The sequence below is a fragment of the Oncorhynchus mykiss genome, chromosome 5, assembly GCF_013265735.2.
Source record: "Oncorhynchus mykiss isolate Arlee chromosome 5, USDA_OmykA_1.1, whole genome shotgun sequence".
Lineage (NCBI taxonomy): Eukaryota > Metazoa > Chordata > Actinopteri > Salmoniformes > Salmonidae > Oncorhynchus > Oncorhynchus mykiss.
The window spans coordinates 94068121-94140209 of NC_048569.1; the positions used below are offsets into that span (position 1 = coordinate 94068121).

The window sequence follows — 72089 nt, forward strand, 5'->3', positions numbered from 1 at the left end:
CTTCAGTTAGAGGCAGACCGTATGATATGGCCAAGTATACAACATGATGTCCAGCAAAACATGTCTGGAGACGCAACATTGGAGCCAGTGTTGGGGAAGCTACTCTGAAAATATACTAAAGTTTACCAAGCACAGGAGGTTGGTGACACCTTAATTGGGGAGAACGGGCTTGTGGTAACAACTGAACCGGAATCAGTGGAACGGTATAAAACACATGGTTTATGATAATAACTGAACCGGAATCAGTGGAACGGTATAAAACACATCAAACACATGGTTTATGATAATAACTGAACCGGAATCAGTGGAACGGTATAAAACACATCAAACACATGGTTTATGATAATAACTGAACCGGAATCAGTGGAACGGTATAAAACACATCAAACACATGGTTTATGATAATAACTGAACCGGAATCAGTGGAACGGTATAAAACACATCAAACACATGGTTTATGATAATAACTGAACCGGAATCAGTGGAACGGTATAAAACACATCAAACACATGGTTTATGATAATAACTGAACCGGAATCAGTGGAACGGTATGAAACACATGGTTTATGATAATAACTGAACCGGAATCAGTGGAACGGTATAAAACACATCAAACACATGGTTTATGATAATAACTGAACCGGAATCAGTGGAACGGTATAAAACACATCAAACACATGGTTTATGATAATAACTGGACCGGAATCAGTGGAACGGTATGAAACACATCAAACACATGGTTTATGATAATAACTGAACCGGAATCAGTGGAAGGTTATAAAACACAAACTATGGAAAAGATAGTTTACTGAATGTTACTTATTTTGAAAAATGATGATCATATCTTGATCTGAAATGTTAACCTGGTCTCAGAGCATTTCGTATAACTTGTTAAATACACTCCATTTTGTATGATATGTTGTGTTTTTGTATGGTATGTATTAATTTGGGGGATATCCATCACACGGCTTCCTGTCAGCGAATCGGCATGATATGTTACGAATTACAATCCGTACTTAACGTTACGAATGAGCAAAACGTACCATATATTATGAACATGAATATGTCACGAATTCCAATTTGTTGTGGTTAATTTAAGCTAAGTGGCTAACGCTAACATTAGCTAGCTGGCTAATGTTAGCTTGGCTAATGGTTAGGGTTAAGGTTCGGGTTAAGGTTAAGGTTAGGAGTTAGGTTAAAGATGTAAGGTTAGGGTTAATGTTAGGGTTAGCTACCATGCTAAGTATCTAAAAAGTAGTTGAAAAGTTGCGAATTAGCTAAAGTTGTTCGTGATGAGATTCGAACACGCCTTTGGGTTGCCAGACGTTTGCGTTATACACCCATCCATCCACCCCGACCAATCGCCTTCCTTTTGTTTTTACCTTTAGTAACCATCTGTCTCATGTAACCATAACAAATGTAACATATCAAACTAATTTGGGTGTCCCGGATTTACGTTACTTGTTTACGTTTAATCTATGAGACCAGGCTGGGAATGTCATAGACTACAAATTAGCAGGATAGATCACTCTGGTGTCAGAATGTGTAATTTGGCCTATTAAACACAAAAGCTGTGTTTCAATTGAGAATTAGGCAGGTCTGATGCAACAAAAAAAAAAAAAGAAATGATTGCCTACTTTAACCATATTTTATTTTTGTTTGGTGCAAAAAATGTAGTGTGTTGTTCCAGCAGTTAGCTACATCACTACAAAGTAATCAACTACTGAAAACACTACCAAGTTTTAAATTTAGTTCAACTGCCAACAAGCTAATGTAGTTAAATTACTAGTTGAACTACATGTAGTTTACTACCACCCCAACACTGATTAAAACTCATATTGTGATCAGTTAAGTGCCTCATGTCAAGGCTATCCAAAGGCTCAAACAATTCTGTGTAAATACTATAAATAATGGTTGTATTGCTCCTAGCTTGCGAATATCCCCAAATGACCTAACAGTGTCATAATTAAGGGTTATGTTGGCTTGTTCATGAGAGCATTCCGTTTCAGTCCACATTATGAAATAGATGGAGTTGGAAGGGAGTTGACTCCAACCCTGACAATACTATCAATGTCTAGATGATGGATCACCCGTCAGACAGGCAGGACACTACATGCCAGGTTGACACTTTGTGGTCACCTAGCAACCCTCCAGCCTCCAGAGAGAGCGGGGTTAGAAAGGGGTGAGATGGGCAGGGGGAGCGAAGGGGTGGGGTGGGCATTGAGGTGGGGGAGAGAGGGGGTGGGGCGGGCATTGAGGTGGAGGAGGGAGGTGGGCAGTGAGGCAGAGGGAGAGAGGGAGGAGGTGGGCAGTGAGAGAGGGGGAGGTGGGTAGTGAAGCAGAGGGAGATGGGGCTGAGGTGGACAGTGAGGCAGGGGGAGAGGGGGCTGAGGTGGACAGTGAGGCAGGGTGAGAGGGGGCTGAGGTGGACAGTGAGGCAGTGTAAGAGGGGGTGAGGTGGACAGTGAGGCAGGGTGAGAGGAGGGTGAGGTAGACAGTGAGGCAGAGGGAGAGAGGGGGTGGGGTAGACAGTGAGGCAGAGGGAGAGGGGGGGTGGGGTAGGCAGTGAGGCAGGGTGAGAGGGGGGTGAGGTGGACAGTGAGGCAGGGTGAGAGGGGGCTGAGGTGGACAGTGAGGCAGTGTAAGAGGGGGTGAGGTGGACAGTGAGGCAGGGTGAGAGGGGGCTGAGGTGGACAGTGAGGCAGTGTAAGAGGGGGTGAGGTGGACAGTGAGGCAGGGTGAGACGGGGCTGAGGTGGACAGTGAGGCAGTGTAAGAGGGTGTGAGGTGGACAGTGAGGCAGGTGAGAGGGGGCTGAGGTGGACAGTGAGGCAGTGTAAGAGGGGGTGAGGTGGACAGTGAGGCAGGGTGAGAGGGGGGTGAGGTAGACAGTGAGGCAGGGTGAGAGGGGGCTGAGGTGGACAGTGAGGCAGTGTAAGAGGGGGTGAGGTGGACAGTGAGGCAGGGTGAGAGGGGGGTGAGGTAGACAGTGAGGCAGGGTGAGAGGGGGCTGAGGTGGACAGTGAGGCAGTGTAAGAGGGGGTGAGGTGGACAGTGAGGCAGGGTGAGAGGGGGCTGAGGTGGACAGTGAGGCAGTGTAAGAGGGGGTGAGGTGGACAGTGAGGCAGGATGAGAGGGGGGTGAGGTAGACAGTGAGGCAGGGTGAGAGGGGGGTGAGGTGGACAGTGAGGCAGGGTGAGAGGGGGTGAGGTGGACAGTGAGGCAGGGTGAGAGGGGGCTGAGGTGGACAGTGAGGCAGTGTAAGAGGGGGTGAGGTGGACAGTGAGGCAGGGTGAGAGGGGGGTGAGGTAGACAGTGAGGCAGGGTGAGAGGGGGCTGAGGTGGACAGTGAGGCAGTGTAAGAGGGGGTGAGGTGGACAGTGAGGCAGGGTGAGAGGGGGGTGAGGTAGACAGTGAGGCAGGGTGAGAGGGGGGTGAGGTGGACAGTGAGGCAGGGTGAGAGGGGGTGAGGTGGACAGTGAGGCAGGGTGAGAGGGGGGTGAGGTAGACAGTGAGGCAGGGTGAGAGGGGGCTGAGGTGGACAGTGAGGCAGTGTAAGAGGGGGTGAGGTGGACAGTGAGGCAGGGTGAGAGGGGGCTGAGGTGGACAGTGAGACAGTGAAAGAGGGGGTGAGGTGGGCATATTTTCTCTACTTTTGCAAAAATGTTATACAGAATGTTATCAGATCTTCAACCAAAACCTAATATCAGATAAAGGGAACCTGAGTGAACAAATAACACAATCATTGCAAAATTCCTCCACAGCGACGTGAGAGACAGATCAACAACTACAGGAAGTGTTTGGTTGGAGTCATTACAGCTAAAAGGTGGCACAGCCAGTTATTGAGTGTAAGGGGGCAATTACTTTTCACACAGGGAAATTGGGTGTGGCATAATTTTGTTAATTAAATAAATAAAATAAGTATATATTGTTTTGTTATTCGTAAAAATAAAATACTTTTTTTTACAGCACTGCACATTCTGCAATCTATTGATCTCAATATATTGAATTCAACATTTGTCCAAGTGAACATGATGAGAAACATAGAAAGCCATGAGTTTGACTACAAGCTACATTCAGGTATGGGATCTTAATTTGATCAACCTGTTGTCACTGAGAATTTTCCTGCGTTGCAGGATTGACATAAATTCACTGAAAACCACTAACACACGATTATATTAACATTATTGCACTGTAATGTAGGCCAATTTCGGGCCAGCTAATAGCCTAACCACCGATCAAGCAACAGTACATCACGGAAAAGTGTGAATGGACTAAATGTTAAAATCCTGTTGATGCAAGATTATTTTGCTGCGACAATACTGGTCAAATTAAAATCCTACACATCTAACATCCATTAAAAAAGGTGAAATATGCAGAAATCACTCCGCCATTTCCTAGTTGCTAAAATTGGAATAGTTTTCCTAGTTTACACAAAACAGAGTGTAGAGAATCATTGTACCATCTAAATCTAAATCTAAATCGCTGTGATATATATTTTCAATCGCCCAGAAATATAGCATTTTCAGCTGTTTGAAGCTGGTGTACAAAAACCAGACAGTAAAAGATGCCAGAAACGAAACTTAAGAATGGGAAGCATAGAAATAGTATACATAGAACAGATATAACAGCTTCTTCGACTTATTTTCAATAATTACATATCTATAACTCACATTTCTACGTGAATCTGGTCTGGTCGCCCAAAAGTTATATATATATATTTTTTAGCTTTAACCTCTACTGACTCCCCATCGAAACTTAAGAATGGGAAGCATAGAAATAGTATACATAGAACAGATATAACAGCTTCTTAGACTTATTTTCAATAATGACATATCTATAACTCACATTTCTACGTGAATCTGGTCTATAACCAAAAGCCCATACACAAAAATAGGTATAGAAACAAAATGTATAAAAGGAACAGTGATGGCTTTAAATACATTGAAAGCAATTAACTCGTTATACAAAACCTTGTTTTACAGTACAATGTCATGAAGCACATTTCTTTTTTAAGAATTTTCAAAAGCAGGGTTCTCTCTTTCCTCCCATAACGAGTTGTCAAAGTGGAAGTCCCCTGTGACGGACCAGAAACAGGGATTGTTATTATGGAACGGGCTTTAACTGTACTTACATACTACTACAACAGTACTACACTTATATACTAATACTACTATAGTACTATAGTACCACTGCTTCTAACGCAGTAAGGCCTAACACAGTAAGACATTATAGATGAAAGAAAGATGACCCGTTTGGAATAGTATCACACGCAATACATTTCCTCCCCAAGCTCTGGTGCAATAGCTTGGTGACGAGGTTACACATATAATATGAAATACACGTCTTTAATTCATCTCTCTTACCTTTCTTGCGGAGCTTCTTTGCGGCCAGCATGCCCAGTCCCAGCAGTAGTAACAGCCCAGCAGCAGAGGCAGCTCCCACCACTGCATAGACCAGCATCCTAGAGGACTCTTTAACACAACAACCACAGTCACTATCCCTGACTCTATAGAACAACTAGTCACTATCTCTGACTCTATAGAACAACTAGTCACTATCTCTGACTCTGTAGAACAACCACAGTCACCACAGGGTCAGAACAGAGCAGATAAACCAAGAGGTCACCCTGTAAGGATGGATGCTATGCTGTAGTCGCATGAAATGAAAAAAATCAGGGGAAATTCAGTGTATATAATATTTGAAGTAAACAAATAGTCAGTACAACCTTGGACAGAGTTGATGTTTCTTTGGCAAGAGGGCACAAGGTCACTCCATTGTCCCTCTGAGGTGCAGGACAGCTCTTCTGTTCCGTTCAGATAGTAACCTTTGCTGCAGCTGAAGAGGCACAGAGAGCTGAAGCTAAACTCCCCTAGGGAGTGTGAGCAGTTCATGAAGGGTCCCTGGGTTGGTGGTGGGGTTGAGGATGGAGTGGGTGGTGGAGATGGCTGTCTGGGCAATAGGTTCTCACACTGGACCACTGTAGGGGTTAAATCAATCAATCAATCAATTAATGAAGAATATTTGTATATATCCCTCACTCACTTTGACAGGACGGCAAGTCTGTCAAGGTGAGTCTGTCAAGTATTTTATTTGATTTACCTTTATTTAACTAGGCAAGTCAGTTAAAAACAAATTCTTATTAACAATGATGGTCTACCCCGGTCAAATCCTAACCCGGACGATGCTGGCCCTATGGGACTCCCAATCCCGGCTGGTTGTGATACAGCCTGGAATCAAACCAGGGTCTGTAGTGACACCTCTAGCACTGCGATGCAGTGCCTTAGACCGCTGCGCCACTCGGGAGCCCCTCATGCCAGATATACTGTTTGTAATCCTTCAGCTAACCACAATAGTTTAGGTTCTCTGTTCCAACCCTGGATTTATTCAGTGAGGTGAAACAATTCAGAATGTTCTAGATAGAAATGAAGTGAATAGATCTGACACAGTTCCAAATCATACTTGACAATCACATCTGTTCTACATCACACATTTCTACCTAAACACCCCTGGTCTTACCCAGACAGACAGGAAGGGCGTGGCTCCAGTAACCCAGTGAGGAGCAATGGGTGGAGTTAGTTCCTACCAGAACAAAACCCTTCTCACACTCCAGGGTACAGGTGGAGCCATAGCTGAACTCATTCATAATGTATTCCTTTTGAATAAAGAATGGTTCTTATCACATTGAAACTCCCTCTAGTTGTCTTGGTTTAGCTCACGTTCACATGCAGGTGTGTGGTTGGTCCATTGTCCAGTAGATAAACAGGTGAGGTTGGTGTCTCCTCTCAGCAGGTAGCCCTCCTCACAGGAGAACCCACAGGAGGAGGTGAAGGAGGAAGCCCCCAGGGGGTCCACACAGGACATGTTCCCCATGGCAGGAGGGGACAGGGGGCCACACCTCACCACTGTAGTAGGCAGGGTTGGGGAGTAAGAAATGACATGTAATCGGATTAGAAAAACACAAACTACTCAGTTATGTTACCAGCAAAAATATTATAATCAGATTACAGACACTGTACTTTTGAAAAACTAGATGATTACTTCTTGGAAAACTTTAAAAGTAATAGAGAATGTTTGCCAAAAAATACATTCAAACACCTTTCTGTTTTCTCAGTCACATTTAATTCAGTAAGTATCTAAAAAAGGCGCAAGTTTAAGTTTGTTTGTTCTTCCTGAGCGAGTCTGACCACAAGTCAGAGATCTCTATGATAGCACACCAAATGATGACCACCAATCAGAGACCTCTATGATGACACACCAAATGATGACCACCAATCAGAGATCTCTATGATGACACACCAAACGATGACCACCAATCAGAGACCTCTTTGATGACACACCAAACGATGACCACCAATCAGAGACCTCTAGGATGACACACCAAACGATGACCACCAATCAGAGACCTCTATGATGACACACCTAATGTGTTTGATGGATACTTTTTGTCCTCTTCTAATGCCTCTTAAGGGGAAAGTCATCCAAAAGTAACCGAAATAAATCTGATTATGTTACTGAGGTTGGGTAATCAACACGTTACTGATTACAATGTTGTCCAGGTAACTAGTAACTAAAAGATTGCATTTACAAAGTAACCTACAAAACCCTGGTAACAGGATACAGATAAGAGAAGACGCAGAGAAACACACCACATTCACATCCTGATCCATAGAAAGCTAAATGAATAGTATTGCTGTAAGTAACGTACCTCTGTAACAATAAATAATTTGACTAAATGTGCATTATGATAATAATCTGTCCCTATTACTTATTTAAAAAGCTTCATTCTCGGCCCAGTAGATGGGGGTATGTATCCAGCATGGTTGGAAGATGTGGTGAGTTACCCAGACAGAGAGGGGCTCTCCTGCTCCATGTGCCCAGGGAGGTGCACTCTGTCTCAGCCAACCCGTTCAGCAGGAACCCCTCCTCACAGGAGAACAGACACTGGGACCCGTAGTGGAACTGACCATGGAGGTCAGAGCAGTTTATGGAGCCGTGCGGGGGAGAGGTTAAGATGTCGCACTGCTGAGCTGGAGGGGCACAGAGAGAAGTCGGATATGAGTGACACCAGACACATTCTGTGAATCCTTTACTTAACCAATAGCACATTGACTAAACACAAGTCATTTTAGGCTTCTACATTGGAACCCTGGGGGTTCAGAGAGAAATCTATATGAATATGTCTGATCTGACACAATTTCCAACAATAGATGACAGACAGACTATGGTTCTAGGTTGGAAAATAACAAAGGTTTTACAAAATGAGAGAGAAAATGGTTCTAGGTTGAAGATAAATGGTTAAGACAAGGATTCTAATATCCCAGAACTCTTTGCATAAATGAGGAAGAATTCAAACTATGGGATGAGCGATGCTGCTCAGCACTGGTTCCATGAATCTGTTTATTTTCTAAAGCTTCCACATGGAATCATTACATATTCCTAACCTGGGTATCTTCAACCTAGCTATGGTTTGAACTAGGATGTGGTGAGTTACCGAGACAGAGGGGGGCTCTCCTGCTCCATGTGCCCAGGGAGGTGCACTCTGTATCAGCCAACCCGTTCAGCAGGAACCCCTCCTCACAGGAGAACAGACACTGGGACCCGTAGTGGAACTGACCATGGAGGCCAGAGCAGTTCATGGAGCCATGCGGGGGAGAGGTTAAGATGTCGCACTGCAGAGCTGGAGGGATATAAAGAGGACACAGGTTGTGACACACAGGCCCAAGATAATCCTATTGTAATTACCCATTTATATTTATTTATTCCTATTATAATATGATATTTTATTTACCTTTATTTAACTAGACAATGACGGTCTACCCCGGTCAGTTAAAAGTAGTTTCATTTTATTTACAATGACGGTCTACCCCAGTCCAACCCTAACGATGCCCGGCCAATTATGCCACTCCAAATTACAGCTGGTTGTGATACAGCCTGAAATCGAATCAGGGTCTGTAGTGATGCCTCTAGCACTGAGATACAGTGCCTTAGACCGCTGCGCCACTCGGGAGCCCTCCATGCCAGATAAACTGTTTCTATATCCTTCAGCTGACCACCAATAGTTTAGGTTCTCCGTTCCAACCCTTTGGATTTATTCAGTGAGGTGAAACAATTCAGAATGTTCTAGATAGAAATGAAGTGAATAGATCTGACACAGTTCCAAATGATACTTGACAATCAATCCTGTTCTACACCACACATTTCCACCTGAACAACCCTGGTCTTACCCAGACAGACAGGAAGGGCGTGGCTCCAGTAACCCAGTGAGGAGCAATGGGTGGAGTTAGTTCCTACCAGAACAAAACCCTTCTCACACTCCAGGGTACAGGTGGAGCCATAGCTGAACTCATTCATAATGTATTCTTTTTGAATAAAGAATGGTTCTTATCACATTGAAAACTCCCTCTAGTTGTCTTGGTTTAGCTCACGTTCACATGCAGGTGTGTGGTTGGTCCATTGTCCAGTAGATAAACAGGTGAGGTTGGTGTCTCCTCTCAGCAGGTAGCCCTCCTCACAGGAGAACCCACAGGAGGAGGTGAAGGAGGAAGCCCCTAGGGGATCCACACAGGACATGTTCCCCATGGCAGGAGGGGACAGGGGGCCACACCTCACCACTGTAGTAGGCAGGGTTGGGGAGTAAGAAATGACATGTAATCGGATTAGAAAAACACAAACTACTCAGTTACGTTACCAGCAAAAATATTATAATCAGATTACAGACACTGTACTTTTGAAAAACTAGATGATTACTTCTTGGAAAACTTTAAAAGTAATAGAGAATGTTTGCCAAAAAATACATTCAAACACCTTTCTGTTTTCTCAGTCACATTTAATTCAGTAAGTATCTAAAAAAGGCGCAAGTTTAAGTTTGTTTGTTCTTCCTGAGCGAGTCTGACCACAAGTCAGAGACATCTGTGATGACACACCAAATGATGACCACCAATCAGAGACCTCTATGATAGCACACCAAATGATGACCACAAGTCAGAGACCTCTATGATGACACACCAAACGATGACCACCAATCAGAGACCTCTATGATGACACACCAAATGATGGCAACCAATCAGAGACCTCTATGATGACACACCAAATGAATGCAACCAATCAGAGATCTCTATGATGACACACCAAACGATGACCGCCAATCAGAGACCTCCATGATGACACACCAAGCGATGACCACCAATCAGAGACCTCTATGATGACACACCAAACGATGACCACCAATCAGAGACCTCTATGATGACACACAAAACGATGACCACCAATCAGAGACCTCTATGATGACACACCAAGCGATGACCACCAATCAGAGACCTCTATGATGACACACCAAACGATGACCACCAATCAGAGACCTCTATGATGACACACCTAATGTGTTTGATGGATACTTTTTGACCTCTTCTAATGCCTCTTAAGGGGAAAGTCATCCAAAAGTAACCGAAATAAATCTGATTATGTTACTGAGGTTGGATAATCAACACGTTACTGATTACAATGTTGTCCAGGTAACTAGTAACTAACAGATTGCATTTACAAAGTAACCTACAAAACCCTGGTAACAGGATACAGATAAGAGAAGACGCAGAGAAACACACCACATTCACATCCTGATCCATAGAAAGCTAAATTAATAGTAATGCTGTAAGTAACGTACCTCTGTAACAATAAATATTTTGACTAAATGTGCATTATGAGAATAATCTGTCCCTATATCTTATTTAAAAAGCTTCATTCTCGGCCCAGTAGATGGGGGTATGTATCCAGCATGGTTGGAAGATGTGGTGAGTTACCGAGACAGAGGGGGGCTCTCCTGCTCCATGTGCCCAGGGAGGTGCACTCTGTATCAGCCAACCCGTTCAGCAGGAAGCCCTCCTCACAGGAGAAAAGACACTGGGACCCGTAGTGGAACTGACCATGGAGGTCAGAGCAGTTTATGGAGCCGTGCGGGGGAGAGGTTAAGGTGTCGCACTGCTGAGCTGGAGGGGCACAGAGAGAAGTCGGATATGAGTGACACCAGACACATTCTGTGAATCCTTTACTTAACCAATAGCACATTGACTAAACACAAGTCATTTTAGGCTCCTACATTGGAACCCTGGGGGTTCAGAGAGAAATCTATATGAATATGTCTGATCTGACACAATTTCCAACAATAGATGACAGACAGACTATGGTTCTAGGTTGGAAAATAACAAAGGTTTTATTAATTGACAGAGAGAAAAGGGTTCTAGGTTGAAGATAAATGGTTAAGACAAGGATTCTAATATCCCAGAACTCTTTGCATAAATGAGGAAGAATTCAAACTATGGGATGAGCGATGCTGCTCAGCACTGGTTCCATGAATCTGTTTATTTTCTAAAGCTTCCACATGGAATCATTACATATTCCTAACCTGGGTATCTTCAACCTAGCTATGGTTTGAACTAGGATGTGGTGAGTTACCGAGACAGAGGGGGGCTCTCCTGCTCCATGTGCCCAGGGAGGTGCACTCTGTATCAGCCAACCCGTTCAGCAGGAATCCCTCCTCACAGGAGAACAGACACTGGGACCCGTAGTGGAACTGACCATGGAGGCCAGAGCAGTTCAGGGAGCCATGCGGGGGAGAGGTTAAGATGTCGCACTGCAGAGCTGGAGGGATATAAAGAGGACACAGGTTGTGACACACAGGCCCAAGATAATCCTATTATAATTACCCATTTATATTTATCTATTCCTATTATAATATGATATTTTATTTACCTTTATTTAACTAGGAAAGTCAGTTAAAAGCCGTTTTATTGTCAATGACGGCCTACCCCGGCCAAACCCTAACAATGCTGGGCCAATTATGCGACACCCTATGGGACTCCAAATTACAGCTGGTTGTGATACAGCCTGGAATTGAACCAGGGTCTGTAGTGATGCCCACTGAGATGCAGTGCCTTAGACCGCTGCGCCACTCGGAAGCCCTCCATGCCAGATAAACTGTTTCTAATCCTTCAGCTAACCACAATAGTTTAGGTTCTCTGTTCCAACCCTGGATTTATTCAGTGAGGTGAAACAATTCAGAATGTTCTAGATAGAAATGAAGTGAATAGATCTGACACAGTTCCAAATCATACATGCCAATCACATCTGTTCTACACCACACATTTCTACCTAAACACCCCTGGTCTTACCCTGACAGACAGGAAGGGCGTGGCTCCAGTAACCCAGTGAGGAGCAATGGGTGGAGTTAGTTCCTACCAGAACAAAACCCTTCTCACACTCCAGGGTACAGGTGGAGCCATAGCTGAACTCATTCATAATGTATTCTTTTTGAATAAATAATGGTTTTTATCACATTGAAACTCCCTCTAGTTGTCTTGGTTTAGCTCACGTTCACATGCAGGTGTGTGGTTGGTCCATTGTCCAGTAGATAAACAGGTGAGGTTGGTGTCTCCTCTCAGCAGGTAGCCCTCCTCACAGGAGAACCCACAGGAGGAGGTGAAGGAGGAAGCCCCCAGGGGGTCCACACAGGACATGTTCCCCATGGCAGGAGGGGACAGGGGGCCACACCTCACCACTGTTGTAGGATACAGGTAAGATAATAAAAGATTATGATTGTGTTCCCCTATTCAGACGTTGTTGACGCCAGAACTTACAACGTAACAGCTAACCCAGCGCTTCCCAAACTTTTTAAATTCATGTCCCCCTTTCATCATTGGGGAACATAACGCACCATGTGGTGGAGAGAAAGATTCCACGTTTTAAAGGTGATTCCCTTCAGGTCTACACATTATGCCATGTCTTATGTATCAAACGTTACAGCAATATATAAACACGATTAAAATACCTAGCTAAAAGCCTTAAGCTGCCATGGGCTTGTTGATCAACGGGACATTTCTGGCAAGTTATAAATAGGAACCACTTAGCTAATCACATATGTTATGGCAATCTGGTACCTGACGGCACAGTCGATGACGTGGCACACAACCATTGGTTGATGCGTGTCTGAGCAGGGGAACACGACCAAGGTAAGATAAGATTTATGGTCTGTTTCCACAGAACATTCACAGAACATCCACAGAAGGCACTGAGCTAATCAAGGCCAGTAGTCTTCCATAAGCTGATAATGTACCATGGGTTGATACAAGCATTGATCAAAGTATGTCATAAATATTCATAACCATAGATATACAGTGCCTTCAAAAATTATTCAGGCCCCTTGACTTTTCCACATTTTGTTACGTTACAGACTTATTCAAAAAAATACCCCATAATGACAAAGCAAAAACAGATTTAAAATTTTTGCTGATTTATAAAAATTTGAACAACTGAAATATCAAATTAACATAAGTATTCAGACCCTTTACTCAGTACTTTGTTGAAGCACCTTTGGCAGCGATTACAGCCTCGAGTCTTCTTGGGTATGACTCTACAAGCTTGACACACCTGTATTTGGGGAGTTTCTCTCATTCTTTGCAGATCCTCTCAAGCTCTGTCCGGTTGGATGGGGAGTGTTGCTGCACAGCTATTTGCAGGTCTCTCCAGAGATGTTCGATCGGGCTCAAGGACATTCAGAGACTTGTTCCGAAGCCACTCCTGCTTTGTCTTGGCTGTGTGATTAGGGTCGTTGTCCTGTTGGAAGGTAAACCTTCACTCCAGTCTGAGGTCCTGAGCGATCTGGAGCAGGTTTTCATCAAGGATCTCTCTGTACTTTGCTCCGTTAATCTTTCCTTCGATCCTGACTAGTCTCCAAGTCCCTGCCGCTGAGAAACATCCCCACAGCATGATGCTGCCACCACCATGCTTCACCGTAGGGAGGGTGCCAAGTTTCCTCCAGACGTTACGCTTGGCATTCAGGCAAAATAGTTCAATCTTGGTTTCATCAGACCAGAGAATATTTTTCTATTGGTTTGAGAGTCTTTAGGTGCCTTTTGGCAAACTCCAAGCGGGCTGTCATGTGCCTTTTACTGAGGAGTGGCTTCCGTCTGGCCACTCTACCATAAAGGCCTGATTGGTGGAGTGCTGCAGAGATGGTTGTCCTTCTGGAAATTTACCACAGGTGGACTCCAATTTATTTTATTTTTTACCTTTATTTAAGCTTTATTTAAGCAATCAAAGTTGTAGAAACATCTCAAGGATGATCAATGGAAACAGGATGCACCTGAGATCAATTTCAAGTCTCATAGCAAAGGGTCTGAATACTGATGTAATAAGGTATTTCCGTTTTTTTATACATTTGCTTAAAATGAAGGATAAAAACGTTTAGTTTTGTCATAATGACAAATGTGTCGTAATGGGGTATTGTGTCATAATGAGGTACTGTGTCAATATGGGGTATTGTGACATAATGGGGTATTGTGTCATTATGAAGTACTGTGTCATAAAGAGGTATTCTGTCATAATGGGGTATTGCGTCATAATGGGGTATTGTGTCATAAAGAGGTATTGTGTCATAAAGAGGTATTGTGTCACAATGGGATATTGTGTCATAAAGAGGTATTGTGTAATTATGGGGTACTGTGTCATAAAGAGGTATGTGTCATAAAGAGGTATTGTGTCACAATGGGGTATTGTGTCATAAAGAGGTATTGTGTCATAATGGGGTATTGTGTCACAATGGGGTATTGTGTCACAATGGGATATTGTGTCATAAAGAGGTATTGTGTAATTATGGGGTACTGTGTCATAATGGGGTATTGTGTCATAAAGAGGTATTGTGTCATAATGGGGTATTGTGTCATAAAGAGGTATTGTGTCAAAATGGGGCATTGTGTCATAAAGGGGTATTGTGTCATAATGGGGTATTGTGTCATAAAGAGGTATTGTGTCAAAATGGGGCATTGTGTCATAAAGGGGTATTGTGTCATAATGGGGTGTTGTGTCATAAAGAGGTATTGTGTCAAAATGGGGCATTGTGTCATAAAGGGGTATTGTGTCATAAAGATGTATTGTGTCATAATGGGGTATTGTGTCATAAAGAGGTATTGTGTCATAAAGAGATATTGTGTCATAATGGGGTATTGTGTCATAAAGAGGTATTATGTCATAATGGGGTATTGTGTCATAATAGGGGTATTGTGTCATAAAGAGGTATTGTGTCAAAGAGGTATTGTGTCATAATGGGGTATTGTGTCATAAAGAGGTATTGTGTCATAATGGGGTATTGTGTCATAAAGGGGTATTGTGTCATAAAGCGGTATTGTGTCATAATGGGGTATTGAGTCATAAAGAGGTATTGTGTCATAATGGGGTATTGTGTCATAATGGGGTATTGTGTCATAATGGGGTATTGTGTCATAATGGGGTATTGTGTCATAAAGAGGTATTGTGTCATAATGGGGTATTGTGTCATAAAGAGGTATTGTGTCATAATGGGGTATTGTGTCATAAAGAGGTATTGTGTCATAATGGGGTATTGTGTCATAAAGAGGTATTGTGTCATAATGGGGTATTGTGTCATAAAGGGGTATTGTGTCATAATGGGGTATTGTGTCATAAAGAGGTATTGTGTCATAATGGGGTATTGTGTCATAATGGGGTATTGTGTCATAATGGGGTATTGTGTCATAAAGAGGTATTGTGTCATAAAGAGGTATTGTGTCATAATGGGTTATTGTGTCATAATGGGGTATTGTGTCATAATGGGGTATTGTATGCCCATGATTGGCAATGATGTTCAGCTATCGTATGGCATTCAAATGTTGCTCCACTTTTATCAAGAAGCCCAATGTGTAACATGAAAACACACCCCACACCGGCCTGCAATGTTGACACACGGCATGATGGATGCATGTACTCGTGGTTTTCTCCATACTCTAGTCCTCCCATCAGCGTGACACAGCAGGAACCCGGGATTCATCAGACCAGGCAATGTTTTTACATTCTACTGTGTCTAATGTTTTCATCCTTAGCCCGCTGCAACCGCAGTTTCTTGTTATTTGCCGAAAGAAGTCGAACTCTGTAAGGTCATCAGCTGCCATACCCCCTTCGTGCCAAGATTACAAGGAGTTGTGTATTATTTTATGGGTCTTTGGGCACCAGTGTTGTACTGAACTGTCAGTTGACTAACTGTAGCCCATGACATACTCTAGACTCACAATTCGTGTCAGCCTCCTTTGTCCTCTTTCATCAATGATCTGCTTTCGACCACTGTCCTGCCATTGGCTGGATGTCCTTTGGATGGTGGACCATTCTTGATACACACGGGAAACTGCTGAGCGTGAAAAGCCCAGCAGCGTTGCAGTTCTTGACACAAACCTGTGCGCCTGGCACCTACTACCATAACCCGTTGAAAATCTCAACTTCCGGCGCCGACAGAGATGGCCGCCTCGCTTCGCGTTCCTAGGAAACTATGCAGTTTTTTGTTTTTTTACGTGTTATTTCTTACATTAGTACCCCAGGTCATCTTAGGTTTCATTACATACAGTCGAGAAGAACTACTGAATATAAGATCAGCGTCAACTCACCATCAGTACGACCAAGAATATGTTTTTCGCGACGCGGATCCTGTGTTCTGCCTTACAAACAGGACAACGGAGTGAATCCTATGCAGCGACCCAAAAAAACGACTCCGAAAGAGAGGGAAACGAGGCGGTCTTCTGGTCAGACTCCGGAGACGGGCACACCGTGCACCACTCCCTAGCATTCTTCTTGCCAATGTCCAGTCTCTTGACAACAAGGTTGATGAAATCCGAGCATGGGTAGCATTCCAGAGGGACATCAGAGACTGTAACGTCCTTTGCTTCACTGAAATATGGCTCACTGGAGAGACTCTATCCGAAGCGGTGCAGCCAACGGGTTTCTCCACGCATCGCGCTGACAGAAACAAACCTCTTTCTGGTAAGAAGAGGGGCGGGGGTGTATGCCTCATGGCCAACGTGACATGGTGTGATGAAAGAAACATACAATAACTCAAATCCTTCTGTTCACCTGATTTAGAATTCCTCACAATCAAATGTCGACCGCATTATCTACCAAGAGAATTCTCTTCGATTATAATCACAGCCGTATATATTCCCCCCCAAGCAGACACATCGATGGCTCTGAACGAACTTTATTTAACTCTCTGCAAACTGGAAACGATTTATCCGGAGGCTGCATTCATTGTAGCTGGGGATTTTAACAAGGCTAATCTGAAAACAAGACTCCCTAAATTTGATCAGCATATCGATTGCGCAACCAGGGGTGGAAAGACCTTGGATCATTGTTACTCTAACTTCCACGACGCATATAAGGCCCTGCCCCGCCCCCCTTTCGGAAAAGCTGACCACGACTCCATTTTGTTGATCCCTGCCTACAGACAGAAACTAAAACAAGAGGCTCCCACGCTGAGGTCTGTCCAATGCTGGTCCGACCAAGCTGACTCCACACTCCAAGACTGCTTCCATCACGTGGACTGGGAGATGTTTCGTATTGCGTCAGATAACAACATTGGCGAATACGCTGATTCGGTGTGCGAGTTCATTAGAACGTGCGTTGAAGATGTCGTTCCCATAGCAACGATTAAAACATTCCCTAACCAGAAACTGTGGATTGATGGCAGCATTCGTGTGAAACTGAAAGCGCGAACCACTGCTTTTAATCAGGGCAAGGTGTCTGGTAACATGACCGAATACAAACAGTGCAGCTATTCCCTCCGCAAGGCTATCAAACAAGCTAAGCGCCAGTACAGAGACAAAGTAGAATCTCAATTCAACGGCTCAGACACAAGAGGCATGTGGCAGGGTCTACAGTCAATCACGGACTACAGGAAGAAATCCAGCCCAGTCACGGACCAGGATGTCTTGCTCCCAGGCAGACTAAATAACTTTTTTGCCCGCTTTGAGGACACAGACAAACTGAATTGGTCCACTCACACAGACAGCATCGTGAAGAAGGCGCAGCAGCGCCTCTTCAACCTCAGGAGGCTGAAGAAATTTGGCTTGTCACCAAAAGCACTCACAAACTTCTACAGATGCACAATCGAGAGCATCCTGGCGGGCTGTATCACCGCCTGGTATGGCAACTGCACCGCCCTCAACCGTAAGGCTCTCCAGAGGGTAGTGAGGTCTGCACAACGCATCACCGGGGGCAAACTACCTGCCCTCCAGGACACCTACACCACCCGATGTCACAGGAAGGCCATAAAGATCATCAAGGACATCAACCACCCGAGCCACTGCCTGTTCACCCCGTTATCATCCAGAAGGCGAGGTCAGTACAGGTGCATCAAAGCTGGGACCGAGAGACTGAAAAACAGCTTCTATCTCAAGGCCATCAGACTGTTAAACAGCCACCACTAACACTGAGTGGCTGCTGCCAACACACTGACACGGACTCAACTCCAGCCACTTTAATAATGGGAATTGATGGGAAATTATGTAAATATATCACTAGCCACTTTAAACAATGCTACCTTATATAATGTTACTTACCCTACATTATTCATCTCATATGCATACGTATATACTGTACTCTATATCATCGACTGTATCCTTATGTAATACATGTATCACTAGCCACTTTAAACTATGCCACTTTGTTTACATACTCATCTCATTTGTACATACTGTACTCGATACCATCTACTGTATCTTGCCTATGCTGCTCTGTACCATCACTCATTCATATATCCTTATGTACATATCCTTTATCCCCTTACACTGTGTACAAGACAGTAGTTTTGGAATTGTTAGTTAGATTACTTGTTATTACTGCATTGTCGGAACTAGAAGCACAAGCATTTCGCTACACTCGCATTAACATCTGCTAACCATGTGTATGTGACAAATAAAATTTGATTTGATTTGATTTGAAAAGCACTTCAATCTTTTGTCTTGCCCCATTCACCCTCTGAATGGCAATCATACACAAGCCATGTCTCACTTGGCCATGTCTCAATCAATCCTTCTTGTGCCTAATGTTTTGTGCACTCAGTTTACAGTATGAGTTACACACTGCGGGGAACTACTTTAGAGTTAATATGTACGCTGTGCGCACAGTCTATTTATGTTCAAAAGGAGACTGATATCTAAAGCAATATCATCTAATAAGGCAAGGAAAAAACGTAGACCCACAAGCCACTGCGGCACCTCTTAATGAGTTCCGTTTTTTTTTTTTCACGATGATGATTGTAGAAGCTGTAGATGAGGGTTGGTTCCTGGAGTGCCGCTGATACTGCAAGATTTGGTCCTAACAACGCACCACAATGAGCTACTTAGTTAATTCGTCAGTTCAGTGATTGCTTACGCTCCACACACCTGGTCTACTTTCGTTTTGTACACCGACTTCAAATTGATTAAAATGTAAACAAATGTGGTTAAAGAAAATATATTTCTTATATATATGAATATACAAATATATTTCTTATATATATTAATATATAAATATATTTCTTATATATATGAATATATAAATATATTTCTTATATATATTAATATATAAATATATTTCTTATATATATTAATATATAAATATATTTCTTATATATATGAATATATAAATATATTTCTTATATATATTAATATATAAATATATTTCTTATATATATGAATATATAAATATATTTCTTATATATATTAATATATAAATATATTTCTTATATATATGAATATATAAATATATTTCTTATATATATTAATATATAAATATATTTCTTATATATATTAATATATAAATATATTTCTTATATATATTAATATATAAATATATTTCTTATATATATTAATATATAAATATATTTCTTATATATATGAATATATAAATATATTTCTTATATATATTAATATATAAATATATTTCTTATATATATGAATATATAAATATATTTCTTATATATATGAATATATAAATATATTTCTTATATATATTAATATATAAATATATTTCTTATATATATGAATATATAAATATATTTCTTATATATATGAATATATAAATATATTTCTTATATATATTAATATATAAATATATTTCTTATATATATGAATATATAAATATATTTCTTATATATATGAATATATAAATATATTTCTTATATATATGAATATATAAATATATTTCTTATATATATGAATATATAAATATATTTCTTATATATATGAATATATAAATATATTTCTTATATATATTAATATATAAATATATTTCTTATATATATGAATATATAAATATATTTCTTATATATATTAATATATAAATATATTTCTTATATATATGAATATATAAATATATATATTAATATATAAATATATTTCTTATATATATTAATATATAAATATATTTCTTATATATATGAATATATAAATATATAAATATATTTCTTATATATATTAATATATAAATATATTTCAACGATTATTTACACTATACTTGTTTGTTTTTTCACATAAACTGAAATTAGGCAAACTATTAGAATTTGTGCAACTTGCTATGCAGGTTTGATGCAATTTTCTACCTTTCATTTAATTTATTTTCATATTTATTATCAATTATTGTAAATTAATATTATTGTAGGCCTATTTAATCATCTAAACCAGTTCTTTAAAGAGCCTATGCAAAAAGTGTTTTGTTACATTTTGTTGAGACATTTTAGTCGGCTAAATTAAGTTCTGTCTTTTTTAATTTTGTGCTAATTTAGTTCATACGTGTCATTTGTTGGGTAGGCAATGACCTTTTGTTGATAAGAGCTGCACTATAGGCCTAGCTTGTTCAAAACGTTTTTAAAGGTGGAATTCAGCTGAGACATTTTCGTTGGCCAAATTCAATATAATAGAATCACCAGTTGGCCTTACTATGCTACTGACACTCAAACCATGAAAATGAAAAAACAGATTCTAAACTTCAGTTAATGTCGCAATAACAGCAACATGTATCATATTTTCCCTATAAACAATGCCTTGAGTTACTTTTGATATTACCCTAAAAAAAAGTGAATTCACTTTTGTGAAGGTTCGGTGTGGTAGGTAATTTCCCCCCCAACATCTGACACCCCCTAACTTCGGACACTCTCTAGCGGTTAATTCACCTCGAGCTGATTAATCTGTAAAACAAATTGAGACATTATTTGGTTATGACACTGAAGAAGATGTTGGTGAGGAACCATTTTTAGGAGTCTACAGGAGGGCGCCATTGGCAACGCAATGAAAAGTTGACAGGGAAGCCATTTTGTTTTTTCACTGGAAGGCTAGTGAAACACTTTGGACACGAGGTTGGTGTCTCTTTTTTCAACTAAATTAAACGGATATATATATTGTAATTTAACAAAACAGTAATGGGGCCAATAACTAGGTACTGTATGCCGATAAACCTCTTATCAAAAAGCTGATTTTACTCGTATTTCCACTGAAATGTCAAACATGCTAATACATTTTTTTTTATGACACCAATAATCACACAACTTTGATGGGTTTGATGACACTGATTGAAGGTAATATATTTCTAAAACGCTGTTGAATATGCAGATAGTACGGGATGCTACTGGTATGTTAATTATTAGGTTTAGCTACTGCAGGCCAATGAAGGCAGTTGAACTTGAGGTGAGGAGGAATGTTTTAGGCCTACTAGAGTTATATTCTGATAGAACATGTTCAGACTCCTTCTGTACGCCTATATCGGTAGAGCAGTAGTAGCCTATCTGACAAGTATAAAAGAAATCCATGTTGTTGCTGTTAGCATGTCTCTATCTTTCTTCCGGTCTCTCTAGGGCTAGCACTACGCTTGTCTGCCTTTAATATATAGGTTTTTATACGAATGTCATGTGGACACGCCCTGATGCAACTTCGTGCTCAACTCTCTGACAGCAGAACCGTGAGGTAGACAATAAAACAATAGACTATAAAGTTTTGCATGTGCTAGTCTACACATCGAAACAAAACAAATAGCCCTAGTTTTTTTGTTTGTAATTTGCTATAGGCAGTTTTTAAGGATACATAACTGTGGATAATTTCACCAATATCGCTGGCAGCGCCCAGTTGGTTGTTTCATTCTCTCTCTCTTTCTATTCTCGGATCTGAATGGGTCTCTCGGGTTTCCAAACCAGTACTGGTCTGTTTGGGTCTGTTTTTCCACGGTTCTTTTTGGAACGGGGCTCTGTTTTTAATTGTTTTATTTATGCATATCTGGTCGGGTGGGAAAGCCACGGATCCATTTCGGAACGTTTTGGACCCATGAAGACCTGTACTTCACAGTTCGTTGGCACTCTCCAAAAGCAATAGGGTAAAGAGTTAGATTAGGGTGAAGAGTTAGATTAGGGTAAAGAGTGAGATTAGGGTAAAGAGTTAGATTAGGGTAAAGAGTGAGATTAGGGTAAAGAGCGAGATTAGGGTAAAGAGTGAGATTAGGGTAAAGAGTTAGATTAGGGTAAAGAGTGAGATTGGGGTAAAGAGTGAGATTAGGGTAAAGAGCGAGATTAGGGTAAAGAGTGAGATTAGGGTAAAGAGTGAGATTAGGGTAAAGAGTGAGATTAGGGTAAAGAGTGAGATTAGGGTAAAGAGTGAGATTAGGGTAAAGAGTGAGATTGGAGTGACAGCAAAAAAACATTCAGACTCTAGGAGTCGCCAACCAACTCCCAATCCATACAATGTAATGTAAAGAAGTTAGGGACTGTCTTTAGTTTAACAAAAAAACGTCAGGGACTGTCATAAATAGCATGGGTTACAGACTGTATGGTTGACAACATGGCTGACAACATGGTTCAGATAGAGTGAGGCTCAATCAGAAAAAAGGATTTTGGACAACAAATTAACAGCCAGGGTTTTGTGTTCAGTGGCAGAACAGGATGTCACAGAAAAAGTGACAGTTTGAAAGTATTTCATCAGGTCATATTTCCCCAAGAAGACAACTATTTCACAACAGTTCAACATTTTAAATAGTGGAGATTAACAGAGGGTGCGGTCAAGTGAAGGACTGGGAGGAGACATAGTACTTCTGTTGCAATTCTTGACATTTTATTTTCTCTCACTTTGACCTGACATTCAACAGGTGTATTAGTAGCTACTATCCCATGGTGACAGTGATACATACCTGTGCAGGTGGAGACGTTGCCTGTCCACTGTCCTGTGTGGTCACACTGAATCCTGTCTGGTCCTATTAGGTCAAACCCCAAATCACAGTTGAATTCACATGTGGAGTTATAACTGTGCAGGGCGATGGGGTTACTGCAGTTCATAGTCCCTCTATGAGGACCACTGTCCAGCGCTGGACACTGTTTGACTGAAGGGGGCAATAAGAGAAATGTTGTTTAAACTCAATAGGGCAGAACGTCAATGTGTCAAGCCTAAAAAATGCTGGTTTATGAGCCTCGTTACACAACGTTATGTGAATTTGGATTAGTCAGGTAGCCCTCTTAAATAAGGATGCAGGCCCCGATAATGTCAGCTTTAGGAATGTCTTTAGTAAGATTAAACTGTTTATTGTTGCAGAGCATTATGGGTACTGTTGTATTTTAGCCTTTATTTAACTAGGCAAGTCAGTTAAGAGCAAAATCTTATCTACAATGATAGACTAGGAACAGTGGATTTACTGCCTTGTTCAGGGGCAGAACGACAGATTTTTACCTTGTCAGCTCTGGGATTTGATCTAGCAACCTTACAGTTACTGTCCCAACACCCTAACCTCTAGGCCACTAACCTAACCGCCCCAGTACATCGTGCTATACCCTCCTGCTCTCCCATACCTTGGCACTGAGCGGCAGGGTGGTCCCAGAACCCTGTGGCCTGGCAGAACAGTTGTGATGCCCCCTGCAGCTGGTATCCCCGGGCACAGTGGAACTGGCAAGAGGAGTTGAAGGCAAACAGCCCATGAGGATGATCACAGTTCACTGAACCCTGCTCTGGGTCCGACACAGTGTCACACTCTACGGCTGACAGAGAGAGAGGCAGAGAGACTAGATTATCAATGACAACAAACAAGCATACTGAATACTGACATGTCATTGAAGTTGAACTCAGGTAACTATTTGGGTTCACCTCTATACAGAAAACCATGGAGTTATTCCCGTAGATGAATAAGAATGGTCAAGACCTTATGAATGTATTATACAGGTTAACTCACCTTCCTGGCACCGGGGGCCCTTGAAGCCAGGGTCACACTGGCAGGTGTAGTTCCCTATGTTCTCTAAACACTCTGCATGGGCGCTGCAGCAATGCTCTGAGCAAGAAGCTACACACACACACACACACACACACACACACACACACACACACACACACACACACACACACACACACACACACACACACACACACACACACACAGGGGAGTAGACAAATAGAGGACTTAAGAAAATACACACACACATACACACACACACACACACACACACTCTTCTACCTGTGTAGCAGAGGGCTCCCTTCTTTTTTGTGCATCTCTCATCGTTCCACTTGGCTTCGTCCTTTCCTCTTTTGATGTAGATCTCCACACAGTCCTGTCCGTCCCCTATGTTGTTGGGCTCCCCGACGGCCCAGTTCTCCGCCTCTTTGGTCAGTGTCTTGTTAGTCCCCGTCCAGGTCCACATCTCATTCACCTGATAGATTGACATAATTTATTTAAATAATACAAAATAAAAATAGAAAAGATGTGCAGCCACAATATAAATGAAATAGCAATGCATTTAAAAACAATAGAGATTAGTACATTAAATAAACCAGCGACACATTTTCTGCTAGATTAACCTCTTGTAGTAAGACAGACTAATCTGTCAGTCCACAGTAAAACAGACTAATCTGTCAGTCCACAGTAAGACAGACTAATCTGTCAGTCCACAGTAAGACAGACTAATCTGTCAGTCCACAGTAAGACAGACTAATCTGTCAGTCCACAGTAAAACAGACTAATCTGTCAGTCCACAGTAAGACAGACTAATCTGTCAGTCCACAGTAAGACAGACTAATCTGTCAGTGCACAGTAAGACAGACTAATCTGTCAGTCCACAGTAAGACAGACTAATCTGTCAGTCCACAGTAAGACAGACTAATCTGTCAGTCCACAGTAAGACAGACTAATCTGTCAGTCCACAGTAAGACAGACTAATCTGTCAGTCCACAGTAAAACAGACTAATCTGTCAGTCCACAGTAAGACAGACTAATCTGTCAGTCCACAGTAAGACAGACTAATCTGTCAGTCCACAGTAAGACAGACTAATCTGTCAGTCCACAGTAAGACAGACTAATCTGTCAGTCCACAGTAAGACAGACTAATCTGTCAGTCCACAGTAAGACAGACTAATCTGTCAGTCCACAGTAAAACAGACTAATCTGTCAGTCCACAGTAAGACAGACTAATCTGTCAGTCCACAGTAAGACAGACTAATCTGTCAGTCCACAGTAAGACAGACTAATCTGTCAGTCCACAGTAAGACAGACTAATCTGTCAGTCCACAGTAAGACAGACTAATCTGTCAGTCCACAGTAAGACAGACTAATCTGTCAGTCCACAGTAAGACAGACTAATCTGTCAGTCCACAGTAAGACAGACTAATCTGTCAGTCCACAGTAAGACAGACTAATCTGTCAGTCCACAGTAAGACAGACTAATCTGTCAGTCCACAGTACACTCCTGTGGATAAAGTAACAGAGGACGGAGACCAACCTTGCGGAGGCCGATCCAGTAGTATTGTGAGTTCTTAGGGAGCATGGTGTTGAGATAGACGATCTCCTCCTGGTTCTGGATGGCCACCATGTCCGTGTAGTCCTGCCTGCACCACTGGCGGGCCGAATCCCAGTCCAGATTCTGGTTGACGCTGTAGTTATATGTCCAGGCCTGGACACCTCCTGTCTCACCTGTTAAGTCTGAGGGCCAATGAAAACAGAGGCAATACTTTCCATTTTGAAGGGGCAATCTACAGTTGCTACATTTATTTCGGTACTTTTAAATTACTGATATGTACTCATTGAGTCCTGAAGAATATAATTTATGAACACCTCATGAGTTTAGTTCACTGTTTATGTTGCTCTTCTGCCCGCATAGCAATGCTGTAATTAGTAGCATTTGCTATTTAGTAATTCCTTGATTTGATTTGAATGGTTTTGGTTATTAAAAGTAAGAGAACATTTCTGTCTGATAGTCAGGCAGTTGTAAACATCAGGTTGCTCTGTCTTACCTTGGTAGATTGTCATCAATAGAATCACCAGCAACCTATTATATAGGCTCTGTCTGAGATAGTTGGACCACGGAAGCATCTGGAAAACGTAACCAATATATCAACACTAAAACAACAATCAAACTGGATTGTACAATTTGACTGAATGTTACGATACAACAAAGCATAGAAATTTGCAATTGTACAGGAATAATCATAAGATAACCTACCTCTTTGGGGAGACTAATAAAATGTGCTCTTTTCCGTGTCATCACACCCATCCAAATGAACTGTGTAAGAGGTGCAATTTCCTTTCAGAATGAGTCAACACCAGACTTACTAATCTGATCATCAAACTGTCTACTGTGAAAAAGTAGCCCCTTTCCTGCAGTCGAATGACCAAAGCGCCCTCTAGTGGCCTCATAGGTGGAACATATTCTTCATTATTTCCTCATTAATAAACAAAACAAAAGTTTTTGTTATATTTCAGTCGTCTGTGATGTGTATATAAAGTGTAATATTGGGATGCAAACTCAACATTGAATACATTTAAACATGGTACAGGTGTCTTATTTTGGTTAAGTCCATAACATACCTGTGTGTGAGGTGTATACTTTAATTTCAAAGTAGATGTGTTTATGACTACCAAGAAACACTCTGTGTGACCCTGATTTAGCCCACTGCAGTAAAAGGTGAAGAAAATATATTTTTTAATTATGACTTCCTTTGCAATTTATAGGAACGCATACACACTCACGCCCAGTGCTTGAAGCGTGAAGAAAAAGGTGTTGTTCCCACGCACACTGATTTACCCCATATATATACTCTGAACCCCAAAATCAAGTGAGCTAAAATCGTTTTATTTACTTTTCTTACACAAAGCTGTTGAACTTGTAGAATTCACAAAACATACAGTAACATAATTCTAACAATTTACAACATTCTATGTTTGATGTGGACTAACCCACACAGTATGTTGAAATAATAGGTAGATTGACATAATGTATGAAGTCTCAGAGGTCCATCAGTTGTCCCCTGTCTCGTTGGATGACGTCACACCCTCATCTGGTTCCCTTCAGGATAAGAGTAAAAGTCAAGATATCAATCAAAAACAACAACACACTATTACTGCACTTAGCCAGCACATGGCCTTGGTGAGAAGCCAGCACATGGCCTGGGTGAGAAGCCAGCACATGGTCTGGGTGAGAAGCCAGCACATGGTCTGGGTGAGAAGCCAGCACATGGCCTTGGTGAGAAGCCAGCACATGGCCTGGGTGAGAAGCCAGCACATGGTCTGGGTGAGAAGCCAGCACATGGTCTGGGTGAGAAGCCAGCACATGGCCTTGGTGAGAAGCCAGCACATGGCCTGGGTGAGAAGCCAGCACATGGCCTGGGTGAGAAGCCAGCACATGGCCTGGGTGAGAAGATAGCACATGGCCTGGGTGAGAAGCCAGCACATGACCTGGGTGAGAAGCCAGCACATGGCCTGGGTGAGAAGCCAGCACATGACCTGGGTGAGAAGCTAGCACATGGCCTGGGTGAGAAGCCAGCATCTCTTACCTTAGTTGAGCATGCTTCTTTTCTAACGAAAAGATCAAAAGAGAAGAAAAAAAATCTTGAATTGCTTGAAATGCTGTCTCTTGACTTTGGCACCATGTGAAAACAGTTACAAAAAAAATACTCTTACCCTTTTTCTACCCAATTTCATGATATCCAATTGTTAATTACAATCTTGTCCCATCGCTGCAACTCCCCTACGAACTCGGGAGAGGCAAAGGTCAGGGGCCATGCCTCCTCCGAAACACAACCCAACCAAACCGCACTGCTTCTTGACATACTGCTCACTTCACCCAGAATCCAGCTACACCAATGTGTCGGAGGAAACACAGTCCAGCTGGCGGCCGAAGTCAACTTGCAGGCGCCCGGTCCACCACAAGGAGTTGCTACAGCGCGATGAGACAACAACGAAACCTGTTCTGGGGGTTTAGATCTATCTGTCTATCTAATATATTTCATAGATCAATAAAAACTAAAAAGGCTGTTTAAATATTATACATTTTTAAAACTATTATAATGTGTGTTCCTCTGTTTTATGTCACTGGTGTTTCCACCTTGAAAAATCACTGATTTACAAAGATATACAAGGACACTGAGCATTCTCTCCAGTGGCAAACTGTTATCAGGGGGGGGGAGGGAGGTCTATATTAAGCATCCTTATTAGCTAGTCACACCCTTTTAAGTATGTCATCAATTTAAAAAAATTCCATTGATTCTGTGTGACACAGTTGGTAGAGTAGGGTGCTTACAACACCAGGGTTGTGGGTTTGATTCCCGAGAGGAACCAGTATGAAAATATATGCATTGTACTACTGTGAATGTCTGTTAAATGACAAACCAAATGTAAGATGAACAATTAGGTGTGTCTAAATCAAAGGTGTTAGTCAATTTAGATGAAGGGAAATAACATTGTGAGCAAAGTGATTAATGATATCACTTTAGTAAAGAATTGATGGCCATCTCAGAAAATCCTCATTTATCTAAAATGTCTCATTGGTGTTATCATCGTTGGTGTTATCATCATTGGTGTTACTACTCCTAAATATATATATAGTCATTAAGCTACCTTTTAAATTGATTTATAATGGGAAAATGTACCCAAACAGTTAAATAAAAGGTTAAATAAATAAAAGCACATTTCAATAAACCCGAGACTCTGGGTTCGAGCCCAGGCTCTGTCGCAGCCGGCCGCGACCGGGAGGTCCATGGGGCGACGCACTGTTAGCCTAGTGTCGTCCGAGATAGGGAGGGTTTGGCCTGTAGGGATATCCTTGTCTCATTGTGCACTAGCAACCCCTGTGGCGGTGCAGTGCATGCTGACCAGGTCGCTAGGTGCACGGTGTTTCCTCTGACACATTGGTGCGGCTGGCTTCCGGGTGGTATGCACGCTGTGTTAAGAAGCACAGCTTGGGTTGGGTTGTGTTTTGGAGGACGCATGGCCTTTGACCTTTGTCTCTCCCCGAGCCCGTACGGGAGTTGTAGCGATGAGACAAGACTAACAATTGGGGAGAAAAAGCAGGTAAAAAAAAACACTTGTTATCTTTTATAAAACATTATTTTTTTTATAAACAACTGGAACTTACTTTTTCTGTGATTGAAACAACAGCAGATGCAGCAGGACAGTGAGAGCATCCAACCAGCAGCTACAGCCATTAGGACATGCTGATAACCTGAGGAAACACACAGTCAACCAGCAGTTACAGTCCAACATGGAAATGACCCAGACACAACCCCTCTAAAGACCTGAGGCAGTCTCCAGTCTCCCACCCGACAGGAACAAGCGTCTGTGCTGACAGCATGGAGCGTACCATTGTGTTGCAGTGTTGATAGATGCCCCCCCCCCCCCCCCCCCCCCCACCACATTTTGCTGCAGTATATACTGTAATATCAAACTCCAAACAGCCTGCCTTGACTTGTATTTTTGAGTTACTTTATTTGGACAGGGTCCAATGTACAGCAACAAAAAAGTCTCAGTATTCTGAGAAGTGATGAGTTGCACAAGATTTAGCTCATTTCCATCAGCAGCCTCACTTCCTCTGAGACACCAGGGGTGTAGCTAGCCTAGCCTAGCCTAGCCTAGCACCATAACGTTGTTCTGTAACCCGTAGTACATGATGAGAGATGGTATCAGGGGATTTAATTACTTGCACAAACTGGCCTTTGTCCACTCCAGACCCAGATCCTGCTCCAGATGTCATCGCCCCAGACTGCAGTCCAGACCCTGTCCGTGCCACAGCTGACTTCTGGGGATCCCAGCAGTAGGTTCCCCTTCTCACAGCTCAACCGGCATGTAGAGTTGACAGTAAAGTTGACAGCAGAGCAGTTCACAAACCCATCAGGTAGACATAAGGGGTCACATCCCTTAGCTTTAGGGGCAAAGAAAGGTTTCAGCACAACAGTGGGGTACAGTAGGGACCTGTCATAATGCCTGATGTGTAAATGAAGTACCACTCAGGAAATTGAGGAAGCAGATGTTGTAGCCATAGCGACCCTCATTAGAAAAGGTCATAGGTTAAAGGAGAGGTGTGACACGGTGGGAACAGCAGCTTCCAGATTCCCCCTCACCTGTTTGGCAAAAGTGTCCCTCAAACCCAGGTTCACACACACAGGTAAAATTGTTGATGGTCTCCAAGCATCTCCCTTGTCCCATGCATGATGTTTGGTTGCATTGGTCTGTGATATAAATATACATCATGTAATATATGTCACAATCTCAACACAGCTTTCATCAAAAGATTTACTGGTGGCCTTTAAAAAAAGACCCAACTAAAACAATGGTTGAGTCCCTCACCTCTGTAGCATAGCGAGTATTTGAGATTTGAGCACATATCATCGTTCCACTTCCCGTTATTCTCGCTGTTCCCTTTGTTGACGTACATCTCAACACACTCCTCACCCAGTTTGTTATTGGGTTCGTTGGGTGCCCAGGAAGAATTCCCAACCCACGTTCCGTTGGTTCCGACCCATGTCCAGTTTCCATTGATCTTCTTGATTCCGATCCAGTAATACGGAGACCCAGTTCTATCAGGCAAGATGTTGAGGAGGAAATTATTTTCTTCCTGGTTTTGGATGACTACCATGTCTGTGTGGTTGTTAATCCAACACCACTCTCTTGCCATGGTCCAGTTCATGGTATTTGTGGAGGCATGATATGTCCAGCCCGTGGCATGTCCTCCACACACACCTAGGACTATGATTAGCATCCACATTATTGTTACTACCTGTGGCTGTCTGAAGAAGGGTCCATGGACTGCCTGTGTTTGTCCATAAACAGTAAAAATCACACACTGTGGTTATCGAGACATAATTCTATCTACAATACAACAGTGAATGGTAGGGACGGCCAATTATAAGAGAGACCAAAGGAGAGCTCCCATCTCATACTTACCATGTGTCGGTCTCCTTCTCTGGCACTCAGACTGTGGTGTTGGGCTAACCTGGGTTTGGAATGGAGCTCAGTTTGACTTTCAGAACAATTTGGCAAAGCCTCCTATATGGATTCCAATCTGCATTCAATGTATCACATGGAGTCCTTTTACCATTGATTCCCAAATTAACATAGAATACCCGGATGCTTGATCATTCACTAAATGTTTATTCTACATTACAGTGAATGGGGTATGATTCATGACTGATTGAATAATGACTGTTAGTAACAGTAAAAAGTTCTGGGAAGTGCAAGGCATTCCAGGTAGAGTTTTGTTTTACTTGCCCCAGTTTCAGGAAATGAAAGATGAGATCTGTTTCTGTCCCCTCACGATGCTGACAGAGAGGTTAGCTAAAGATGAGATCTGTTTCTGTCCCCTCACGATGCTGGCAGAGAGGTTAGCTAAAGATGAGATCTGTTTCTAAACAAAACATTTCTTGCACTATAACGGTGACAAGCGGTGCCCACAAACTGTTACGGCCTATATAAAACTGTCCCCTACTGCAGTCCCAAAATCTTACCACTGCTACACCTGGCTACCAGTGAGCATTGTCTGGCAGCGAAACAGTTCATTCAGCCTCATCTACTGCTTTTTAAAGAAACAGCTTTTATGGCTGACTTGCTTAAACAAATGTGCTTTCTAATGACAATTGAGATGTACAAACTATGGCAATAGGGAACGACAAGTGGATAAGAGGCCATCTCTTTAAGACATTAATGAGCGAGCTAGGACGGAAGTAGTCAATATAGCTATTTGTTGAGCACTTTCGAAATGTACGACAGAATTCAGAACATGGGCCGTTCTGAAAGTATTCTCCATGTACACCAAGTCAGAACCGTAGGATAAATAGAGGTGTATAGAAGCAGACTGTAACGGATTTCCTCCTCTTCGTCTGAGGAGGAGTAGCAAGGATCGGACCAAAACTCAGCGTGGTAAGTGTCCATATTGATTTATTCAAAAACACAACTGAACACTGGAACAAAATAATAAACATGCATCAACGAAACAGTCCCGTGTGGCGACAAACACTGACATGGAAGACAAACACCCATGAAAACACAGGTGGAAAAAGGCTACCTAAGTATGATTCTCAATCAGAGACAACTAACGACACCTGCCTCTGATTGAGAACCATACTAGGCCGAACACAGAAACCAAACATAGAAAAACAAACAGACTGCCCACCCCAACTCACGCCCTGACCATATAAACAAAGACAAAACAAAGGAACCAAGGTCAGAACGTGACACAGACAATGAAAGCTCTTACAATATTCAATGATTTAATTTCTCTAAAACAGGTTATAGGCTACATGGTCACCGCCAAGTCAGAACAGCAAATATAGGGGTAAATAGACCAAATTATTAGGGTGAGGCACATGGGCTACACATGGGCTACTTTCTTAGCTACCTCCCTGGTATATTACATCATTTATGCAGCAGCATACAATACATTCTTGGACTCCCCTTGTTGTGCTGTGTTCACTTGAACAGGAAGGTGGTGCGGCGGTCCTTTATGGGCAAATTTTGTCATCAAAGTCTGGCATTCTCTGGTTTTATGTTGCTTTCAAAACAACTGGGAACTCGGGGGGGGGGGGGGGGACAAGGTCGAGATATGATGACGTCGTAGCTCTATAAAGAGGCCGGATTTACAATTCCGAGTCGGATGACCGTTCAAAACGTATTTTCCCAGTTGGAGCTCGTTTATTCCCGACTTCCCAGTTGTCTTGAACTCACTGAAGTCAAAGTTTTCGCAGTTCCGAGTTAACAGTTGTGAGCGCAGCACAAATCATGCTTCATTGACAGCATGGACAATGTTGAATGTTTATGATTTTAAACTTGGAAAAGAGCCTCTTCATCCTAACTCCAATGAATAGCAGGCTAGTGATGGCTTTGCAATGCTTGCAGTTAGCCACTGTCAGTCGTTCCGTCCAAACCATTCATTGTTAAATTTGCGATTTCCAACTTGTTGTGCAATGTCCAATGGCCGATGAGCACCGATACGTTTTATCTATAATGTCTCTTCATTATTTCTCTTCATATGACAAAGATTAAAAATGATTTGCGAGTTGATTGTCAACTTGATTCATGATGATGACTGCTAGCTTGCTAGCTAAGATTTTGAAAGTATGATTATGACATGATCAGTCCAATCAAAGCTACTGTACATATAACGTGATTTGACGTCATTTTATCTGTCGCCAATGACCTTGAGCCTTCTTGGATGGGCACTTCTAATGTAACTCTATGGCAGCACCCAAAGGGCAAAATGTTTCTAGCTCTACCCTTAGACTTGGCGGTGACATAGTGTCTCCATGAGTGACAGAACACAGAGCCAATCATGGAACAACATATTTTCTGCTGGTTTGCCCCACCACCACGGAAAGCATTGCGCTAGGCTGAAACACCTGCATTTTGAAGCTGCCTTGGCCACCATGTTTGTATGCAGCTTTATTAACTCAATGATATACATTATTTTTTACATCGTTTGCAAACTATATGGGACACCTATTAATGCCAAAATAACATGCAAAACATGCAAGCCCTGTTTTTTTTGTTGCTAAAAATGTGGGGCTCAATACAGGGGGGGCTCTGCCCCACTTGCCCCGAATGAAGGATCGCCACATGCTGACAGAGAGGTTAGCAAAAGTTGAGGGAGGAACACAATGGTCCTGGTCTCCACTGAAGTGGGGTTTCACAGTGGGGGATATGACCCCATCAAATACCTGCTGTCTAAAGTGGTCTGCAATAAAGTGGGGTTTCACAGTGGCAGATATGACGCCATCAAATACCTGCTGTCTAAACTGGTCTGCAATAAAGTGGGGATTCACAGTGGGGGATATGACCTCATCAAATACCTGCTGTCTAAAGTGGTCTGCAATAAAGTTTTTTTTTATTTTTATGTACTGTATAAGGGCCTGAGGTCATGAGGTCATGGTACCGCATTTGGAAATGACCCAGACACAACCCCTCTAAAGACCTGAGTCAGTCTCCCACCAGACAGGAACAAGCGCCCGTGCTGACAGCATGGAGCGTACCATTGTGTTGCAATGTTGATAGGTGACCCCCTCCCTCTCGTATCCACAAAGTATTTCAGAGCAGGAGTGCTGATCTAGTATCAGGTCCCACCGGTCCAATAAAACTGATTCTGGATCAACACATCTACTCTGAGATGCTTTGTGGATACATCCAGGCTGCATCACATCTGGCCGTGATTGGGAGTCCCATAGGGTGGTGCTCAATTGGCCCAGTGTCGTCCAGGTTTGGCCCGGGGTAGGCCAGGTTTGGCCCGGGGTAGGCCAGGTTTGGCCCGGGGTAGGACGTCATCGTAAATAAGAATTTGTTCATAGCTGACATGCCTGGTTAAATAAAAAATGTAAATAAAGAAAATGATGTACTTTTTACTCCATACATTTCCCCTGGCACACAAAAGTACTCGTTACATTTTGAATGCTCAGCAGGACAGGGATTAATTCACACACTTATCAAGAGAACATCCCCGGTCATCCCTATTGACACTGATCTGGCGGATTCACTAAGCACACGCTTCCTTTGTAAAGGATGTCTGAGTGTTGGATTGAGCCCCTGGCTATCTGTAAATAAGAACATGTGTTTGTCTGCTTTGCTTAATGTAAGGAATTTGAAATGATTTATACTTGTACTTTTACTTTTGATTTTACTTGTATTTTAGTATATTTTAGCAATTACATGTACTTTTAGTACTTAAATATATTTAAAACCAAATACTGTTAGACTTTTACAAGTATTTTACTCAGTGACTTTCACTTTTACTTGAGTCATTTCCTATTAAGTAAGGTATGTTTACTTTTACTCAAGTATGAAGAAAACTTTTTCCACCACTGGCGAGAAGATACCCTATGATGTGTTTCTACGTATGAGCTTAGCTAGCCACTATTGCCATGACATCTCCTATGAGTGTTATCAGGGATTTCTATAAGAGAAGCAGTGTCTGCCTATCTTCATACTGTGCTCTGTGTGGTTATAGCTTTGACTGTATGCTGAAGGTGAATTCAGAGCCATTTAGTGGCTAGTTACACTACACACATTATTTTACCAGGTTTCTGTGAAGCAATTGTAATGACAGTCTGACACAAAATACCAAAGAGTTTCCTGATTTTCAAGGGGTAGTCTGTGTTTATTTTATTGTTTATTAGAAACACAGATTGGGATCATTCTGATGGGATATTTCCAGTGGTTGAAAGGGGATTTGGGCTTCCTGGGAAAATGTCAGACGTTGCTAAAGTAACCAAGGGGGGCGTGGGGCTTAGCGAATCCCTCTTGGGGTCCTTTCGTGCCACTCCACCTATTCTTATTCTACTGGTGTATTTGAAGTAATGTTGCTCTCTGTTGGTACATTTGAACTCAGATAGCCATGGACTATTTATTTACAGCTATAATATAAAGCATCAGACAGAAAATAATGGAAAAAATAAGAACATTATTGACAATGTTTGAAATGTTTATTATATTTAAAAAGACACTTTTTCAACATCAAATGTAATTCTGTAACACACAGACTGTGGTTTAAAAATAAATACATCTTAAATACTGAAAGGCATTGATTTCACAGTTCTGTAAAATCATAAAAATATATTTATGATAATACAAATAATTATACAGGGGAATACAATATATAACTTTCTGTAGTTTGTATAAAATAGCTGTCAAAATCAGTATCATAAGAAATGTGTCGACTTGTGGTCATATACCAGCCAGTGGTGAACAATTTGTTCAATACAAAACTCCCTTTGGGAGAAAAAATACATTTTCTGTAGGACCATCATGAGAACAGATGATTCTGTATACTCAACGTAGCACCTCTCTCCCAGTCAGACGATTCAAGGCTATCTAACCTACTACATTACAATACTGAGGAACTGTGATCCAGGTGTGACCAGCAGATCTTCTTTGAAAACAGAGCCAGCCTGTTGTTCCTGCTGTTGTTCCTGCTGTTGTTCCTGCTGTTGTTCCTGCTGTTGTTCCTGCTGTTATTGTTGTTGGTCTCTATATCAGGCTGTCGATGCTGTTCCTGTAGGTCTGTAAAGGTTCCTCAATGTCTGAGGTGCTGTTCAGATCAAACTTGTTAGCTGGAAGGAGGCAATGAAGAGCATATTGATGAGTATTGTCAAGTAAGTTAGGTAAGTTCTGAATCAAATCTGTGTTATGAAACAGAGATATCTTTGAATTTCTTATAACTTTCTTATTCCTAGCCAATGACTGTGAGTGTAGAAGATAAGGGACTTCTTCTGTGTTTACCTTTCTGTCTGATTCGTTTGAGGAGCCATGCAGCCAGAGACAGGCCAGATAATGACACAGCGCCCCCTGCTGCCAGGCCTAGGATAGTGGGGTTCAATGGAGGCTCAGGTGTGGCTGGAGGAAAGAAGAAACAACAGAGGAAAACAGTCAAACAATCTGAATCAACTGATTGGTCACATCACTGATTTACAACCCTCTCAAGAATGGTCGAATTTTGGTAGCCCCCTTATGTAGGATATGCATTCATGATGCATTCATAAAGCCTTTATAACCTCTACATAAACATACATTGTCCTGATGACCAGCAAAAATCCAAGTTGGTCGTCTCACAGAATTTCAATTTGGTTGTGTCTCACAGAATATTCATTTTGATTGTGTCTCACAGAAAGAGTAACAGAGGTTATAACATACCTGTGCAGGTAGGTGTTTCAGCGCTCCACTCCCCTGACCGTGAACACTGCATGTTTGGGGCCCCCTGGTGATCGTAGCCCTCATCACAGCTGAAGTTGCAGACAGAGCCCCAGGGATGTGAGGGGGCCTCACAGCTGACCTGACCCCCCAGAGGAACCACAGGAGAGGGGCACTGGACAGCTGAGAGAAGGACACAGTGGTTAGTATATAAAAACACCACAAAAGGAAACAAACAGTTGTGGATGAAATAATGAAAATGATTGTCGTTGGAGAGCTCATGTGTGTGGCAGACATCCAGAAGGAGATAAGACCTATAGGTCAAATGGATGCCCGCATGACTGCAACTCACTTTGGATTAAAGCGTCTGCTAAAAGGTATATTAATATATATATATATTATATATATATATCACTTCATTTCTTTCTCTCTATTTAAACTCAGTCTATAGTGTTTTAGTATCGTGTGTAAATTGACTGAGTTTAAACAGAGAAGAAGATTCGAAGTGAGAGTTTTAAATCTGTCCATGAAAATAAGCCCATGAAGTGAGGAATGTTAGTATGACGGTCAATGAGATGGTGTCGAATTTGGTCAACAACAAAATGTCATTGTTAACTTGCTACGTGAGGCTTATTTGATTGAATAGAAGTTTCGTAATGTTATGTTTATGGCCCTGGTAGTTTGGGGCTCCCGAGTGGTGCAGCGGTCTAATGCACTTCATCTCATTGGAAGAGGCATCCCTGCAGTCCCTGGTTTGTATCCAGGCTGCATCTCAACCGGCTGTAATTGGGAATCCCATTGGGCGGCACACAATTGGCCCAGCGTTGTCTGGGGTAGGCCGTCATTGTAAATAACAAATTGTTCTTAACTGACTTGCCAAGTTAAATAAATACATGTTGTTTTACGAATGCACTGATATAAGTGGACGCACGTGGCATTTCAGCAACTTTGAGAAAAATGACTTAATATTGGACGTGTTTTTCCATTGTTAGAGTGGTCATGTTAGAGTGGTCTTGTTAATTAAGAGTTTAAAAACTCTTGTCAATATAGACAATGGTTTAAATTGATTTAAAAACTCTTGTCAATATAGACAATGGTTAAAATCAGGTCTATTTTAAAGATGCAAAAATATTTGTCCTTACCTTCACAGTGTGGTATCTCCTCACTCCACTCAGCAGCTGATGTGCAGGTCACTGTGATCGCCCCCTTGAGGATATAACCCTCAGAGCAGTTAAAGTTACAGCTGCTTCCAAAGGTGAAGTCTTCTCCACAGCTGATAGCGCCATCCTGTGGCTGCTGGAGGGTAGGGCAGCTTACAGCTGCAAGACAGAGTGGTGCAGTGGTCAGTCTGTGTCCAGAGACAATTCTACTGTCATACAATTACAAAACTCTATTTTCCGTCCTAGATATTTCTGAATGGAAAATGTCCTGTGTCATTCATTTATTTATAGCATCTACAGTTGATGGGGCTACGTTTACAGATATCCAGAACCTGTACACACCAACACACTGCGGCTGTGAGTCGTTCCACTGTCCCGAGGCTCCACACTGCAGGGTAGCAGAGCTGGAGGCCAGCCTCTCATAGCCCTCCTCACAGGTAAAGGTACAGGTGGACAGGTAGCTGAAGGAGCCCAGGGGATGGGAGCAGGCCATGGAACCCTTCCCAGGTTCATACAGCTCACTGCATAAGACCACTGGGGAGAAGAGGGCAGATCGCAATACATGACTAAATGTGTCAATGCTGTCACAGACTCTATAATGGCACAGATTCAGAGATGAGTCCTCTATCTAGACTTGGTTTCCTCTATTGTAATCACTCCTCTTTCACCCCAGCTGCCAAACTAACCCTGATTCAGATGACCATCCTACCCATGTTAAATTACAGAGATGTAATTTATTGATCGGCAGGTAAGGGTGCTCTTGAACGGCTAGATGTTCTTTAACATTCGGCTTTCAGATTTGCCACCAATGTTCCTTATAGGACACATCACTGCACTCTATACTCTTCTGTAATCTTGTCGCAAGACCCACTGGTTGATGCTTATTTATAAAACCCTCTTAAAGCCTCACTCCCCCCTATCTGAGATATCTACTGCAGCCCTCATCCTCCAAACACAACACCCGTTCTGCCAGTCACCTTCTGTTAAAGGTCCCCAAAGCACACACATCCCTGAGTCGCTCGTCTTTTCAGTTTGCTGCAGCTAGCGACTGGAACGAGCTGCAACAAACACTCAAACTGAACAGTTTTATCTCCATCTCTTCATTCAAAGACTCAATCATTGACACTCTTACTGACAGTTGTGGCTGCTTTGCGTGATGTATTGTTGTCTCTCCCTTCTTGCTCTTTGTGCTGTTGTATGTGCCTAAGAGTGTTTGTACCCTGTTCTGTACTGCTACCATGTTGTGCTGCTGCCATGTTGTTGCTACCATGTTGTGCTGCTGCCATGTTGTGTTGCTACCATGTTGTTATATTGTGTTGCTACTGAACTATGCTGTGTTGTCATGTGTTGCTGCCTTGCTATGTTGTTGTCTTAGGTCTCTCTTTACGTAGTGTTGTGTTGTCTCTCTTGTCGTGATGTGTAATTTGTCCTATATTTTAATAGAATTTATTTGTTATTTTTATCCCAGCCCAGGTCCCCACAGGAGGCCTTTTGCCTTTTGGTAGGTCGTCATTTTAAATAAGAATTTGTTCTTAACTGACTTGCTTAGTTAAATAAAATAAAATAAAATACATATATTTCTATGGTCTGTTGTTCACAGTCATCTCTGCCCTCTCATTGGCTAGAATGGTCCCACCTGTTCTCGCCATCTCCTGCCTGACTTCCATCTTTGAGGACATGTTTTTCCATTGTTAGAGTGGTCATATGTCTGTCTATCTTGTCAATAAATACATTGGTTTAAAAACTCTTGTCAATATAGACAATGGTTTAAATCAGGTCTATTTTAAAGATGCAAAAAAGTTTGTCCTTACCTTCACAGTGTGGTATCTCCTCACTCCACTCAGCAGCTGATGTGCAGGTCAGCGTGATCGCCCCCTTGAGGAGATAACCCTCAGAGCAGCTAAAGTTACAGCTGCTTCCATAGGTGAAGTCTTCTCCACAGCTGATAGCGCCATCCTGTGGCTGCTGGAGGGTAGGGCAGCTTACAGCTGCAAGACAGAGTGAATAGTGATGCAGTGGTCAGTCTGTGTCCAGAGACAATTCTACTGTTATACAATTACAAAACTATTTTTATCCTCCTAGATATTTCTGAATGGAAAATGTCCTGTGTCATTCATATATTTATAGCAACTACAGTTGATGTAACATGTTATGGGGGCTACGTTTACAGATATCCAGAACCTGTACACACCAATACACTGCGGCTGTGAGTCGTTCCACTGTCCCGAGGCTCCACACTGCAGGGTAGTAGAGCTGGAGGCCAGCCTCTCATAGCCCTCCTCACAGGTAAAGGTACAGGTGGACAGGTAGCTGAAGGAGCCCAGGGGATGGGAGCAGGCCATGGAACCTTTCCCAGGTTCATACAGCTCACTGCATAAGACCACTGGGGAGGAGAGGGCAGATCGCAATACATGACTAAATGTGTCAATGCTGTCACAGACTCTATAATGGCACAGATAGCCCCCCTCCTGACTCAGCCTCCAGTATTTATGCTGCAGTAGTTTATGTGTCGGGGGGCTAGGGTAAATCTGTTATATCTGGAGTAGTTCTCCTGTCTTATCCGGTGTCCTGTGTGAATTTTAGTATGGTCTCTCTAATACTTTATTTCTCTTTCTTTCTTTCTTTCTTTCTTTCTTTCTTTCTTTCTTTCTTTCTTTCTTTCTTTCTTTCTTTCTTTCTTTCTTTCTTTCTTTCTCAGAGGATCTGAGCCCTAGGACCATGCCTCAGGACTACCTGGCCTGATGACTCCTTGCTGTCCCCAGTCCACCTGGCCATGCTGCTGCTCCTGTTTCAACTGTTCTGCCTGCGTCTATGGAACCCTGACCTGTTCACCGGACGCGCTACCTGTCCCAGACCTGCTGTTTTCAACTTTCTAGAGACAGCAGGAGTGGTGGAGAAACTCTGAATGATCGGCTATGAAAAGCCAACTGTCATTTACTCCTGAGGTGCTGACCTGTTGAACCCTCGATAACCACTGTAATTATTATTATTTGACCCTGTTGGTCATCTATGAACATTTGAACATCTTGGCCATGTTCTGTTCTAATGTTGGTAATCTATGAACATTTGAACATCTTGGCCATGTTCTGTTATAATCTCCACCCAGCACAGCCAGAAGAGGACTGGCCACCCCTCATAGCCTGGTTCCTCTCTATGTTTCTTCCTAGGTTTTGGCCTTTCTAGGGAGTTTTTCCTAGCCACCGTGCTTCTACACCTGCATTGCTTGCTGTTTGGGGTTTATGGCTGGGTTTCTGTACAGCACTTTGAGATATCAGCTGATGTAAGAAGGGCTTTATAAATACATTTGATTGATATACAGAGATGAGTCCTCAATCTGTTTCTATGGTCTGTTGTTCACACGCATCTCTGCCCTCTCATTGGCTAGAATGGTCCCACCTGTTCTTGCCATTTCTTTCCTGACTTCCGTATTTGAGGACATGTTTTTTCATTGTTAGAGTGGTCAGAAGTCTATCTTGTCAATAAATACATTGGTTTAAATTGATTTAAAAATTATTGTCAACATAGACAATGGTTTAAATCAGGTCTAGTTTAAAGATGCAAAAAAGTTTGTCCTCACCTTCACAGTGTGGTATCTCCTCACTCCACTCAGCAGCTGATGTGCAGGTCAGTGTGATCGCCCCCTTGAGGATATAACCCTCAGAACAGCTAAAGTTACAGCTGCTTCCATAGGTGAAGTCTTCTCCACAGCTGATAGCGCCATCCTGTGGCTGCTGGAGGGTAGGGCAGCTTACAGCTGCAAGACAGAGTGAATAGTGATGCAGTGGTCAGTCTGTGTCCAGAGACAATTCTACTGTTATACAATTACAAAACTATTTTTATCCTCCTAGATATTTCTGAATGGAAAATGTCCTGTGTCATTCATATATTTATAGCAACTACAGTTGATGTAACATGTTACAGATCCAGAACCTGTACACACCAATACACTGCGGCTGTGAGTCGTTCCACTGTCCCGAGGCTCCACACTGCAGGGTAGTAGAGCTGGAGGCCAGCCTCTCATAGCCCTCCTCACAGGTAAAGGTACAGGTGGACAGGTAGCTGAAGGAGCCCAGGGGATGGGAGCAGGCCATGGAACCCTTCCCAGGTTCATACAGCTCACTGCATAAGACCACTGGGGAGGAGAGGGCAGATCGCAATACATGACTAAATGTGTCAATGCTGTCACAGACTCTATAATGGCACAGATAGCCCCCCTCCTGACTCAGCCTCCAGTATTTATGCTGCAGTAGTTTATGTGTCGGGGGGCTAGGGTAAATCTGTTATATCTGGAGTAGTTCTCCTGTCTTATCCGGTGTCCTGTGTGAATTTTAGTATGGTCTCTCTAATACTTTATTTCTCTTTCTTTCTTTCTTTCTTTCTTTCTTTCTTTCTTTCTTTCTCAGAGGATCTGAGCCCTAGGACCATGCCTCAGGACTACCTGGCCTGATGACTCCTTGCTGTCCCCAGTCCACCTGGCCATGCTGCTGCTCCTGTTTCAACTGTTCTGCCTGCGTCTATGGAACCCTGACCTGTTCACCGGACGCGCTACCTGTCCCAGACCTGCTGTTTTCAACTTTCTAGAGACAGCAGGAGTGGTGGAGAAACTCTGAATGATCGGCTATGAAAAGCCAACTGTCATTTACTCCTGAGGTGCTGACCTGTTGAACCCTCGATAACCACTGTAATTATTATTATTTGACCCTGTTGGTCATCTATGAACATTTGAACATCTTGGCCATGTTCTGTTCTAATGTTGGTAATCTATGAACATTTGAACATCTTGGCCATGTTCTGTTATAATCTCCACCCAGCACAGCCAGAAGAGGACTGGCCACCCCTCATAGCCTGGTTCCTCTCTATGTTTCTTCCTAGGTTTTGGCCTTTCTAGGGAGTTTTTCCTAGCCACCGTGCTTCTACACCTGCATTGCTTGCTGTTTGGGGTTTATGGCTGGGTTTCTGTACAGCACTTTGAGATATCAGCTGATGTAAGAAGGGCTTTATAAATACATTTGATTGATATACAGAGATGAGTCCTCAATCTGTTTCTATGGTCTGTTGTTCACACGCATCTCTGCCCTCTCATTGGCTAGAATGGTCCCACCTGTTCTTGCCATTTCTTTCCTGACTTCCGTATTTGAGGACATGTTTTTTCATTGTTAGAGTGGTCAGAAGTCTATCTTGTCAATAAATACATTGGTTTAAATTGATTTAAAAATTATTGTCAACATAGACAATGGTTTAAATCAGGTCTAGTTTAAAGATGCAAAAAAGTTTGTCCTCACCTTCACAGTGTGGTATCTCCTCACTCCACTCAGCAGCTGATGTGCAGGTCAGTGTGATCGCCCCCTTGAGGATATAACCCTCAGAGCAGCTAAAGTTACAGCTGCTTCCATAGGTGAAGTCTTCTCCACAGCTGATAGCGCCATCCTGTGGCTGCTGGAGGGTAGGGCAGCTTACAGCTGCAAGACAGAGTGGTGCAGTGGTCAGTCTGTGTCCAGAGACAATTCTACTGTCATACAATTACAAAACTCTATTTGCCCTCCTAGATATTTCTGAATGGAAAATGTCCTGTGTCATTCATATATTTATAGCAACTACAGTTGATGTAACATGTTATGGGGGCTACGTTTACAGATATCCAGAACCTGTACACACCAATACACTGCGGCTGTGAGTCGTTCCACTGTCCCGAGGCTCCACACTGCAGGGTAGTAGAGCTGGAGGCCAGCCTCTCATAGCCCTCCTCACAGGTAAAGGTACAGGTGGACAGGTAGCTGAAGGAGCCCAGGGGATGGGAGCAGGCCATGGAACCCTTCCCAGGTTCATACAGCTCACTGCATAAGACCACTGGGGAGGAGAGGGCAGATCGCAATACATGACTAAATGTGTCAATGCTGTCACAGACTCTATAATGGCACAGATAGCCCCCCTCCTGACTCAGCCTCCAGTATTTATGCTGCAGTAGTTTATGTGTCGGGGGGCTAGGGTAAATCTGTTATATCTGGAGTAGTTCTCCTGTCTTATCCGGTGTCCTGTGTGAATTTTAGTATGGTCTCTCTAATACTTTATTTCTCTTTCTTTCTTTCTTTCTTTCTTTCTTTCTTTCTTTCTTTCTCAGAGGATCTGAGCCCTAGGACCATGCCTCAGGACTACCTGGCCTGATGACTCCTTGCTGTCCCCAGTCCACCTGGCCATGCTGCTGCTCCTGTTTCAACTGTTCTGCCTGCGTCTATGGAACCCTGACCTGTTCACCGGACGCGCTACCTGTCCCAGACCTGCTGTTTTCAACTTTCTAGAGACAGCAGGAGTGGTGGAGAAACTCTGAATGATCGGCTATGAAAAGCCAACTGTCATTTACTCCTGAGGTGCTGACCTGTTGAACCCTCGATAACCACTGTAATTATTATTATTTGACCCTGTTGGTCATCTATGAACATTTGAACATCTTGGCCATGTTCTGTTCTAATGTTGGTAATCTATGAACATTTGAACATCTTGGCCATGTTCTGTTATAATCTCCACCCAGCACAGCCAGAAGAGGACTGGCCACCCCTCATAGCCTGGTTCCTCTCTATGTTTCTTCCTAGGTTTTGGCCTTTCTAGGGAGTTTTTCCTAGCCACCGTGCTTCTACACCTGCATTGCTTGCTGTTTGGGGTTTATGGCTGGGTTTCTGTACAGCACTTTGAGATATCAGCTGATGTAAGAAGGGCTTTATAAATACATTTGATTGATATACAGAGATGAGTCCTCAATCTGTTTCTATGGTCTGTTGTTCACACGCATCTCTGCCCTCTCATTGTCTAGAATGGTCCCACCTGTTCTTGCCATTTCTTTCCTGACTTCCGTATTTGAGGACATGTTTTTTCATTGTTAGAGTGGTCAGAAGTCTATCTTGTCAATAAATACATTGGTTTAAATTGATTTAAAAATTATTGTCAACATAGACAATGGTTTAAATCAGGTCTAGTTTAAAGATGCAAAAAAGTTTGTCCTTACCTTCACAGTGTGGTATCTCCTCACTCCACTCAGCAGCTGATGTGCAGGTCAGTGTGATCGCCCCCTTGAGGATATAACCCTCAGAGCAGCTAAAGTTACAGCTGCTTCCATAGGTGAAGTCTTCTCCACAGCTGATAGCGCCATCCTGTGGCTGCTGGAGGGTAGGGCAGCTTACAGCTGCAAGACAGAGTGAATAGTGATGCAGTGGTCAGTCTGTGTCCAGAGACAATTCTACTGTCATACAATTACAAAACTCTATTTGTCCCCCTAGATATTTCTGAATGGAAAATGTCCTGTGTCATTCATATATTTATAGCAACTACAGTTGATGTAACATGTTATGGGGGCTACGTTTACAGATATCCAGAACCTGTACACACCAATACACTGCGGCTGTGAGTCGTTCCACTGTCCCGAGGCTCCACACTGCAGGGTAGTAGAGCTGGAGGCCAGCCTCTCATAGCCCTCCTCACAGGTAAAGGTACAGGTGGACAGGTAGCTGAAGGAGCCCAGGGGATGGGAGCAGGCCATGGAACCCTTCCCAGGTTCATACAGCTCACTGCATAAGACCACTGAGGAGGAGAGGGCAGATTGTAATAACTGACTAAATGTGCCACGATGAAGACATTACTCAAGATACACAACAACTGAAATACAGGAGGTCTAAGCTGTCATACTGGTATAAAGACCGACAGCAAGACACTGAAGTAATTCAAAGAAAGTACAAATCAAAAGTTTATGACAAATTGTAGCCGTTTTTTATTCTCTATTTAGTCCTTCCAGAACACCTTATGTATAAGGTTTATAAGAGGATATACTTACATTCACACGTGGGAGGCTGTTCTGACCATGATTCTGAGGCTGTGCATCTCATAGGCCCGGAGCTGCTCAGCCGGTACCCCTCTTCACAGGAATACTGACACGTCGAGTCAAAGGAGAAATTCCCATTGGGGTGAGAGCAACTGACACTGGCATTAGCAGGGACAGTGACCTCCTCCATCTTACATTCAACAACTGCCAACAAAGGAAAACAGGCAAAGAGTTACAATTAAGAGAACATTGAGTGTGATAACAGTTGGCTTCATACTGCCTGTATTAGATATTTGGACTATATCATCCTGGGCTTGCTTACCGTGTTCACACTGCTCTCCGTAGAAGCCCTCAGAGCATTTACAGCGGTGGCTGTTGATGGTCTCCACACACTCTCCATGGTAACATGAGTCGCTCTGACACGAGGCTGTGAAGCACAGAGCCGTCTTCTTCTTCATACAAGACTCGTCGTTCCACTTCCCTGTGTCCTTCTCTCTCTTGATGTACATCTCCACACAGTCCTCATTGTTCCCCCCGTTGTTGGGTTCCCCGTCTGCCCAGTTCTCTGCCTCTTTAGTCAGGATCTTATTGGTCCCCACCCAGGTCCACACGTCGTCCACCTTACGGATCCCTATCCAGTAATAGTTGGCCTGCCTGGGCAGGATGCTGTTAAGGTGGGAGATCTCTCCACGGTTCTGGATTGCCACCATGTCAGTGTAGTGCTCCGTGCACCACTTTCTAGCAGTGTCCCAGTTCATAGTTTTGTTGGAGTGATGGTAGGACCAGCCCTCTACTCTAGTGCACATGGTGACAACTGAGAAATGACAAAAAGGTCAATATTGACATACAGTACATGAATGAGTTTACATGAGTGGGATTTTAGAAATGCATAGATCTTTTGAAATGTGCTTCTTACCTGTGTACAGGAGGAAGAGGGTGATCCATGAGCTGGGGCTTCTGGCTTGCTGTGATGCAGAGCAGAAGTCCTGTGGAGACAACATCAAGCCATACTTTACAGACTGAGAATGCATTGGCTGTCTGAAATGTATATAAACTAACTGGTGCATCTTAATTTTAAGGCATAAAACAATTCTCTCAACAGTACTTACCATTGTAAGATTAAAATGTGATGCTCTTTTGCAGGTAAATCTCCAAAGGATATGTTTCTAGTCTGATCCAGTGGATGAAATGATACTGCTCTCTGGTACTCTGTGCACACATATATATACACCAACCAACACTTCAACAACGGCCAAAGACCGGAATTCATCGTTATGACACTGCCTGGGCGTGAATAAGCTACTCTGGAATTTCCAACTTGGAAACTTTCTCCCTCTCTCCCCCTCCCTCTTTTAGATATCTGGACTCTATCCTATTGTGTCGGTCAGACAGATAAGAGCGTCTCTGAGTAGGTGCCAGAGCCCAAAGCCCGGGCTGCAACAGGAAACAAAGATTGAGGAAGCAGTCATTAACAACAGCCTCTGCCCTGGGCAGAGACTCACAGATACTGAGCTGGTGTTGAAATGTCTCTTTCACTCCTTTGAAATGTCTGGCTAACACCACATCAAGCATTTGTTGGCATGAATAGTGGGGTGCATAATCTATTAATTAGTCATAATATTGTAAGCTAACAGTTGACAAATGTACTATGTCAAGTCAACCTCTATTTCAAGTGCATTTCATTGAGTTGGGTTTTGTTATAACAGTGTGTAGAATTTGACTAACCCACTACTGTGTTTCTGCATTTTAATTAAAGGATATGCACAGCTTGAGATGATACAGGGAGACAGACAGGTTGTCATGAGGATACAGGGAGACAGACAGGTTGTCATGAAGATACAGGGAGACAGACAGGTTGTCATGAGGATACAGGGAGACAGACAGGTTGTCATGAAGATACAGGGAGACAGACAGGTTGTCATGAGGATACAGGGAGACAGACAGGTTGTCATGAAGATACAGGGAGACAGACAGGTTGTCATGAGGATACAGGGAGACAGACAGGTTGTCATGAGGATACAGGGAGACAGACAGGTTGTCATGAGGATACAGGGAGACAGACAGGTTGTCATGAGGATACAGGGAGACAGACAGGTTGTCATGAGGATACAGGGAGACAGACAGGTTGTCATGAGGATACAGGGAGACAGACAGGTTGTCATGAAGATACAGGGAGACAGACAGGTTGTCATGAGGCTACAGGGAGACAGACAGGTTGTCATGAGGATACAGGGAGACAGACAGGTTGTCATGAGGGTACAGGAAGACAGACAGGTTGTCATGAGGATACAGGGAGACAGACAGGTTGTCATGAGGGTACAGGGAGACAGACAGGTTGTCATGAGGATACAGGGAGACAGACAGGTTGTCATGAGGGTACAGGGAGACAGACAGGTTGTCATGAGGATACAGGGAGACAGACAGGTTGTCATGAGGATACAGGGAGACAGACAGGTTGTCATGAGGATACAGGGAGACAGACAGGTTGTCATGAGGATACAGGGAGACAGGTTGTCATGAAGATACAGGGAGACAGACAGGTTGTCATGATGATACAGGGAGACAAACAGGTTGTCATGAGGATACAGGGAGACAGACAGGTTGTCATGAGGATACAGGGAGACAGACAGGTTGTCATGAGGATACAGGGAGACAGACAGGTTGTCATGAGAATACAGGGAGACAGACAGGTTGTCATGAGGATACAGGGAGACAGACAAGTTGTCATGAGGATACTGGGAGACAGACAAGTTGTCATGAGGAGGGCCTCCCGGGTGTCGCAGGGATAGGAAGGGTTTGGCCGGTAGGGACATCCTTGCCTCATCGCGCACCAGCGACTCCTGTGGCGGGCCGGGCGCAGTGCGCACATTGGTGCGGCTGGCTGCTGGGTTTGAGGCGCGCTGTGTTAAGAAGCAGTGCGGCTTGGTTGGGTTGTGTTTCGGAGGACGCATTGCTTTCGACCTTCGTCTCTCCCGAGCCCGTACGGGAGTTGTAGCGATAAGACAAGATAGTAATTACTAACAATTGGATACCACGAAATTGGGGAGAAAAAGGGGGGTAAAATAAAAATTTAAAAAAGTTGTCATGAGGATACAGGGAGACAGACAGGTTGTCATGAGGATACAGGGAGACAGACAAGTTGTCATGAGGATACAGGGAGACAGACAAGTTGTCATGAGGATACAAGGAGACAGACAGGTTGTCTTGAGGATACAGGGAGACAGACAGGTTGTCATGAGGATACAAGGAGACAGACAAGTTGTCATGAGGATACAAGGAGACAGACAAGTTGTCATGAGGATACAAGGAGACAGACAAGTTGTCATGAGGATACAGGGTGAAAGACAGGTTGTCTGTCTGTGTAATGGGAAACAACACTATAGGCGCCCGTTGGCTGCCTGCACTGACTACCATGGCTCACATCCTTCCTGACTGGACTCACTTACACTCTGAACATCAACCACAGCAGAACTCTTTTGTTGACCCCTAGAAATTCCCCATTCCTGAGGTCCTAAACATAAATACTGCCGGTGAGGAAACAGAGATTTCAAGATGGCGTCTGATAAACGTTTGATATCCCTAATGGATTCTAATTAGGATGACTCAGTTATGAGCAATAACAGGTGGAGAAATAATCACTTTCCAAAAGTTTATGTTTGAGTATAACAACTTAATAACTTTGAATGTAATCATAAACAGTGTTGCTTGGTAACTTCAGTGACATTTTTACTAGTCATAACGGTTATTGTAAAGGTTGGCGTATACTGTAAATGCAGAGGAAAAGGGCAGGATGTTGATATCTTCAAAGCTATTTAATTTAGAAGCCCTGTAGATGTTTTACCAGAAAAGGGAGATGTGGAAGCATGGACTTAACCATACCAAAAAAATCAATGTTATGCTGCAAATATGGTTGTTATTATGAAAGAAGAAAGCCTGATGAAAGACGGCTGGTTAAAGCCAGTATGAGGGTTAGCTCTCAGGCTAGGATGAAAGACGGCTGGTTAAAGCCTGTATGAGGGTTAGCTCTCAGGCTGGGATGAAAGACGGCTGGTTAAAGCCAGTATGAGGGTTAGCTCTCAGGCTGGGATGAAAGACGGCTGGTTAAAGCCAGTATGAGGGTTAGCTCTCAGGCTAGAATGAATGACGGCTGGTTAAAGCCAGTATGAGGGTTAGCTCTCAGGCTGGGATGAAAGACGGCCGGTGCCTGTAGAGTTCAAAAGGTCGCACTCCAAATCATGATGAGGAATTACCTAAGGAGGCAGAGATGGAAAATAATTAATTTAATCCATGCTCGAAAGAATACAAAAAAACTATAAAAAAAAACTACCAGCCAAAAGTTTGGGCACACTTACTCATTCAAGGGTTTTTCTTTATTTTTACTATCTTCTACATTGTCAAATAATATTGAAAACTATGAAATAACATATATGGAATCATGTAGTAACCAAAAAAAAGTGTTAAACAAATCAAAATATATTTTATATTTGAGATTCTTCAAATAGCCACCCTTTGCCTTGATGACAGCTTGGCACACTCTTGGCATTCTCTCAACCAGCTTCATGAGGTACTCACCTGGAATACATTTCAATTAACAGGTGTCTTCTTAAAAGTTAATTTGTGGAATTTATTTCCTTCTTAATGCGTTTGAGGCAATCAGTTGTGTTGTGACAAGGTAGGTGTGGTATACAGAAGATAGCTGTAATGAGTGCGCTGAGAATCGGGAAGCAAGTTCAGGGAGTGAGCATTTTAATAAATTAAATAAGTCAATAACACCTGAGGAATGAACCAAGGGGAGTGACAGATATAGGGAAGATAATCAAGGAGGTGATGGAGTCCAGGTGAGTGTCATGAGGCGCAGGTGCGTGAGACGATGGTGACAGGTGTGCGGGATAATCAGCAGCCTGATGACCTAGAGGCCGTAGAGGGAATCAAGGAGGTGATGGAGTCCAGGTGAGTGTCATGAGGCGCAGGTGCGTGAGACGATGGTGACAGGTGTGCGGGATAATCAGCAGCCTGATGACCTAGAGGCCGTAGAGGGAGGTACGTGACAGTACCCCCTCCCTGACGCGTGGCTCCAGCCGCAGGACACCGTCAAAGGAGACGAACCCGGGATCAGGAGTGGACCGGTCACCCTGCTGACTATAATTTGTTTTTCAACAGGACAATGACCCAACACATGTAAGAGCTATTTTACCAAGAAGGAGAGCGATGGAGTGCTGCATCAGATGACCTGGCCTCCACAATCCCCCTGACCTCAACCAAATTGAGATGGTTTGAGATGAGTTGGACCGCAGAGTCAAAGGAAAAGCAGTCAACAAGTGCTCAGCATATGTAGAAACTCCTTCAAGACTGTTGGAAAAAAAATTCCAGGTGAGGCTGGTTGAGAGAATGCCAAGAGTGTGCAACACTGTCATCAAGGTTATTTGAAGAATCTCAATCTCATTTTTTTAAACATATTTTTGGTCACTACATAATTCCATGTGTGTTATTTCGTAGGTTTGATGTTTTCACTATTATTCTACAATGTAGAAAATAGTTTAAAAAATAAAAAATAAAAACCCTGGAATGAGTAGGTGTTCTACAACTTTTGACAGGTAGTGTATAAAAAAGAAACTTAGCATACGTTTCAGCCTTCTGCCTTCATCAGTGCTGTACAAACAAATGAAGAAGACGTACTTAAGACACATCGTGACTAACAGGTGCAACAGGTGTAAGCAGTTAGTTGATTAGAGACTGGCGAATAGGGAATTAATGCATATTAACCAGGAATATATAGAAGAGTGTTAAAAATTGACAATTTAAACACAGTTATGGAAGCAGTGGCGGAAGTGGAATTATTCTGCTATTCTCTTGGCGCGAGTACAGTTGGTGAGAATGAGGGGATGAAGATGATGGCGAAGAAGAGTGGAGTAAATAGTTTCTGTATCGCAAGCCTCTCTTCAAAGAGCCAGTGTGGTTACCAGAGGCGTGAAGGAATATATTTTTTATCCATGGGTTTGACAGAGGGTAGTGTGAAACGAATTATCAAGAAAATCACACTTGTCTAGAAAATGTATCGTGGCACAGTCACATTCTAAACAGAAGTTAAGATAATCAACTACGCCAGGTATTCCCATCGGGGGTACGCCCCCCCCAAAAATTGTGATTCACATTTTTTTTAAAGGAGGTGTTTTTCTGTAATTTTTGTACATTTTTTTCCCCACTTCACATTTTCAAACAGTTCATTTACAGTGCCTTGCGAAAGTATTAGGCCCCCTTGAACTTTGCAACCTTTTGCCACATTTCAGGCTTCAAACATAAAGATATAAAACTGTATGTTTTTGTGAAGAATCAACAACAAGTGGGACACAATCATGAAGTGGAACGACATTTATTGGATATTTCAAACTTTTTTAACAAATCAAAAACTTAAAAAATTGGGCGTGCAAAATTATTCAGCCCCTTTACTTTCAGTGCAGTTACTTTTTTTCTCCAGAAGTTCAGTGAGGATCTCTGAATGATCCAATGTTGACCTAAATGACTAATGATGATAAATACAATCCACCTGTGTGTAATCAAGTCTCCGTATAAATGCACCTGCACTGTGATAGTCTCAGAGGTCCGTTAAAAGCGCAGAGAGCATCATGAAGAACAAGGAACACACCAGGCAGGTCCGAGATACTGTTGTGAAGAAGTTTAAAGCCGGATTTGGATACAAAAAGATTTCCCAAGCTTTAAACATCCCAATGAGCACTGTGCAAGCGATAATATTGAAATGGAAGGAGTATCAGACCACTGCAAATCTACCAAGACCTGGCCGTCCCTCTAAACTTTCAGCTCATACAAGGAGAAGACTGATCAGAGATGCAGCCAAGAGGCCCATGATCACTCTGGATGAACTGCAGAGATCTACAGCTGAGGTGGGAGACTCTGTCCATAGGACAACAATCAGTCGTATATTGCACAAATCTGGCCTTTATGGAAGAGTGGCAAGAAGAAAGCCATTTCTTAAAGATATCCATAAAAAGTGTTGTTTAAAGTTTGCCACAAGCCACCTGGGAGACACACCAAACATGTGGAAGAAGGTGCTCTGGTCAGATGAAAACAAAATTGAACTTTTTGGCAACAATGCAAGACATTATGTTTGGCGTAAAAGCAACACAGCTCATCACCCTGAACACACCATCCACACTGTCAAACATGGTGGTGGCAGCATCATGGTTTGGGCCTGCTTTTCTTCAGCAGGGACAGGGAATCTTGATGTGTTGGCCTGACTGAAACATGGCTTAAGCCTGATGAATTTACTGTGTTAAATGAGGCCTCACTTCCTGGTTACACTAGTGACCATATCCCCCGTGCATCCCGCAAAGGCGGAGGTGTTGCTAACATTTACGATAGCAAATTTCGATTTCCCCCCAAAAAAATACTATTTGTCTTTTGAGCTTCTAGTCATGAAATCTATGCAGCCTACTCAATCCCTTTTTATAGCTACTGTTTACAGGCCTCCTGGGCCATATATAGTGTTCCTCACTGAGTTCCCTGAATTCTTATCGGACCTTGTAGTTATAGCAGATAATATTCTAATTTTTGGTGATTTTAATAGTCACATGGAAAAGTCCACAGACCCACTCCAAAAGGCTTTCAGAGCCATCATCGACTCAGTGGGTTTTGTCCAACATGTCTCTGGACCTACTCACTGTCACAGTCATACTCTGGACCTAGTTTTGTCCCATGGAATAAATGTTGTGGATCTTAATGTTTTTCCTCATTATCGGACCACCATTTTATTACGTTTGCAATCGCAACAAATAATCTGCTCAGACCCCAACCAAGGAGCATCAAAAGTCGTGCTATAAATTCTCAAACAACACAAAAATTCCTTGATGCCGGTCCAGACTCCCTCTGCCTACCCAAGGACGTCAGAGGACAAAAATCAGTTAACCACCTAACTGAGGAACTCAATTTAACCTTGCGCAATACCCTAGATACAGTTGCACCCCTAAAAACTAAAAACATTTCTCATAAGAAACTAGCTGGTATACAGAAAATACCCGAGCTCTGAAGCAAGCTTCCAGAAAATTGGAACGGAAATGGCGCCACACCAAACTGGAAGTCTTCCGACTAGCTTGGAAAGACAGTACCGTGCAGTATCGAAGAGCCCTCACTGCTGCTCGATCATCCTATTTTTCCAACTTAATTGAGGAAAATAAGAACAATCCAAAATTTATTTTTGATACTGTCGCAAAGCTAACTAAAAGGCAGCATTCCTCAAGTGAGGATGGCTTTCACTTCAGCAGTAATAAATTAATGAACTTCTTTGAGGAAAAGATCATGATCATTAGAAAGCAAATTACAGACTCCTCTTTAAATCTGCGTATTCCTCCAAAGCTCAGTTGTCCTGAGTCTGCACAACTCTGCCAGAATCTAGGATCAAGAGAGACACTCAAGTGTTTTAGTACTATATCTTTTGACACAATGATGAAAATAATCATGGCCTCTAAACCTTCAAGCTGCATACTGGACCCTATTCCAACTAAACTACTGAAAGAGCTGCTTCCTGTGCTTGGCCCTCCTATGTTGAACATAATAAACGGTTCTCTATCCACCAGATGTGTACCAAACTCACTAAAAGTGGCAGTAATAAAGCCTCTCTTGAAAAAGCCAAACCTTGACCCAGAAAATATAAAAAACTATCGGCCTATATCGAATCTTCCATTCCTCTCATTTTTTAGGGAAAAATGCTGTTGCGCAGAAACTCACTGCCTTCCTGAAGACAAACAATGTATACGAAATTCTTCAGTCTGGTTTTAGACCCCATCATGGTAGACTGAGGCTCTGCATCTGTCCTCGTGCTCCTAGACCTTAGCGCTGCTTTTGATACCATCGATCACCACATTCTTTTGGAGAGATTGGAAACCCAAATTGGTCTACACGGACAAGTTCTGGCCTGGTTTAGATCTTATCTGTCGGAAAGATATCAGTTTGTCTCTGTGAATGGTTTGTCCTCTGACAAATCAACTGTACATGTCGGTGTTCCTCAAGGTTCCGTTTTAGGACCACTATTGTTTTCACTATATATTTTACCTCTTGGGGATGTCATTAGAAAACATAATGTTAACTTTCACTGCTATGCGGATGACACACAGCTGTACATTTCAATGAAACATGGCGAAGCCCCAAAATTGCCCTCGCTAGAAGCCTGTGTTTCAGACATAAGGAAGTGGATGGCTGCAAACTTTCTACTTTTAAACTCTGACAAAACAGAGATGCTTGTTCTAGGTCCCAAGAAACAAAGAGATCTTCTGTTGAATCTGACAATTAATCTTGATGTTTGTACAGTCGTCTCCAATAAAACTGTGAAGGACCTCGGCGTTACTCTGGACCCTGATCTCTCTTTTGACGAACATATCAAGACTGTTTCAAGGACAGCTTTTTTCCATCTACGTAACATTGCAAAAATCATAAACTGTCTGTCCAAAAATGATGCAGAAAAATGTATCCATGCTTTTGTTACTTCTAGGTTAGACTACTGCAATGCTCTACTTTCCGGCTACCCGGATAAAGCACTAAATAAACTTCAGTTAGTGCTAAATACGGCTGCTAGAATCCTGACTAGAACCCCAAAGTTGTATCATATTACTCTAGTGCTAGCCTCCCTACACTGGCTTCCTGTTAAGGCAAGGGCTGATTTCAAGGTTTTACTGCTAACCTACAAAGCATTACATGGGCTTGCTCCTACCTATCTTTCCGATTTGGTCCTGCCGTACATACCTACACGTACGCTACGGTCACAAGACGCAGGCCTCCTAATTGTCCCTAGAATTTCTAATCAAACAGCTGGAGGCAGGGCTCTCTCCTATAGAGCTCCATTTTTATGGAATGGCCTGCCTACCCATGTGAGAGACGCAAACTCGGTCTCAACTACAATTACAGGGACTGAGTCACTGGCTTACTGGTGCTCTTTCATGCCGTCCCTAGGAGGGGTGCGTCACTTGAGTGGGTCACTGACGTGATCTTCCTGTCTGGGTTGGCGCCCCCCCTAGGGTTGTGCCATGGTGGAGATCTTTGGGGGCTATATTCGGCCTTGTCTCAGGATGGTAAGTTGGTGGTTGAAGATATCCCTCTAGTGGTGTGGGGGCTGTGCTTTGCCAACGTGGGTGGGGTTATATCCTTCCTGTATCCTGTCCTGTTCCTGTCATCGGATGGGGCCACAGTGTCTCCTGACCCCTCCTGTCTCAGCCCCCAGTATTTATGCTGCAATAGTTTATGTGTCGGGGGGCTAGGGTCAGTTTGTTATATCTGGAGTACTTCTCCTGTCTTATCCAGTGTCATGTGTGAATGTAAGTATGCTCTCTCTAATTCTCTCTTTCTTTCTCTCTATCGGAGGACCTGAGCCCTAGGACCATGCCTCAGGACAATGCCTCCTACCTGGCATGATGACACCTTGCTGTCCCCAGTCCAACTGGCCGTGCTGCTGCTCCAGCTTCAACTGTTCTGCCTGCGGCTATGGAACCCTGACCTGTTCACCGGACCTGCTACCTGTCACAGACCTGCTGTTTTCAACTCTCTAGAGACAGCAGGAGCGGTAGAGATCCTCCTAATGATCGGCTATGAAAAGCCAACCGACATTTACTCCTGAGGTGCTGACTTGCTGCACCCTCGATAACTACTGTGATTATTATTATTTGACCATGCTGGTCATTTATGAACATTTGAACATCTTGGCCATGTTCTGTTATAATCTCCACCTGGCACAGCCAGAAGAGGACTGGCGACCCTTCATAGCCTGGTTCCTCTCTAGGTTTCTTCCTAGATTTTGGCCTTTCTAGGGAGTTTTTCCTAGCCACTGTGCTTCTACACCTGCATTGCTTGCTGTTTGGGGGTTTTAGGCTGGGTTTCTGTACAGCACTTTGAGATATCAGCTGATGTAAGAAGGGCTATATAAATACATTCAATTTGATTTGATAATAGTTCATTGTAGTATACTGTAAACGAACAGTATCCTTTCAGTTGAGTGTACTAGGCTTTGCCTGTCTACCGGAAATTGATGCTGTTGCTATGCAACCTCTTGCTAGCTTGTTAGCATAACAAATTACTAGCTAGACATTTTACTACTTCAAGTGTGTTATTAAATTCAATCTGGAGTGCCAGAGTGTACTCGTTGTCAGACTGTCCTTTATTACATTCAGAGCGCACAACAGACACTCTGGCGGAGGAATAGGGTTGATCCGATCAGGAAGTGAAGCTCCCAAGCTAACTGGCTTACTTCCACACACAAATGAGAGACAAACCTCACTCTAACCATTTGAATCGCCCTTGTAGAACTGGTTAGGCTGTTTTCATGTTATCCAGAATGTTGGTGACGGTAACTGTGCTGCGGGCAACAATTTAATTAAGCTTTTTTTTTTTTTGCTGATGTTTACTGACACCAGACATATTCAACTGGTGTTGAGCTTTCGTAAATTAATCAGTTATTCTGTGCTCTGGCAGAAGTACACTCAAATGAGAATGCTCTGAAATCGGAGTAGTTAGCCAGACCAAATTTACGAACGCACGACTGTACCACTTAGCTAAACTAAGAATGACGGAATAATCAAGTCAATAAACGTTGGGTAGTTAGATAGCATATAGTTAATACACTGGCAAGTTTGATGTATTAGTAGCCAACTAAGTTAGATAACATACCGGTACGTACTGTTGTAATGATAGCGTAGCTAACAAATTGTCAGCCAAAATAACGTAGAATGTAACTTATTTGAAAAGTCATTACTTTATTACATTGCTCAACATTTATCTTAACATTTGTCATAATTAGTTAAAGCAATGAATTTGTGTCCCCTCTCGTTGGACCCTCGGCTACATATTTTCCACCATTTTCTTCAAATCTGAAAACGTTGTAAAGCCACGCCTATTTAAAAAAAATATATATTTGCATTATGGGCCCTAAAAGCACCGAAATAGTGTCCACTGCTTGTATACTTCGTATTCTGGCCAATGTAGTACGAAATCTGAAAACTTTTGAACATACTAACTATGTCCATGCTATGACCAATAAGCGATGCTATACACTCAAGTTACGTCGCAAATAGTACGGTTAGTACGAGTATTCGAACACAGCTCTGGTAATCCTTACCTGGTTTTGGTCAAATGTACACATCGGCCATGGTAGGCCGCTAGTCGATGAAGTAGCCCCATCCCTTGTCAATCAGAGAGCCTACCTCTTGGGCTCTGCTGAAAACAAAGACTCCATTTCGGTATTATACACGCAGGTAGAGTCATCTTGGTGTTTGCAGTAAAAGTCGGTGTCAGACAATTGTCTATGGATTTCTCCATCATTATCAAATCTATTCATGCCTTTATCACAATTCTTGAAGATAAGGTTGGAATGAAGCATGTCTCTTTGTATCTTGCTGCAGTTGGAAACACATTTTTTGTCATTAACAACAAGTAATGTATCAACATCTCTCTCCACTAGTTTGCAAAAACATGTTAATAGCTTAGTTATTTACAGGGGGGGGGGGGGGGGGGGGGGGCAGACTGTCCTATTGTTATAATGAAAACAAACATTCATGAAATGCAGGCCACATAGCACATAAGTGTTGGAAATATACAGTGGAACAGATCGATGACTGAACTGGGCGTCTCCAAAGCTAACCAAAGAAAATAGGATGTAGTGAGAAAATGAAAGCTAGAACAGTAGAACTGAAAGCTGGCATGTCAGATAAGCACTTTGCTCCTAACAAACATATATTTCCATTCTGCTGAAAGACAACAATTTAAAAGCTTTTACTGAGTTACAGTTCACACAAGGAAATCGGTCCATTTGAAATAAATTAATTAGGCCTTAATCTACGGACTGGGAATACAGATATGCATTTGTTGGTAGGGTAGTGGATCAGAAAAACAGTCCGTATCTGGTGTGACCACCATTTGCCTCATGCAGCGCGACACATCTCCTTCACATAGAGTTGATCAAGGTTGTTGTTTGTGGCCTGTGGAATGTTGTTCCACTCCTCTTCAATGGCTGTGAGAAGTTACTGGATATTGACAGGAGCTGGAACACGCTGTCGTGGATCCAAAGCATCCCAAACATGCTCAATGGGTGACCCCAAACATGCTCAATGGGTGACCCCAAACATGCTCAATGGGTGACATGTTTGGTGAGAATGTGTAACCGGTGTGAAATGGCTAGTAAGTTAGCGGGGTGCGTGCTAACAGCGTTTCAATCGGTGACGTCACTCACTCTGAGACCTTGAGTAGTTTTTCCCCTTGCTCAGCAAGGGCCGCGGCTTTTGTGGAGCGATGGGTAACGAGCCCAGGTAGGGGCGAGGAGAGGGACGGAAGCAAAACTGTTACACAGTGCAATTAATGTATTGTTTAGTGTTGTGTTGTGTAGTGGCTTTGCTGGCATGCATCCCACTTATTTTAGGTTTTGCCCCACCAAGATTTACATGCTAAAATCGCCACTGGGTGTGACCACCATTTGCCTCATGCAGTGAGACACATCTCCTTTGCGTAGAGTTGATCAAGGCTGTTGATTGTGGCCTGTGGAATGTTGTCCCACTCCTCTTCAATGGCTGTGCGAATTTGCTGGATGTTGGCAGGAACTGGAACACGCTGTTGTACACGTCGATCCAGAGCATCCCAAACATGCTCAATGGATGACATGTCTGATGAGTATGCAGGCCATGGAAGAACTGGGACAGTTTCTGCTTTCTCTGAATTGTGTACAGATCCTTGAGACATGGGGCCGTGCATTATCATGCTGAAACATGAGGTGATGGCAGCGGATGAATGGCATGACAATGGGCCTGAGGATCTCGTTCACGGTATCTCTGTGCATTCACATTGCCATCCACAAAACGCAATTGTGTTCGTTGCGTTTATATTTTTTGTTCAGTGTAGTTAAGTTAATGTGAGTCTTGGGTCTGATAAAATGTGACTGCATGCAGCAAGTTTCCTTGGGTGAAGTGTGTTATGGTCTTGAATCTGCTGTATCATCAGCTTCATTGTACTCATGGTGGCCAAGGACATGACCTTTGACCCTCACTCATGTCCCGCGTTTTGACCTTTTGTACAGTCTGTGACTGAAAAGTGAAATTTTACTTCTTTGCCAATTTATCATTTACAGTACTGTACATGAAGAGCGTATTAGTTAGTATGTCCAAAAGTTCTCATTTATGAAGATATTACATTTTTGGGACAAACGCTTCCTGCACGGGCAGACAGGATACTGCAGACAGGACACTGCTGTAAACACAAATGTAGTTCTCTCTTTAGCAACACATTCAGAGTCAATATTGATAGAGCCCAACCTGATTTGAGCCCCACCTGTTTAGCAAAAAAAAGAAAAAGATATTTATATATTGGAAAAAAATAATTTTTTTGTTGCCTGTTTTGCATGTTATTTTGGCATTAATACGTGTCACATATCAGTTTGCAAACAATGTAATAAAGTGAATCATTGATTTAATAAAGCCGCATACAAACATGGTCTCTTTTTGTCAACATCATACTTTCAAAATCTTAGCTAGCAAGTTAGCAGTCATCATCATGAATCAAGTCGACAATCTACTGGCAAATCCTTTTCAAACCTTGTCATATGAAGAGAAATAATAGATGAAACGTATCGGTGCTCATCGGCCATTGGACATAAACATTACACAACAAGTTGGAAATCGGAAATTCAATGAGTGGTTTGGAAAGAACCAGTGGCTAACTGCAAGCGCTGCAAAGCAATCACTAGTCTGCTATTCAGTAGTGTGGGTGTGTGGTCCAACTTTGGGTTTAAGGGTCTCTTTTCCAAGCTTAAAAGGATAAACATTCAACATCATGGGCCAGAAAAGCTTGAATACATTGGCCATGCTGTCAATCTATCATGACTTCTGCCGCATTCAAAACAAGTGGAAACTCGGAACTGGGAAATCTCAGACTTCAGTGAGTTCAACACAACTGGGAACTGAAAAACGAGCTCCACCTGGAAAAATACGTTTTGAACGGTCATCCAACTAGGAATTCAAAGTCGGGAACTCAAGCCTCTTTCTAGAGTTCCGGCCTGAAGATCACTGACATCATGATTCAACCTTGGTTTTTTTCAAAGTTCCCAGTTGTCTTGAAAGCACCATAAATCCAGAGAATGCCAGACATTGAATACAAAGTGTGATGACAAAATTTGCCCAAGAAGGACCGCCGGGCCACCTTCCTGTTCAACACAGCACAACAAGGTGAGTCCAAAAATGTCTTGCATCCTCCTGCATAAATTACTGTGGTGTAAAGTACTTAAGTAAAAAAATACTTTAAAGTACTACTTAAGTAGCTTTTTGGGGTATTTTTACTTTACTTTACTATTTATATTTTAGACAACTTTTACTTTTACTTCACTACATTTCTAAAGAAAATAATGTACTTTTTACTCCATTCATTTCCCCTGACACCCAAAAGTACTCGTTACATTTTGAATGCTCAACAGGACAGGAAAATGGTCTAATTCACACACTTATCAAGAGAACATCCCTGGTCATCCCTATTGACACTGATCTGGCGGATTCTCTAAGCACACATGGTTAGTTTGTAAATTATGTCTGCGTGTTGTAGCGTGGCCCTGGCTATCTGTAAATTAAAAAAAACATTACAATTATGCCGTCTGGTTTACTTAATATGAGAAATTTGAAATGATTTATACTTTTACTTTTGATAGTTAAGTATATTTAAAACCAAATAGTTTTATTCAAGTTGTATTTTACTGGGTGACTTTTACTTGAGTCATTTTCTACTAAGGTATGTTTACTTTAATGGAAATTGGGTACTTTTTCCACCACTGATAAATTATGTAACATGCCAGGGAGCTAAGTAATACTAAGTGTATGATGTGTAGTAAGCTGTGAGTAGCCCGTGTGCCTCACTCTAATAATTTGGTACCTTTCCCCCTACTAACTGAGCCTACTGTTCTGACTTGGTGGTGCACATGTAGCCTATAGCCGATTTTACAGAAATGTAAACATCAAATATTGTAATAGCTTTCATTGTCTGCTTATATGCCCCCTTTATTTATCCAACGATTCTGACTTGGTGTACAGGGAGAACACTGTAAGAACAGCCCGTGTTCTGAATTCTGTCGCTGTACATTTCAAAAAGTGCTGAACAAATAGTTATATTGACTACGTCTGTCCTAGCTCGCTCATTAATGTCTTAATTGAAATTACAGATTGCCTCTTATCTGCTCGTCGTCCCCTTATACCAGTGTGTATATTCAATTGTCAGTAGAAATCACATTTGTTTAAGCAAGTCAGCCATATCAGCATTGTTTTTTTTTTAAAGGCAGTAAATGAGGCTGAATGAAATGTTTCGCTGCCAGACAAAACTCAGCTGATAGCCAGGTGTAGCAGTGGTAAGATGTTGGGACTATGCTGTTGGTACAGCTTTATGTAGGCCCACAGTTTGTGGGCACCGTTTGCCACCGTTATAGTGCAATTAATGTATTGTGTTGTGAGTTTACATGCTAAATTCGCCAAGTGATTACTGTCAATCTGAGTTAATACAGTACATGCATTTTGTTCAGGTGTGTTACCTATCATTTCAATTCCATGAACAATAGCTTGCGTGCCCGGAGACATCGGACACCCCATGGTTTCTGGGAAAAGAAACAGGCGCACTGTATTTAGAACTGTGTTGAGATGGATTCTGGCTCTGCTCTCTACATCCTGATGTAGGAAAATCCCACATCCCACTGACCTGAGCAAGAGAGAGGGAGAGAAAGAGCGAGCGAGAGAGAGAGAGAGAGATGTGTGTGCGGGTTTGCTGTGGAGAGGGTGTGGATTGTTTTCACATAGTAACAGACTTCCTGTCTCCCTTGGATTCATATTGTGGCCATAACCAGTTGTGAGCCACCTCCTACCAGTTGTCTGAGCACTTGGCCTCCAAAGTGACGGTTTCCTCTTATTTGACATTTGACACCGACCTTCCTAAAATATATTCTTATTCATGAACGCTCTTCCTTTTAATTTGACTGAAATCTATCTATTACGCTGCTGAGGCCAATACTAATATCCTCAAAATTAGATTTTTTTTTTTAGGCGTGATTAATATTAGGCATTGTAGTAATCCGGATAGGCACTAGTCCTTGATCATAACTCTCAGGTCCATTTCATTACACATAAGTAATTGGACTTCTGTAAAGGGGAGTTTTTCTTAAGAGCCCTGACACTCGGTCTGAACATTAACACACATGGTGCGGTACGGTTTTAGAATAATTCATATCAGTGATTTTTTTTTAAATCCAAAAACAAATGTTCCAATTGATACACACCTTTAAATGGGGTTCGGGTTTGTGTTCCCACACGGCCATATTTCCATGTTACAGATGGAAGACTGAGGGGCCACCGGTGGTAACTAGCATGCTCTGAACACCTGTGTGTCACTGAAAAATACTGTCGGCTGCAACAGTGATGAAGCTGGTTAAAACGGTGTATATAAAAAAGTGTATATTTTGCATTATTTTTTATGTGATATTAAAGTATAGGGCTTTATGTTTCTAGAACCGTATCGCAATTGAGAATAGATTCACGTTTCGATGGAGTATTTGGCTGTTTTGGCTGCCAGAGCCAGTCTACCTCTTAAAATAACATAAGGTTATTTAACTTTAACGGTAGGCTCTTTTAAGAGTGCATCTTAGGCTAGGTAGGCACATACTATTCTACCAAGCATTTATTCAAGTCATACTGCATGCAAGGAAAGCAATGGATATGGTCAGATCTACTTAATCAAGCTGGCTTTAGGCTACTGTTCGTTTACGGTAGCATACTACTCAAACGCTGTCTTTAAATGGTAGAACACGCCCTAAACCCGATAAGGCAGTCGTTTCATGAGCACTGTGCTGCAGGAATGGTGTATGTCGTAGGCAGAGCAGTGACAAGGCTGTGCGTCCCGTGTACAGTGCGTATTTTCACAGTCGCAATGGCAGACGCTTTGGCTAAAGTCCCCGACGCTGAAGTCGATCCAGAGGGAACATTTAAGTATATTTTAGTGAGGATAAAAGTAAAAGATGGAACTGAATACAAAGATATAGTGAGAGGCACAAAAAGTGCTGGGCAGTATCACAGTAAGTTTGCCTTGTTTCTTTCGTGGCTGTGGTCAGACAGCATTGCTTTGAGGCGCCCATTGCCCACGTACACCAATCCTGCTCTCATTAGCGACAATGTCCAGCTGCAGGCCTGTGTACTACATTTCTACCAGTGGCAAAATGTAACCGACCTTGTTATAAATTGTTACTATGATATCTAATGCCATTTGCTAGTAAACCGAGGACATGAAACTCAATAACATAGTACCTTTTGAATGTGCCATTGCGCTATATAGGCTACTGTCCGCAACTGCTGGTAACCAAATACAGGATGTTGGAACATTGTCAACATGCACATATGCCTAAAGATAGCCACATAAGAGCTGATGATTACATATACAAACAGAGCCGGCCCTAGCCTTTTGCCCCCCCCCCCACCTCTCTGACAAAACATTTTAGTGCCCCCATTTCCTGCAATTGTACATGTTTTGCCTTGACTAATGCCATGTTAATTTGATATCTCATTGAAAGTGACTAACAAAATCAGTAGGGGCCCCCTGGAGGTCAGGGCCCCTGGGCATGTGCCCTTCATGCCTGGTCAGCAATTCGGCCATGATTACTACAAGTTTAGGTAGCTGGCTAGACTAACTTACCAATGAAGAAAATGTTAGCTGACATGGGCTAATTGAGTGACTGTCAGTGACTAACGTAAGAAAATATATAAGTCATTTTTTTGGGTCGGGCCTTAAATGACCGCTAATGCCCAGGGCCTGTCTTGGATACAAACATAGATGGGCCCTAGGCCTACATGAGGTGACTAATTGTGCATAAATCACTCTTGGTTGTAGCTGTAACATTTTATGCCTTGGCCTTCATACATCACATCCCCTCCCCTTCAGATTTAATGTTTATCACTTTGACTGGTTTTCAGATCATATATTTGAGAAGGTCACCCCACCAATAACGGCTTTGGGACTGGAGTGCAACTGTCTTGGAGGAGGGAAGATTGAGCACAACAGCAAAGACAAAAAACTGCGTGTTTTTGGGGAATCAACTGTAAGTGCATTTCAGCTCAATGTAAGGGCCTTCTCCCCAGAGGGGAACGGTCACCAAACAGAGGAGAGGAAAACATTTTCAAAACCTCCGGAAAATAACATATGCTGTGTCCCCCCCCCCCCCCCATCTATTTCAGGGCTATGGCAAAGCAGATCATTCAGTGTCTGTTGAGAAGCTGAAGAGTGTCTTCAAAGACTACGAGATCACATGGTCCGATGATAAAGAATAGATCACCTGGTACGATGCTAAAGAATAGATCACCTGGTACGATGCTAAAGAATAGATCACCTGGTACGATGCTAAAGAATAGATCACCTGGTACAATGCTAAAGAATAGATCACCTGGTACGATGCTAAATAATAGATCACCTGGTACGATGCTAAAGAATAGATCACCTGGTACGATGCTAAAGAATAGATCACCTGGTACAATGCTAAAGAATAGATCACCTGGTACTGGTAAAGAATATATCACCTGGTACTGGTAAAGAATATATCACCTGGTCCTGGTAAACAATAGATCACCTGGTCCTGGTAAACAATAGAGGGAAACTCCCCCTCTGTATATGTCTGCTAATATCTGCCTTATGGCTCAACACTCCTGTTAACAAAACAACACACATGTCACTGCAATGATTTAAAATCATTAAAATAAAAAAACTTTTTTTTTTTCACTTGCACTTTATTTTGTACTAATTTTTAAAATGTTTGATGATGCATAGTAGCGTGTATCTGCAACCAGCGCAGAGTTGAAATGAAAGTAAAGTAGGCCTCATCAGTCATAATGGTGGAGGCTGCGAGCCAAGCGTAAAGTCCATACCGGAAGATACTGTGTGATATGGGAGCACAAAAACATATCCTGTTGGCCTCAGGGAGAGTGTTAGTTTGGGGAACGCTAAATACAGGCGAAGGACTGTTACGCAGGTCCTGTCCAACAGCCAGTCTTGTTCAAGAGCAATATAGCATATTCAGAAAGTGTTCAGACCACATTACAGCCTTATTCTAAAATGTATTCAATTGTTTTTTTTCCCCCTCATCAATGTTGTAGAAACACCTCAAAGATGATCAATGGAAACATGGTTCACCTGAGCTCAATGTCGAGTCTCATAGCAAAGGGGCTGAATACTTATGTAAATAAAAATATTAAAAAAATTATACATTTGCAAAAAGGAGTCTGAATACTTTCTGAATGCATTGTACTGTACATGTCTCTGTGTGCTGTTCATGTCCTCTGAAATCCCGGGCTTTCCAGTTTCCACTATGTATTCTGAATACCGTCATCTAGGACAAGAGTTATGTAAGGACAGGCCTAAGGGGCTTCCGGGCTTTGAATCTCACCACTATCTTCAACAGCGGGCCTTTAGCAGAGGGCAGTCTCACTCCTGTTAAGAACAGTGCCGGCCTAGCTTAGAATAATGTATATCCATTAAACTCAAATTTATTTATTCCATTCAGCTATGAGCTACTATCAGTTGCAGTAAGTCAGGTGGTTTAGCACAACCCCTTTGAATTCTTCTGCCCTCCGGGACCAGAATTCCTTATCCCTAACTAGAGGTATGGATGGAAACACACGGAGAGGTCCCGTAAACAAACAAACATTGACCTCCATTAGCAGACTTAGCGGACATTAGCGGACTACGTTTTTCAGAGGTTACCAGTGCCCATAAAAATCCCCTTCCCTCCTGTTTCTGTCCAAAGTTACCTTCAGCTTCCTGTGAACTGATAACAAACCACCCCTTTCTATTATCTGCTAACAGGGAGGTCACAGGTCGGTTGGTACGGACGATGGTTCAGTCATGTTCGATTTCTCTTTTTGGAAGGGCAAGATTTTATAACACAATGGGGGTTTGTCATATGGCCATAAAAATATGAGTCAAAAGCAATAGAAACAAAGTTGCCATGTTTTACAGTATTATTATTACAATAAAACTTTTTTTCTCCATCTTATGGTTTAGTCATAGTTCTATGAATGACTGTCGGGGAAAGTGGGACAGCATTCATTAAATAATACATTTTATACAGTACAGTCAGTGTGATGGTGTTATCAGGTGTATAAAATGTATTATTTAATGAAATCTGGTGGTTTAACACTCATAATGGATTGTCTTGTGTGTGTGTTTTGTCTGTGTTAATCAGTAGTTTGCACTACTTGATCACTTTTCTCCTACAGTGCATTCGGAAAGTATTCAGACCCCTTGACTTTTCCCACATTTTGTTATGTTACAGCCTTATTCTAAAGTGGATTATATTGATCCCCCCCCCCCCTCATCAAGCTACACACAATACCCCACATTGACAAGGAAGCAAAAACAGGTTTTTAGACATTTTGGCATATTGATAAAAAATACAAAACCTGAAATATCACATTTACATAAGTATTTCAGACCCTTTACTCAGTACTTTGTTGAAGCACCTTTGGCAGCGTCTACAGTCGTGGCCAAAAAGTTTTGAGAATTACACAAATATTAATTTCCACAAAGTTAGCTGTTTCAGTGTCTTTAGATATTTTTGTCAGATGTTACTATGGAATACTGAAGTATAATTACAAGCATTTCATTAGTGTCAAAGGCTTTTATTGACAATTACATTAAGTTGATGCAAAGAGTCAATATTTGCAGTGTTGACCCTTCTTTTTCAAGACCTCTGCAATCCACCCTGGCATGCTGTCAATTCATTTCTGGGCCACATCCTGACTGATGGCAACCCGTTCTTGCATAATCAATGCTTGGAGTTTGTGGGTTTTTGTTTGTCCACCCGCCTCTTGAGGATTGACCACAAGTTCTCAATGGGATTAAGGTCTGGGGAGTTTCCTGGCCATGGACCCAAAATATAAATGTTTTGTTCCCTGAGCCACTTAGTTATCACTTTTGCCTTATGGCAAGGTGCTCCATCATGCTGGAAAAGGCATTGTTTGTCACCAAACTGTTCCTGGATTGTTGGGAGAAGTTGCTCTCGGAGGATGTGTTGGTACCATTCTTTATTCATGGCTGTGTTCTTAGGCAAAATTGTGAGTGAGCCCACTCCCTTGGCTGAGAAGCAACCCCACACATTTATGGTCTCAGGATGCTTTACTGTTGGCATGCCACAGGACTGATGGTAGCGCTCACCTTGTCTTCTCTGGACAAGCTTTTTTCCGGATGCCCCAAACAATCGGAAAAGGGATTCATCAGAGAAAATGACTTTACCCCAGTCCTCAGCAGTCCAATCCCTGTACCTTTGCAGAATATCAGTCTGTCCCTGATGTTTTTCTTGGAGAGAAGTGGCTTATTTGCTGCCCTTCTTGACACCAGGCCATCCTCCAAAAGTCTTCGCCTCACTGTGCGTGCAGATGCACTCACACCTGCCTGCTGCCATTCCTGAGCAAGCTCTGTACTGGTGGTGCCCCGATCCCGCAGCTGAATCAACTTTAGGAGATGATCCTGGCGCTTGCTGGACTTTCTTGGGGGCCGTGAAGCCTTCTTCACAACAATTGAAGTTCTTGAAGTTCTTGATGATCCGATAAATGGTTGATTTAGGTGCAATCTTACTGGCAGCAATATCCTTGCCTGTGAGGCCGTTTTTGTGCAAAACAATGATGATGGCACGTGTTTCCTTGCAGGTAACCATGGTTGACAGAGGAAGAACAATGATTCCAAGCACCACCCTCCCTTTGAAGCATTCCAGTCTTGTATTCGAACTCAATGAAAAAGACAGACTGATCTCCGGCCTTGTCCTCGTCAACACTCACACCTGTGTTAACGAGAGAATCACTGACATGATGTCAGATGGTCCTTTTGTGGCAGTGCTGTTCATTTGCATGGCAAAGAGGGACTTTTCAATTAATTGCAATTCATCTGATCACTCTTCATAACATTCTGGAGTATATACAAATTGCCATCATACAAATTGAGGCAGCAGACTTTGTGAAAATTAATATTTGTGTCATTCTCAACTTTTGGCCACGACTGTACAGCCTTGAGTCTTCTTTTGCGTATGGCGCTACAAGTGTGGCACACCTGTATTTGGGGAGCTTCTCCCATTCTTCTCTGCAAATCCTATTAGGCTCTGTCAGGTTGGATGGGGAGCGTCACTGCACAGCTATTTTCAGGTCTCTCCAGAAATGTTTTACTGGGTTCAAGTCCGGGCTCTTGGCTGTGTGCTTAGGGTCGTTGTCCCGTTGGAAGGTGAACCTTCGCCCCAGTCTGAGGTCCTGAGTGCTCTGTAGCACATTTTCATCAAGGCTCTCTCTGTACTTTGCTCCGTTCATCTTTCCCTCAATCCTGCTTATTGTCCCAGTCCATGTCGCTGAAAAGTTTGGTTTCATTAGGCCAGAGAATCTTGTTTCTCATGGTCTGAGACTCTTTCGGTGCCTTTTGGCAAACTCTAAGCGGGCTGTCATGCGCCTTTTACTGATAAGTAGGGCGGCCGGTGGCCTAGTGGTTTAGAGCCTTGGACTAGTAACCGAAAGGTTGCAAGATTGAATCCCCGAGCTGACAAGGTAAAAATCTGCCGTTTCTGCCCCTGAACAAGGCAGTTAATCCACTGTTCCTAGGTCATAATTGAAAATAAGAATTTGTTCTTAACTGACTTGCCTAGTTAAATAAAGACAAAATAAACAAAATAAGTGGCTTCTGTCTAGCCACTACCATAAAGGCCTGATTGGTGGAGTGCTGCATAGATGGTTTTCCTTCTGGAAGGTTCTCCCATCTCCACAGAGGAACCCTGGAGCTCTTTCAGAGTGACCATCGAGTTCTTGGTCACCTCCCTGACCAAGGCCCTTCACCCCTGATTGCTCAGTTTGGCCGGTCGGCCAGCTCTAGAAAGAGACTTGGTGGTTCCAAACTTTTTCCATTTAAGAATGATGGAGGCCACTATGTTCTTGGGGACCTTCAATGCTGTCAAAATGTTTTGGTATCCTTCCCCAGATCTGTGCCTCGACACAATCCTGTCTCGATGCTCTACGGACAATTCCTTCAACTTCATGGCTTAGTTTTTGCTCTGACAAGCTCTGTCAACTGTGGGACCTTATATAGACAGGTGTGTGCCTTTCCAAATCGTATCCAATCAATTGAATTTTCCACAGGCGGACTCCAATCAAGTTGTAGAAACATCTCAAGGATGATCAATGGAAACAGGATGCACCTGAGCTCTATTTCAAGTCTCATAGCAAAGGGTCTGAATACTTATGTAAATAAGGTAATTCTGTTTTTAATTTAGAATAAATTAGCAAAAAATTCAGAAAAACAGTTTTCCCTTTGTCATTATGGGGTATTGTATGTAGATTTAATCAATTTTAGAAAAAGTCTGTAATGTAACAAAAATGTGGAAAAAGTCAAGGGGTCTGAATACTCTCCCGAATGCACTGTGCGTGTATTTTAAATGAGAAGGGAAATGCAACGGGATAGTATGGGTACAGATCACAATATTGTGAATAAATGGAGATGTATTTTCTGCTTTTTGTTGTCAATAGGCCCTCCAGGACCCACATCGAGTCCCAAGAACAAGGTCCCTGCTGAGTCAGAGGCCACTTTTCCATTCTCTCTCTCTTCCTCAGACAAGAACATAACACATGTATCATGTCTTGTCACCAAAATGTCTCGGTTTTTAGTCACACACAGCAATCCCCGAAGGTCTTGTAACAGGAAATAATAAAATAGAATAGAATAGAAAAGGATGGATAAATCATTTGAACACTCTTGTTCAAAAATAATGGAGGGACACACACACACACACACACACACACACACACACACACACACACACACACACACACACACACACACACACACACACACATAACAATACATTAAGCACTGAAGACAAATGAAAGATTTTGAATGACCAACAGGCCTAGCTAACTACTGTGGAAGCCATAGGTTCATTGTAATACTTTTATTATATTAACAAGGCCCATAAGTGAGGGTGCAAGTTAATTGACTCCCGTTTCCTAAACAAGAAGTTGTAGTTCCTTCCTGTAAATGGACACATCAGATTTACTGGAACAAAGGAAACACCACAGGGAGGTGGTTTACCTTACTGCCAGATGTTATCATCAGAACGACTAGACCTACATGAAGTCTTTACACTTCATAAAACATCTAATCAAGTCATGAAAATCAGCGCATCCCACTCAGCCATCGACAGCTAAAACATGTCACTATGACTTGAAAATGCCAAGACGACAATCGAAGACATCGTGCTGAATAGGACCCTGGAAATATCTTTGAAAAGTTATATTGTATGGAAATATTTTAGGATTTAATGATTGATGTCTGCCTGTGATGTAACCCCCCTTTTCTTTGCTAATTGAGGACATTACTTACCTACTTACTGGAAACACTGCCCATGTAAAAACAGAGACAATTATATCTTCAATGGAATTCCTTCTATTGTTCTCTCCCCCATCCCTAGAGTAGACATAGCCTCACTCTTCCACTCACTGTCGGGAAGACGAGATATAAAATATACTGGATTTGTCACTTCATTGAGGGCACAGAAATGTAATCTACATTCCGGAAATAGCTTTTATGTATTGCAATGCTTTGTAGTCAGTGCTTGACTTGGGACTGAAAAAAGGTGCCGGTACTCATTCTGGGTGTTGTTACTGTTTACATTTAGGTTCAGGAGCTCCACAATACTTCTGAGCGAAATATTCTATAATAGGAACAGGAGCTCAGGCAGTAGAACATTTGAGGTTCCCGGCACTCTGCTTCGGTGAGCTCCTGCCCAAGTCAAGCACTGTATGTAGTAATTTGAAAACCAGATGTGGGAACTCTGCTCAGGCGTTTTCTTTTACGCCTGCTATGTTAGGTTAGTAGTAATACCAGTGCCGACCCATCATTCAGGGCTGGTGGGACAGAACCCTACCTGTTTTGAGCCCCACATGTTTAGCTAAAAAATATACAGTACCAGTCATTCAAGGGTTTTTCTTTATTTTTTACTATTTTTTACATTGTAGAATAATAGTGAAGACATCAAAACTATGAAATAACACATATGGAATCATGTAGTAACCAAAAAAGTGTTAAACAAATCCAAATATATTTTAGATTTGAGATTCTTCAAAGTAGCCACCCTTTGCCTTGATGACAACTTTGCACACTCTTGGCATTCTCTCAACCAGCTTCATGAGGTAGTCACCTGGAATGTATTTCAATTAACAGGTGTGCCTTGTTAATTTGTGGAATTTCTTTCCTGCCTTAATGCGTTTCAGGCAATCAGTTGTGTTGTGACAAGGTAGGGGTGGTATACAGAAGATATTTGATAAAATACCAAGTCCAAATTATGGTAAGAACAGCTCAAATAAGCAAAGAAAAATGACTGTCCATTATTACTTTAAGACATGAAGG

The 72089-nt window shown here is 42.4% G+C and overlaps 4 protein-coding genes across 5 annotated transcripts; 1 reads left to right on the forward strand and 3 right to left on the reverse strand.

The window, feature by feature from the left end:
• Positions 1 to 4867: 4867 nt before the first annotated feature.
• Positions 4868 to 26353, reverse strand: LOC110524879 (selectin P). Of its 2 annotated transcripts, XM_036978889.1 has the most exons (17): positions 26263 to 26353; positions 26054 to 26132; positions 25543 to 25742; positions 24285 to 24477; positions 24006 to 24113; positions 23629 to 23814; positions 22977 to 23165; positions 12367 to 12552; positions 11451 to 11636; positions 10799 to 10984; positions 9428 to 9613; positions 8494 to 8679; positions 7844 to 8029; positions 6719 to 6904; positions 5728 to 5979; positions 5366 to 5473; positions 4868 to 5076 (listed from the first exon to the last, which is right to left on the reverse strand). In XM_036978889.1, the coding sequence occupies exons 1-17, from the start codon at positions 26311 to 26313 to the stop codon at positions 5012 to 5014; spliced, it is 2733 nt and encodes a 910-aa protein (XP_036834784.1). In that variant the 5' UTR covers positions 26314 to 26353; the 3' UTR covers positions 4868 to 5011. The 2 variants fall into 2 exon arrangements, with proteins under 2 accessions (XP_036834784.1, XP_036834785.1); XM_036978890.1 differs by lacking the exon at positions 7844 to 8029.
• A 505-nt stretch (positions 26354 to 26858) lies between these two features.
• LOC110524878 (L-selectin) lies at positions 26859 to 31109 on the reverse strand. The gene is made up of 7 exons (XM_036978902.1): positions 30978 to 31109; positions 30381 to 30843; positions 30155 to 30262; positions 29734 to 29955; positions 29173 to 29259; positions 27593 to 27614; positions 26859 to 27105 (listed from the first exon to the last, which is right to left on the reverse strand). The coding sequence occupies exons 1-7, from the start codon at positions 30978 to 30980 to the stop codon at positions 27057 to 27059; spliced, it is 954 nt and encodes a 317-aa protein (XP_036834797.1). The 5' UTR covers positions 30981 to 31109; the 3' UTR covers positions 26859 to 27056.
• Positions 31110 to 35478: 4369 nt separating this feature from the next.
• On the reverse strand, positions 35479 to 46959 carry LOC110524880 (E-selectin). Its single transcript, XM_036978882.1, has 17 exons — positions 46778 to 46959; positions 46585 to 46654; positions 45991 to 46482; positions 45681 to 45872; positions 45239 to 45430; positions 44859 to 45035; positions 43517 to 43708; positions 43144 to 43320; positions 41802 to 41993; positions 41439 to 41615; positions 40053 to 40244; positions 39673 to 39849; positions 38204 to 38395; positions 37844 to 38020; positions 36705 to 36884; positions 36294 to 36407; positions 35479 to 36124 (listed from the first exon to the last, which is right to left on the reverse strand). The coding sequence occupies exons 1-17, from the start codon at positions 46778 to 46780 to the stop codon at positions 36042 to 36044; spliced, it is 2979 nt and encodes a 992-aa protein (XP_036834777.1). The 5' UTR covers positions 46781 to 46959; the 3' UTR covers positions 35479 to 36041.
• Positions 46960 to 63550: 16591 nt separating this feature from the next.
• Positions 63551 to 65408, forward strand: si:dkey-51e6.1 (14 kDa phosphohistidine phosphatase). Its single transcript, NM_001165236.2, is given in 3 exon segments — positions 63551 to 63744; positions 64637 to 64761; positions 64898 to 65408. Coding segments are annotated over 3 exon segments (363 nt in total). The 5' UTR covers positions 63551 to 63599; the 3' UTR covers positions 64991 to 65408.
• The last annotated feature ends 6681 nt before the right edge of the window (positions 65409 to 72089 follow it).

What these genes read in the sequence shown, in the direction of transcription:
- LOC110524879 (XM_036978889.1), bottom strand. Translation starts at nt 26,313, where the DNA reads ATGGGTGTGATGACACGGAAAAGAGCACATTTTATTAGTCTCCCCAAA. An exon ending in GGGAGCCCTCTGCTACACAG is followed by an intron (nt 24,114 to 24,284) that starts GTAGAAGAGTGT and finishes GTGTGTGTGTAG; the next exon opens with CTTCTTGCTCAGAGCATTGC. An exon ending in CCCTGCCGCTCAGTGCCAAG is followed by an intron (nt 23,166 to 23,628) that starts GTATGGGAGAGC and finishes TGCCCCCTTCAG; the next exon opens with TCAAACAGTGTCCAGCGCTG.
- LOC110524880 (XM_036978882.1), bottom strand. An exon ending in GGAGATACCACACTGTGAAG is followed by an intron (nt 41,994 to 43,143) that starts GTGAGGACAAAC and finishes TCTCCTCCCCAG; the next exon opens with TGGTCTTATGCAGTGAGCTG. An exon ending in GGAGATACCACACTGTGAAG is followed by an intron (nt 38,396 to 39,672) that starts GTAAGGACAAAC and finishes TCTTCTCCCCAG; the next exon opens with TGGTCTTATGCAGTGAGCTG.
- LOC110524878 (XM_036978902.1), bottom strand. An exon ending in ATACTCGCTATGCTACAGAG is followed by an intron (nt 30,263 to 30,380) that starts GTGAGGGACTCA and finishes TTTATATCACAG; the next exon opens with ACCAATGCAACCAAACATCA. An exon ending in GGGACACTTTTGCCAAACAG is followed by an intron (nt 29,956 to 30,154) that starts GTGAGGGGGAAT and finishes TTGCCCCTAAAG; the next exon opens with CTAAGGGATGTGACCCCTTA.